The sequence below is a fragment of the Tasmannia lanceolata genome, unplaced genomic scaffold (genome assembly GCF_043159265.1).
Source record: "Tasmannia lanceolata isolate RefF3 unplaced genomic scaffold, GAP_Taslan_0.1 ptg000002l, whole genome shotgun sequence".
Classification (NCBI taxonomy): Eukaryota; Viridiplantae; Streptophyta; class Magnoliopsida; order Canellales; family Winteraceae; genus Tasmannia; species Tasmannia lanceolata.
In genome coordinates, this window is record NW_027518679.1 from 43328837 (window position 1) to 43400925 (window position 72089).

At 39.9% G+C, this 72089-nt stretch overlaps 2 protein-coding genes across 3 annotated transcripts; one reads left to right on the plus strand and one right to left on the minus strand.

The window, feature by feature from the left end:
• Positions 1-20686: 20686 nt before the first annotated feature.
• On the minus strand, positions 20687-26277 carry LOC143885207 (uncharacterized). Of its 2 annotated transcripts, XR_013253169.1 has the most exons (6): positions 25720-26277; positions 24744-24825; positions 24591-24665; positions 22030-22111; positions 21283-21420; positions 20687-21073 (listed from the first exon to the last, which is right to left on the minus strand). XR_013253169.1 is itself a non-coding variant. In XM_077389274.1 (5 exons), the coding sequence occupies exons 1-5, from the start codon at positions 25812-25814 to the stop codon at positions 21398-21400; spliced, it is 357 nt and encodes a 118-aa protein (XP_077245389.1). In that variant the 5' UTR covers positions 25815-26277; the 3' UTR covers positions 20687-21397. The 2 variants fall into 2 exon arrangements, 1 of the variants encoding a protein (XP_077245389.1); XM_077389274.1 differs by having other exon boundaries at positions 20687-21420.
• A 23174-nt stretch (positions 26278-49451) lies between these two features.
• On the plus strand, positions 49452-51156 carry LOC143885217 (uncharacterized). Its single transcript, XM_077389287.1, has 2 exons — positions 49452-51020; positions 51133-51156. The coding sequence occupies exons 1-2, from the start codon at positions 49464-49466 to the stop codon at positions 51139-51141; spliced, it is 1566 nt and encodes a 521-aa protein (XP_077245402.1). The 5' UTR covers positions 49452-49463; the 3' UTR covers positions 51142-51156.
• The last annotated feature ends 20933 nt before the right edge of the window (positions 51157-72089 follow it).

Consider the following 72089-nt stretch of genomic DNA (forward strand, 5'->3'; position numbering starts at 1 on the left):
AGGGTCTTCCCTCGAAGGTTAGTTTCATTTTCGTCTCTTTGAGATTGTTTTCTCGTATCGGATTTTTAGTTCCCTCATATATTTTCTTTTCCCTTAGGCTTTAGGGATCCCATTTCCCTCTAAATTACTCTACCGCGATATGGTGGGTAAGGAGGCTTTTCTATCGGATCCCCTTTAGCTGAAAGGGTGTTAACACACTTTTAATCGTCAAAAATATAAAAGCACTTCAAAAACATTTGAAAACATCAAAAACCTTTAAAAAAATCTAAGTGTTGAGTTTTATAGCGTATTAGGAAAGTTCGCTTCGAACTACATTGGCTTGATCCTCTCTCACGAGGTACGTAGTGCAGCTCGGGATTTTTATCCCAAGTCCAGCCAAACTTTTGTAAATAGCATTTTAAACCTTTTTTGGAATAAACAACTTTAAAACCTGGTTTTCAAAAAGATCTTCCTCTAGAGTTAGGACTTTGTCCTAGATAGAGAGTTTTAGAGTTAGGAGTTTGTCTTTTGTTGTGTGCTTGTTGTGTGTTTGTGTTAGAGTTAGGAGTTTGTCCTAGCTAGGAGCGCCTCTGTCCGGTCAGTTGGCGATTCACATCGTCGACTGATGACTAGGTCTTGGATACGTTAGCGATCCCATTGTTTTCCTTAGGACGCACAGCCTAGTTACACATAGGTTGTAGGAACCACCTGCATTAGCTTAGGGCTAACCTGCATTTAGTTAGGGTATATAGGGTGTCCTAAAATCTACAATTCACTGGAATTTAAATAATCGTTCAAGAAGCTTTAATAATTAGTCCGGTCTTTTAGATCGAGTCTAAGATAGAGGTCAGGTGTCTTAGGCATCTTAGCTTAGGATAGGCGCGAAGAACTACGTTGCCTTGATTCTCGTGGAGGCGGGGATACGTAGGCTTCTTTGGATGAATATCAGACCATCCGAGGACTCGGGCTAAATTGTTTAGAGTCTTAGGATTTATTGTGTTGTTATATTGTATATTTTGTTGTGTTTTCTTACTTTCTTGTGCAGACCTATACCTTTAGCTGTAGCATGCATGTGTTCGTCCACCAGAACTTAGACACCTGCTAGGCATGTCACTCATAACCTAGTTGTCATTAGGTGACACATCTTTTATCTTACTTTATGTGTGTTTATTATTGCATCCCCGAGTCATGCATGATTAGGTAGACGTTCACTCGGGGATATTTGTTCCCATTTCACATGATTTTTACCCAAACTTCTTCGAAGTTAATGAAAAATGGCATAGGAGACCAAGTGTTCGCACTCGGGCGAATTGGGGGCGCTCTTCGGACCTTCTCCATTCGTCATCAGGCACGAACCTTTTGTATCTCTGGTTATCCATTGCAAACAGAGCATTTGTTTTGGTTCCATGGCGCATCCATGGATGGCGACTCTGAGTTATTTTCAGATATATCTTGGTTTCGAGCCCTGGCTCCTGATCAGGATGTATCTCTTTCTTTTTATATCGCCACTCATGCTATGCCGTGAGGGTGGCATCAGTTTCGAGAGTTCCTTGGTAGAGCTCTCTCCTTCACTTTGTGGAGATCTAGAGGATGTCAGGGACCCGTTCCCTCGCCGTCTCTCTCGGATCGGGGTCCACAATGTTGTGTTCCATCACGTGGAAGGTTTGGATCAACCAATGATGTGCTCCGTACAGTTCTTTGTTAGCCTGTGCATCGCATGGGGTGTTTTTACTAATATACTTTATAGCAGAAGAGAAAAGGAGAGAATTATTTGAATTCCTCCCAAAATTCTATGAGAATTACACATCACTTTTTTGACTTTTTTTAACAAAGGCACCCATTCAACCCACATATTTTCAATCCTAGCCCCTCCTTTATGCTTTTTAACAAAGGCACCCATTAAAGCCACATAATTTCAATCCTACCCCCCTCCTTTATGCTCTTTCATTATGGAAACCTTTATAGATTGGAGGGCTAGGATCAGCCTATGGAAATGATTTTACGGGTACAACCTATTGATGTTGTGTTCCATCACATGGGCGGTTTGGATCAACCTATGATGTACGGAGGTTTGGATCAACCCATGATGTGGTCCGCACAGTTCTTTGTCGGCCCGTGTATCGCACCCTCTCTATGATAGGGCCATGCAAATGAATGCTTTGGATCACCACAAAAAATGTGGGACCCATGTGATTGGGCACTCGAGCGTACCATAAGCTTGGTACGCTCGAGCGTACAATCCTTTTCCTGATATATATATATATATATATATATATATATATATATATATATATATATATATATATATATAGGGTTAAGTGTTTGTACTCGGTCGAGTACCTAACCTTATCAACGCAGTCCCTCTAAGTTAACGCAGGAAGAAGAAGGACCGTCGATCGGTTGTAATCCAAGCCGTCTAAGGCGAATGGGTTAAGTGCCTCTCAGACCGTCGATCGGTTGTAATCCAAGCCGTCCAAGGCGAATGGGTTAAGTGCCTCTCAGTTGCGCATTTCTCCCTCTCCCTGTTATGATTCTCGCTGCCCTAGACGAGAAAAACCGAAGAAGAAGAAACAGAGGTTTGTACTCCCTCCTCACGCCGCCCCTCTCCAAGAACTCTCTCCCTCACGCCGCGCGTCTCTCTCTCTCTCCCAACACTTGTTTATTTTTAGGAAGTTGCGCATTTCTCCCTCTCCCTGTTTCTATTCTCGCTGGAGAGGAGAAACCCTAGATGAGAAAAGAAGAAGAAACAGAGGTTTGAATCCCTCACGCCGCCCCTCTCCAAAAACTCTCTCCCTCACGCCGCGTCTCTCTCTCTCTCTCTCTCCCAACACTCGTTTATTTTCAGGTAACTTATCTTTCTTCTTCTCTATTTTTCAAACCCTTTTTCTCTATTGTAATCTAGGGTCTATGGTTTCTCTATTTGGGAAAAATGATTTAACAAAAACCCCTCTCTGCTCTCATTTGAAGCTATGGTTTAAGCTCTATTTGATTTTATATATCATCATTACAGCCTTGAGTTGATATGGGTTACAGTTCTACGGTCCTATTTTATTTTCGGAAAATTGAACCCTAACAGTAGTTTTCTTTGTACTAAAAGTAAAACGAAAAGGGCTTTAAAACAACATATTGTAATTTTCCATTGAATTTCATATCTTGGAAAGCATATAAATAGCTAGTCAAAGCCATAATTGTGGTAATACGATTCTTTTTGTTCAATATTGTGCAGATAGTGAAGATTAATGGCCTCCTCTAACCGTAGCGATTCCAGTTCACTTGGAGAATTACCATGTAAATGTGGAATAAAAGCAGGTATTAAAATAACTCAGTCAGATGTGAATTGCAACCGAGCTACACTTGTGGATTTAGTGTGAGTAACCATTTAATAGTGTTTTTTTACTTTTGAGCAAAAGTTCAAATTACTAAAGATTATATACAACACACAGGAAGGAGGTGGAAAGAAGAAGTGCGAGTTTTTCGAATGGTGCAACAATGCTAAATACAATAGGGAATTTGGTTCGAGGAGGGACAGCATAAGTGGTACTCAATGTCCGCAGAGGTTGGAGGCTGAGGTTGCCGAATTGAAGTTGTTGGTGCAACATGCGCGTCAACACATTAAAGACATTGAAAGGTTGGAGCACGAGGTTGCTGAATTGAAGTTGTTGGGGCAACAGGCACGTCAAGACATTAAAGACACTGAAAGGCTGAGGCAAGAGGTTGCCGAATTGAAGTTGGTCGTGCAACAAGGGCGTGAAGCCGTTAAATTAGTGGAGAATGAAAACGGGTGGATTAAAGCGATTGGGGTTGTTGTTTTTTTCATAATTGTTTTCTTTTTCCAATGTATCACTAAGTAAGTAAGTTAGGAAGCAATTACTTGCTTTTTAATATTGTGCTGTTCTTTTTTGTTCTTGACAGTTCTGTAATCAGTACATGGCATCCATGTTTTATGTAACTTTTTGGTTTGTTTATGTTTATATGGAAACGGGATGCATGTGGATGCAAGTCATCTTTTTCTTTTCTTTTTTCTTCTTCTTGAGGTAATGGAAATAGGATGCATGTGGCTTAATTGTGCTGGTTACTGTTTGGCACAGAAAATGCAAATAATTTGCTGCTATGTGCAAATTGAGCTTTGTTATGGTTCAAATGTTCAAAGCCTTGAAATGACTACAACATTTGATCCAAAATCAGATAAAGTTATCATTCACAGTCCTACAGTAACTTATATCAAATGGTGGCCTGGGTAAAGCTTCAACACATGCTGTGATGTTCGGGATCACAGAGTGCATGGTTTCACTATGCTTTAAGAGATGACCACAAAGTGGAGGAAGTCTACCTGAGGGCCCACAATTGTTCTTAGGCCTAGACCTCCTAGCAGCTACTGAGATCATTGGACTGTGGTTGGAGAAGAAATGCAGACATGAAAACACTGGTATTCCAATAACCTTATGTCAAACACCCTTGACTAAGGCATGAATAAGTCTTGCAGGAAATGCGTCTCAGAATTAAGTCCCCTTCACCCCTTTGGTTGCGGTAAATCAATTTATAACCTGAGAATCCAGCATCTATAATTTGAAGTAGAGCTTATCATGGTCTTAAATTTTCTTAGGACGGTCCTATTTGAAAGCCCACTTCCTTTTCCATTGATAGAGGATGTGAACTTTAACTCTCCAATCACATGTCATACTTAGAGTTCTCACATATAATCAGCAAGGATTTCAGGACATTCATAGGAGGGTGTATCTCAGAGTTCAGGTCAACCATATAAACAAGGGTTGGAACAATCATTCCCAACCAAAACTTTACTGAGATTTCACAATGAATATACAATATGGTGCACATTCACAGTGAATATAAATGAAAATAAAATGTAAACTCACGAAGTCATCACTATTTTCTCCTTGATTTTGAGTTTTTAACTTATGCTGCACAGTTTATAATCTGGGAAAAAAAACAATTGAGGCAACTACATCCAAAAAAAAAAAAAAAAACAATCCAAATCCAAATAAGAGCATAGCAGTAACATGTTCAGTTCCAGAACCTCTTTCTGTCCCAAAATTGTAGATGTGAATACAATCCCATTCATAAACTGGTTGTATTAACTTGAAGAATGTTAATACAATCCCATCCCATATAGAAACCATCCCATACATAATGTTAATACAATCCCATCCCATACAGAAACCAAAAGAAAAAACACATGGTGGTCAACATGTAGCTCTACAATTCAACCCAATGCTCTCTTCACTCTGAACTCATCTTCCAATGTGAACGGGCTGCCATGAAATAGTGACTCACCTGCATGCAATCAGAGGAATATTAGAACATGAAGGTAAGCATCAAATGAAAGAAGAAATAATTAAGAATACAAGATGAAGAGCAAGAAGAATAAAAGATGATAAGAAACTACCAAGTACCTATCCAGAAATATTTACAAAGTTGTAACACTAAGAAGCTATCAAGTACCTATTCAAATACATTGATTTCTTCACTCTCTTCCTCTTCCTCTTCATCTTCATCCCTTAATGTCATCTATTGGCACATAGAATATGTTGCTTCACATGAATAATAATTACAACATAGAAAATGAGAAATTCTACAAATACAAAGTGAGAAAAACCCGAACCTCGAGTTCTTTTTTACACGTTCTTGTATTATGGCCTAATTCTTCACATCTTTTACACTTTCGTTTCTTTGTTTTCGCTTGAGAGGTCCAATCGGCGATTTAAAGCGTGTAGCAACCTTCGGGCGGCCCTTGGTTTTCATGACTTATGGGTCATGAATATATATCCCTGCAGATTCACGCACAAAATTAGATTGTACTTGGCTACAAGTAGTGTTTGCAAGAATAAGTTGTGTCTCTCTCTTCACTTGTTCACATTCTGCCAACCATATATCAAGTGTTTCATACACCTTCTTAAAAAGACTCCTATTACCCTTAAATTCATGTACTAGCCTTTGACACCTTGCTATTACACACCATGTTTCATAAGGAGTAACTTCATTACTATCTTCTTCGCCTAAATACACCCCACCACCAAGTACAAATCTAGCCCTGGTTGTCCATCTGGTTAAAATATATCGCTCTAGAATTCTACTCAATTGCTTCTTGGTCATAATACGAAGTATATGCTTGCACAAAATCCCTTCAATCTCGAATTTTGCACACTCACATGTAGCCTTCACACCTTCTTCAGAATCATCATACAAGACCTTGCACCATTTCCACTTCTCGTCTACACTCAGTCCCACAACGTATTCAGTTGTGTTGCCATTCTTATCCGTTTTCTCATGCCAACAGTCAAGGCTATCCTTAAACTCTACTTGGAATCTATCAAACATTGTCCTGGTATAACATTTGCTTGCTTCTTGTTCTAATTTGAACCTTGAAATCAACACGGCCTTCGTAGTTTTAGATCTGAAATCTTCTTGGGACTCTGCTTTACGACGAAACTCAAGTGCCCTATCATATTGATCTACGAATTCTTTTAAAGTGGTGTTCATATTAACATACCCATCAAAGAAAGCATTGATGCTCTCACTGCGGCCACTAAAAGTCATTCCATCTGTGAATGTATCCCTAAAATAGGCTGGTACCCAGTGACTACGTAGCTCCCACATTTTTGCTAGCCATCCATTTTCATTAATCTTATATTTCTCTACTAATACATGAGCTTTCACACGTTGAGAAAAATATAGTAAAGCAATTTTGGAACCCTAAAAATGAGAGTAGAGAGGGGTTTTGAGTGGGTTCAGATACTGTACATTTTGGAACCCTAAAAATGAGAGCAGAGAGGGGTTTTGTTAAATCATTTTCGAACCGTAGAAGAAGAAGAAACCATAGCTTCAAATGAGAGCAGCGAGGGGTTTTTGTTAAATCATTTTCCCCAAATAGAGAAACCATAGACCCTAGATTAAAATAGAGAAAAAAGGGTTTGAAAAATAGAGAAGAAGAAAGATAAGTTACCTAAAAATAAACGAGTGTTGGGAGAGAGAGAGAGAGAGAGAGAGAGAGAGAGAGAGAGAGAGAGAGACGCGGCGTGAGGGAGAGAGTTTTTGGAGAGGGGCGGCGTGAGGGATTCAAACCTCTGTTTCTTCTTCTTTTCTCATCTAGGGTTTCTCCTCTCCAGCGAGAATCGAAACAGGGAGAGGGAGAAATGCGCAACTTCCTAAAAATAATTAAGTGGTGGGAGAGAGAGAGAGGGAGACGCGCGGCGTGAGGGAGAGAGTTCTTGGAGAGGGGCGGCGTGAGGAGGGAGTACAAACCTCTGTTTCTTCTTCTTCGGTTTTTCTCGTCTAGGGCAGCGAGAATCGTAAAAGGGAGAGGGAGAAATGCGCAACTGAGAGGCACTTAACCCATTCGCCTTGGACGGCTTGGATTACAACCGATCGACGGTCTGAGAGGCACTTAACCCATTCGCCTTGGACGGCTTGGATTACAACCGATCGACGGTCCTTCTTCTTCCTGCGTTAACTTAGAGGGACTGCGTTGATAAGGTTAGGTACTCGACCGAGTACACACACACACACACACACACACACACACACACACACACACATATATATATATATATATATATATATATATATATATAGAGAGAGAGAGAGAGAGAGAGAGAGAGAGAGAGAAGTGTAGCTACACATACGTGTAGCTAACTTAGCTACACCGACGGCTTAAAATACAGTGGGCCCCACATTGTTTGGGTGATGAAAACCATTCATTTGATGGGCCCTCACATAGATAGGATGTGCCCAAAAAATCAGCTCCATAGGATCATCCCAACCCTACGATTTGTGGAGGCAAAAATGGACGTGTAAAAACCTTCACAAATTTGTCCATTTTTGCCTCCACAGTTTGAAGGGTTGAAATCATCTAATGGAGCTGATTTTTTGGCCACACCCTATCAATGTGAGGTCCTATCAAATGAATGATTTGGTTCACCCAAATAATGTGGGCCCACTGTATTTTAAGCCGTCGGTGTAGCTAAGTTAGCTACACGTATGTGTAGCTTCACTTAACTCATATACATATGAGGAAACTGTTGGTGAGCTAGCTTGCTCAATCACATGGGTCCCACATTTTGGGGAGTGATCCAAACCATTCATTTGCAAGGCCTTATCATAGATAGGGGGTGTACCAAAAATCAGCTCCATAGGATCATCCTAACCCCTCCATTTGTGGAGGACAAAAATGGGGCAGATTTGTATGTCCATTTTTGTCCTCCACAAATGGAGGGGTTAGGATGATCCTATGGAGCTGATTTTTGGTACACCCCCCATCTATGTAAGGGACTTTCAAATGAATGCTTTGGATCATCCTAACAAAGTGGGCCCCCATGTGATTGGGCAAGCTAGCTCACCATAAGTTTGGTGAGCTTAAGTTTCCTCTCTCTCTCTCTCTCTCTCTCTCTCTCTATATATATATATATATATATATATATATATATATATATATATATATATATGAGGAAACTGTTGGTGAGCTAGCTTGCCCAATCACATGGGGGCCCACTTTGTTAGGATGATCCAGACCATTCATTTGAAAGTCCCTTACATAGATGGGGGGTGTATCAAAAATCAGCTCCATAGGATCATCCTAACCCCTCCATTTGTGGAGGACAAAAATGGACAGACTTGAGTGTGACTTAAATTGAATGAAAGTTTAGAGTGTAACGATCAATAAAGAAAACAAACGAAATGATATTTCCTGAATGAAAGTTTAAAGTGTAACGATCAATAATGAAAACAGACGAAATGATATTTCCAAGCCCTTTCTGAGCATTTTCCACACGGCCACACCTTCTTATTTTCGCCCGAAAACGACTTTATTTTCAGGATAAAGAGAGACAAAGAAAATGGTTATAAAAAAGCCACCATTTTTAGAAAAAATAAGATCTAAGGAGTTTGAAAAAGTTGGGGGAACGGGTGGAAATATCATTTCCTAAACAAGCACTCAAAATAATTCAACGTCTGACGTTTCAGTTCAAACTTCATGTATGTATGCATGCATGCATGTATTTACGTATGTATTTATGTACGAGTTATCTATGAAGTCAAGGTGGCAATTGGGCCATGCCGGCTCGCGGCCCGGCCAGCACGGCACAAATTGCTACAGTGCGTGGGCCGGCACGAAAACGTTGGCCATGCCGGGCTGTGGGTTTAGGCACGCGGCACGAAACGGCCCGGCACGAGAAGCCCGGCGCTGCAAAATCAGTTAAAATGTGACCCTATGTGGTTGTTATCCTGGGCCGGCACGATCCGGGCCGCGGGCTTCGGGCTGCCTTGCTTAACCTCAACCTTATTCGTGCCGGGCACAACTTGTGGCCAAATCGTGCCGTGCTTGGCCCGCAGGCCACGTTGGGGCGAGAAGTATCGTGCCAACGACCCATTTGCCACCATGAGTATGAAGTGTGAACACTCCAGTGTGAACGGTGATATGTGTGAAAGGTAGACCTGGCAGAAAGTGACCTCGACCTGTGGGTCAACCCAGCCCGCCTGTAATTTATGGGGTCCGGGTCACTATCTAGTGACCCGTTTGAAATTTGACCCGGCCCGTACAGGTCATGTGGAAACTCGGCCGGGCTGGGTGGACCCACGGGTGCCCGTAAAAACCCAAATGATTTAGATATGATATGGTATAAGCCCTTATAGTCCCGTATTTTTGAGAAAGCTGTGTAGACCACATCATAGGATGATCTAAACCGTCTTTGTGATGGAACACAACTTAAGTAGGTTGTGCCCCAAAAATCATTTCCATAGGATGATCCTAGCCCTCCCAATCTATAGAGGTTTTCATAAATTAAAATATGCAATTCCTCCATAGATCAGAAGGCTAAGATCATCCTATGGAAATGATTTTTTGGGCACAACCTATTTACGTTATTGCCCATCACATGGACGGTTTGTATCATCCTATTAGTGTGGGAATAAAAACAGCAAAAAAACAAAAAAAACCCGGGTGACCCGCGGGTCCACCCGGCCCGTACGGGTGGGGTCCGGGTTCACCAAACTGTGACCCGTAAAATTCCAGGTCATCTATGACCCAGCCCGTAAGACCCGTACCCGTACGGGTTGGGTGAAACCAACCCGGCCCACCCGTTTGCCCAACCCGTTATACGGTGTAAGCCCTTAAAGTCACTTATTTTTCAAAAACCCGGCCCTGCCCACCCGGTGTATGCATGTATTTACGAATGTACGCATGTATGGATTTATGTACCAGTTATGTATGAAGTGTGAAGGATCCGGTGTGAAAGGTTACAGCTAAGGGGTGTGGGGACCAATTCCGCGAAGGGTAGTTTCTGAAATTACTAAAACGTCCCTGCTAATAATCAAGATCCATACGTGATTGGGACCCACAAATGAATGACCCTGATTATATATTGGGTCACAGATCAAACTATCCTAACCGATCAAGCAGCCATGTTGCAAAATGGACAATCCAAAGGTCCCTCGGTTTGATAATGGCACTCATCTGTGTATTTTGCAAAAAATATGGAGTGTGGTTACTAAAACAAGGGAGTGCAGTTAAGAAGGGGATGACATCCATGATAGATGCCTCTGGCCTACTATTGTCATCTCTCTCTACCATGAAAATCACCCACATATGACAATAACTTTTGATATACCCTTTTCGTCTGTCAGTTCCAGGAAAAGACAAACACTACAAGAGGATGGGAGATACTGAAAAAAACAAGGGAAATGTTGAAAATATTATTTCCCTCTAAAGGGTTTATGTGTTTAAGATTAAATTATTCTGTATTAAGCTTTTGATTTGCTTTAAGGAGATTTTATACTGTGTAAGTCCTTATAGTCCCTTATTTTTCAAAAACTACTGTCCGGACCACACTATAGGATGATCCAAACCATCCATATGATACGCCACCATAACGTAAAAGTTCATCTATTTACATTATGGCGTATCATATGGACGGTTTGGATCATCCATAGTGTGGTCCGTGCAATGCTTTTTGAAAAAATAAGAGACTATAAGGGCTTACACCGTATAAAATCTCAGCTTTAAGAAGATGAGTCTGTTTTTTTTAATGGTAGGAAAAAAATATTATTTTCGTAATTTTCTTTTCCCTCTATCGAAACACTTACAGAAGGATCTTTTTAAGCTACAAACCGTGCTCCAGGTTCATTGTTAAGTTGACGGTGACCACAATCCTGGCTCATTGCTGGTCACCCACTTTGATCATATGACCCTTGCCACTTGGTCCATCAAACCTTGTTCAGGGTTCCACTAAGAAAGCCTAAGGTGTTGATGGAGAACGAGCGGCGTAGATCACATCTTTTAGTTTTCATTTTCTTCATTTTATTTGTTCCATATTTTGAGGCATCAAATCTTGTCTGTTTGGCTTGATTTTGGTATATTTGGAAATGTTTTCTAATTACCTATCTAACGAGCTCAAGATGACATGATTTGGATGTGACTTGAGCAAGTTATGAGCATTTTACCGATATGGTATAGATCAATTATGGGATTTCTATTTTAGGGTTATTTAGTAACGTTTCTAACTTTTATTTTTGTTGCTTAAAATTAACTGTTTATATCTTTTAGTTAGTTATTAGGCTTCCTATTTTTGAGTTTTTGGCTATCTATATAATGTAATGACATGAAAAGGAAAAGATAGATTTGAATAAAATTAATTTGTGGAATATCCTTTGTGAAGAGAGCCTTGGCTCTTTCACATGGTTGAAGGAGCTTGGCCCTTTCACATGGTTGAAGGAGCTTGGCCCTTTCCCGTGTTATATTGGAGTTTTTCTTCAAGATTGTGGTATGGATTTTTCAAATCTCCACCAGTTATTTTATTTGCTACTTTGTTTATCTCCACCTTTTGTTGCCCTTACCCTTGCATCAGGTGTTGAGTTTTGTAATCCTTCACCTTAATTAGGCTAAGATGTCTCTTTTGGGGCCCGGATAGAACTCACCCTTAAAAGCTATACTGCTTTAAGAAGACAAGTCAATAAACATAAGTAGCCATATTCAGTGCATGACAAAAAATCCTTTTCAAAGCACATTCCTATTTAGACCCCACTGAGAAAGCAAAAAGTTCCAAAGAGTGGTATCATCTTGACCACACATTTTGTGTATACTCTAGCCTGACCTAACATTCTGTTTTTATTGAGTTCTGGACTTGTTAGGATAGTGGGTAGTGTATAGACAGAAAATTCGATGTATATAGTATACACTGGATCTGGATCATGGGTTGTTAAATTAAAGCAAGGAGAATTATACCAGGATCTCTAACAGTGGCATTGCCAAAGTTGCCATGCTCCAACAATCTCATGACAAGCCAAGAACCAATGTAACCAGGCCCCATATAACACAAACCACACCTCTCTCTCTCTCTCTCTCTCTCTCTCTCTCTCTCTCTCTCTCTCTCTCTCCATTTTGTAGTTTTTTACGGTCTTCTCCTGAATCCATGAAAGAGCTAATCTTATCCAACAACCATCCAGCAACAAAAGTGTTTTTTGTATAAATGATTTAACGCCAACTCTAACAGTTTAAGGCCCGATTGTTTAAGATTATGAAAACGTATTGTGATTGTCAAACTGATTATTGGACTCAAAATTAAGTTTAAATTTAAGTCCAATAATCAGTTTGGCACTCACCATCGGTTGTCATAATCTTAAACGAATAGGAAGTTTTTGGAGTAATTGGTTACAAATCTCTCAATCTTCTACATTTAAGAAAGGGAAAACAAACAATTTTTTTTTGCTTCTCCTCTATTTAACTAATTAAACAACCAATTTCATTTAATCCCAAACACCAGCTAAAACCCAACAAAGCTCTCAAATTTCAACATAAAAGCCCCAAAACAAACTTTATTTGTTCAATCTGTGTAATCCATGAAATACCCAATTTGCTTTGATCTTTCAATATATCAATTACCAGCAGAAAGGCATCAACATCTTGAAAACACAGCACACCCCTTTGGTTTGATACATGAAAACCCAAGATACAAGCTTGTGTTTAGTACATGAAACCCAGTCTGGTTTAATGTTACACGCACCAATCACCCAGAAAAGAATTTTTCAGACTTTAAAACAAAAATTCACAACAATTCAGCACCAAATTACCCTCTGAACTTGAAACAATGCCAACACTTTTCTTAAATTGCAGAAATAACAGTGACAAGCAATTTCAGCATGGCAGTTTCCCCCAAATGAGGAAAGAAGAAGATAATTATCATTCAGAAACCAACCATAATCTTACCTATATTTTTCTAATCTTCAAAATTAACAAAAAAAAAAGAGAGTATGATAGTCACATCTTGAAGTGCTCTAAAACTTGCAGACATAACAGTAACAAAGATTAACACGGCAAGAAATTAAAAACCCATCTGAGAACATAATCTAACACCTCTGCCTATTTTTGTTATTCTTCTACTCTGTATCAGAATGTAAAGATCAGTAGCAGAGGCATTTTTAAAGCACTTCACAAACTAAATCCCAATTCAGTAAATTCAAGCAAGAACAAACTGATCTGTCACTGAAATTGGGTGTCGGAATTCGCTCCCGAAAGGGGTCCACTTGAAGACGCCGAGGTGGAGCCTTCGCGGCTACCTTGTTCTGTTCTTTCTTTTCCTCCATCCTTTGAGGTTTTGGGGAAGAATGATTTGACAAAGTCCCCAGCTTCCGCCGCTATATTAGCTATTATCTGACCTCTTTTTGGTAAAGGGTTTCCTGTTCCTTTCTTTGGAGGGTAAGAAGCTTGACATGCCATTGCTTTGGTGAAGAAGAAATTGCAGAATTTCAGATGAAAGAAAAGAGGAGAATTCCTAGAGGAGGAGGAAGTCTGGGAAGGAAAGAAAGTGAAGTGAGTGGGGAAAGAGAAGGAAAGAGAATTTCAAAGTCTTTCAAGAATAAGAAAGGGTGTTGAACCACCAGTGTATATATACACTGATTGGGTATCAATTGTGTTCCTTGTTCTTCAAGCTTCAAAATTACCCTTAGTCAGTGAAAACAGTATTTTACAGACTTGCAGTGAGAATCTTCGAATATCAAACCAGAGGAAAATGAAATGCTATCTGCTTTTGCAGATTACTAAAATACCCATTAAATTTAGCATTCTCTTACCCGTCATTTGAAAAATATGAGGAATAAGATTGTGCGGTTGCAGTCGAGGGCCCAAACACATGGGTCCCACATTTTTTGTGCTGATCAAAACCATTCATTTACAAGGCCCCATCATAGATAGGGTGTGTACAAAAAATCAGGTCCATTGGATCATCTTAACCCCTCCAAAAGTGGAGGGCAAAAATTGGCATATTTGTGGCAAACGGTGTGTGTCCATTTTGCCCTCCACTTTTGGATCAGTTAGGATGATCCTATGGAGCTGATTTTTTGTACATACCCCATCTATGTAAGGGCCTTTCAAATGAATGTTTTGGATCATCCTAACAAAGTGGGCCCACATGAGTTTGGGGCCTTTGACCGCACCTAAGCTTGGTGCTATCTGGTTATGCAGATTCCTAAAATACCCATTAAATTTAGCATTCTCTTACCCATTTGAAAAATATATGATATAAGCTCATAGTATTAGAAACTGCAAGTCTGGTCTAATATGTATTAATTACAGTACCAGATACTATGGTAGGAAGACACACACATACATGCTTAGATGGTTTGGCACTTCAGGTCTTTATATTCAAAATTAAAATTCTTATTTTAATTTTTCATTAGGCGGTTAATGGAGAGATTTAGAGAAAATAAAAAGGACCTTCATATGGTTTTCATTGATTTGGAGAAAGCGTATGATAGGGTTCACAAGAGTGTTATGTGGTGGGTCATTGAAAGGAAAAAAGTGCCTACTAAATATGTTGATGTGATTAAGGATATGTACGATGGAGCAGTAACTAGTGTCAGAACCACGGATGGCACGTCTAGTGAGTTTCCAATTACAATAGGATTGCACCAAGGATTAGCTCTAAGCTCTTATCTTTTTACGCTAGTTATGGATGAGCTTACGGAGGGAGGGTATCCAGGATGAGGTGCCATGGTGTATGTTATTTGCATATGACATAGTATTAATCAACGAAACCAAAGCAGGAGTAAATGCTAAATTAGAGTTATAGAGCACTACTTTGGAATCCAAAGGTTTTAGACTGAGTAAGACTAAAACAGAATATTTGGAATGCAACTTTAATAATGTAAGGAGGCGGGACGAGGATGTAGTAAATATGACTGGACAGGAGGTACCTAAGAGGGATGTCTTTCGCTATCTTGGTTCAATTCTACATAAGGAAGGAGAGATTGAAGATGATGTTAACCATAGAATAAGAGCATGTTGATTGAAGTGGAAGCTTGCCTCAGGAGTTCTGTGTGACCGTAAAATCCCTACCAAGTTGAAGAAAAAGTTTTATAAAACAGCTGTGAGGCCAGCCGTGCTGTACAGCTCATAATGCTGGGCCACCAAGAAACAACATGTGCATAAGATGAGTGTAGCTGGTGGGATGCCAATGCTTAGATGGATGTGCGGCCACACAAGGTTAGATAGAATTAAAAATGAAGACATTTGTAAAAGGTGGGGGTGGAACCAATTGAGTTAGAAGATGAGAGAGTACCGCTAAAGATGATTTGGACGTATCCAATGTAGGTCTTTGGATGCTCCGGTGAGAAGAGGTGACTCATGCCAAATTGATGGAGTAAAAAGAGGTAGGGGCAGACCAAAAACAACTTGGGTAGAAATAATGAGGAAAGACTTGATAGCTAGGAACATAACAGAGAACATGACCCTGAATAGGATATAATGGAAGAAAATGATCCACGTAGAAGAACCCAACTATAACCAGGATTAGAGGCGGGTAGATTCCTTTTACCTTCTTCATGAATTTTTTTCTTAAAGGATTCATTTAGCCGACCCCAACTAGTTTGGGACAAAGGCTTTGTTGAGTTGAGAATTTTTCATTCCATTATCACTAGATTTAGATTAGATATCCGACTAAAATGCTGGAACAATGGAAATTCATTGGAATGTAGAAGTCCTCATAGCCGTTCTTGGCTTGGGAGACCTATATTTATAAACAATCCAAATAACATATTAAGAAAATGGGATTTGCTAGGGACCATCGTAGAAGCTATTTCTTGGAATGGCTATTGCATCTAGGAACCATCGTTGATGACTTTGAAAAGTCAGGGTTCTCGTTGAAAATGTCAGAAAGTTGAAGGGATGTATCTATATTTTTCCCAAAAAATGAACTATGAAACTGTCTTCCCAGAAACCTGCATATGGCTATATGACAATGGAGCCATATTTACAATGTGATGTGAAGAAAATTTCTAAGGAAAAATAGTCATGTACACAATTAGCATGGTATCATAGTGAAAATTTTTCACAAATTTTGATGAACAAATGGCAGGTAGTATGCACTATTCAATGGGAGCAGAGGGACTCCTGAAATGTCTTTGTAGTTTTCCCCACCAATTTCACAATGGAACTTGCACACTAGTGAAGTGGTTCACATTTTGAAATACAGAGAAAGTAGCAAGCTGAGACTTGATGCTCACACATTGAAGACACTGCACCCCTATATACCATTCAAAATAAATATGTACATGACATTTATTGCTGGGCCCAGTCCCTCCTTAGTGGAGGGCCCATATGTTTGGCCCAAATGAGATAACCTCTCTTTATTTCTTCATAGTTATCTACACACACACAAAATAAAAAAAAATAAAAAACGGTGGTGGTGGGCAGTTACGGAGTGAGAGAGAGAGAGAGAGAGAGAGAGAGAGAGAGAGAGAGAGAGAGCGAGATATAGAGACAAGAGAGCAGCAAGCCTTGCCGGAAGATCCAACAGTGAAATCAACTCCAAATTGGATGAAATTTCAGTATGTTGTTCCCGACATTGAGAGCTCCAATCTGAATGGTTCTGATCGTTGATAACCTTCTCCTATCCTGGTATTTCTAATACCCACTTGTTCATTGTTGAAATCCACCTTAGGGTGATGATATTTGTGATCCTCTAGTGATCTAGAGAGAACTTCTGTAACCACATTATTATTCATAGTGGAGATTTGTTCGGACTACGGTCCCGTGGTTTTTTAACCCTATAATGGGATTTTCCACGTAAAAATACCGTGACTTTATTATGTGTTGGTTAGGTTGTGTTCCTATGCTTGATTACTATTAATATTTAATATCCCGTTTGATCTACATAAATAGGGAAAAATTAAATCTTGTGATACAGTGCTGTTCATTATATTTTTCCGCTGCGTTTGTGAATCTGTGTGTTCAGGGCCAACACCAAGTTAGTGGTATTTTTTCCCAACAACTGGTATCAAAGTTGTCAGGTTTCAATGGTTCCGTATTCTTGTGTATGTCCAAAATGGAAGATCAAGCTCAACCGGGAGTACTTTGTTGACACTGAAGCATTCAAATTATTCCATATGGAAAACAGTTATGGAAGATCTACTTTGTAGCAAGGACCTACTTGACTAGGGGTGGCAATGGTTCGGTTTCGGCTCGGTTTGACCCCCAAACCGAACCGAACCGAACCGAACCATCCTACACTCCAAACCGAAACCGAACCGAACCGAAATTCTGAATGGCCAAACCGAACCAAACCGAACTGATTTGAAAATTTCGGTTTCGGTTCGGTTTTCGGTTTCTTTCGGGGTGTAAAATAATTGGCCCCTTTCCATTAAAAACATGAGGTGAAAATGGAGGTGAAAATGCTTAGAAGACTACAGCCCTCAACCACTAAGGAGCATTTCTAGTTGTTTTTTGAATGTTGGTGTATGATTTTGTTTACGAGTTTAACCAATTTGAGCATTCACACAACATGGTCAAGAAAATTCTAAATGATCTGTCACATAAACTATATATAAATTGGAATTTGAGAAGAATATGTCAAATTCCAATTTATGGGCATCACAAACAAAGTGCCTTAAAACCCCACAGAAACAACTCACAAATATTCAAATCCATTTCCCGTCACAATCTCCTGTCTCGTTTCATTGAGAAAATTCAAGATGAGACATCATATCCTCACAGATAGCAAGGAGGAACTGGATTGTTTCTATTTTGGATACCTTTGATCATGAGAAAAAATGGCTCAAAAAAATGGGGCGACTATACAAAGTCCTCTTCTGTACAAATGCATGGCCCAATTTGGGGAAAAAATGAAGGGCGAGATAGATTGGATGCTGACTAGCACACACAAAGGAGTGCAATCAAATGTTGAAGAGCTTGCTTCGTGCACTAAAAAAAACTTGATTTTAGAATTCATCAGGCTTATTAAATGCTCCCTGAAACATTTTTCAACAATATCGACATGAGACCAAAGAGGTATCCTTTTCAGATATATGAACAAAATTTTACATAAACTTGTACATGTCTTGGTGATGTGTGTGAAAGTTTACTTTTTGACCTTCAAGACATGAGGAACTGACATTTACAAAGGTCAAATTCATATCGTGAACTAATGCTGACAGTTTTTTATAAAGAGCAATGCAATTATGCAAACAGTGAATTGACAATATTAGCAACATATCAAATTATTTCCTACTGGCAACAAAGAGAAAATGGAAACTACATAATGAGCTCATACCATGAGCTAGCATTGCACAACCAGAATAAATCATTTCCTTTGTTAACTCACAAATTGCCAGTATAAGTAAAAATCGCAAATTAAGCTTGCACAAAACACTGATACTAACACACTGATCTAATTACCTGTTAACTCATCCCAACTTTTAGTATTGAAAGAATGATCACATTCTTTGAAGGGACTCAAACGATAAAAGAGATGAATTTACCCATAGGTTAATATGAACATACAAGTTTGAGCAAGTTAATATCATTTTTTCAACCTGATAAGGACATTATCTAACTGAACAAAATAAATCTGCATTTGTTAGCATTTCTCAAGTAATTACATTAACTATCTTAACTATCTGTTACTAGTCATAGCATTTTCCATTTTACACTGAATAAAATACAGGGCAAATATTTCAAGACGACATCAAATACTTTCAGCCCATACCCTGTAATGACCACGTACCCAACTCAATTGAGTATCAACAAGCATTTGAGAAAACCACAGGATTCTATATCGTATGTATGAGAACACTGAATTATAGTAAAACTCATTTCAATTAATCGCAAGGCTAGTAAAGCTAAAAGAGGTTATTAGTGTTAAGACATGATTATGATAACAAAATCTGAGAGAAAGCCAACCTCTAATGAAACCTCTTTACTCCTTCAGCTAACAATTATCAAGATAAGGAATTCCAGCCCATTATGACAAAACAGTTAACAACTCAGATTCTGATGTAAAATGATGATTGATAAGCCCCACTCATGTTATGAATCAAGCATAAAAAAATATTCCCATTTGTTGAGCTACCTCCAACAAAACACAACGATAGAATATACTACCTGAAAAATATTGCCATGATATCAAGGAAAGATTCCACCAATCTTCACAAGGTTACAGACATCCCCACAATTAAAAGAACCATTGTACACATCCAGAAATCCGAAAAGATGCAACCCACCCACATTTATGTATCATGGCACACATACACTCTATTATCACAGCACTACTATATGATGACTAGTCATTACATACAAAAGAGAAAAGTCTCAAAAACAGATGTAGGAATTTCTTTTCCCAAGTCAAGTCATAGACCGCAATTGTTTTTCGAGAAATTAAAATCTAACATTACATATGACTAAAATCATACGTCTTCCCCAGCCATTTCCTCATCCTTCCCCGTGAGAATGGTGGCATGTATAGCATCTAGAACAACAGCACAACAGAAACAACACCAATAAGATGACTTAAGAAAAGAAGACGAACAAACATAAGTATGAACATAAACACTAACAAGTAGTTACTACTAATAAACACTCTTCCATCCCACCCATAACACATTCCATGTTGAAAAGATGCAACATTACTAATGCTTAAAATTACCTACCATCATCCAATCGTTGATTCATCATCCAATGATTCAATTAAATGACTATCATATTCACTATCAATTGTAGAAGCCGAGGTAATAGTTGAATATGCATCAATCGACCCGAGATGTGCGATCCCTATGAAAAATAAAGTATAAATATATCAAAAGAATTTACATAGTTAAAAAAAGATAAATCATAAAAAAACTTATTAAGTAAAGAAAAAACACACTACAAGAAAAAGGACATTTAGCGACGTTCATGAGCATCGGTAAAACGTCGTAAAAACATCGGTAAACGTAACACCGACGGTTTGTCATAGCGTCGGTAATGCTACCATGACTAAACCCTTTTACCGACGGTTCTAATAAACCATCGCTGTATGATGTTATACCGACGGTTTTAAACGTCGGTAAAAAAGGGGTGAAAGAGCCGGAAAAAAGGACATTCACCGATGGTTTTCAACAGCGTCGGTAAAGGTTTTTTTACACCGACGGCCATGAGCGTCGGTAAATGAGAGTAAAAATTAGGACTTTCTCTTTAAACTATACCGACGTTCATTGGAACCGTTGGTGTAGATGATATACACCGGCGTTCTCGACCGTCGGTAAAAGATGTAGAGGCGTTTTCTTTTTATTATTCATCGACGGTTTTATGACCGCCGGTGATTAGCATTTTTTTTTTGGAAATAAAGCAGCACAGTGAATATGAACCTGTATAAAACATGTACCACCATAAGAAAGTAACATATATATACACATATTGGCATCCAAACGATAGAAAAAAAAGCATCCAAAGTCATCAAACCACCATTTCCATTTAAATTAAACCCAAGAAGGTCCTCCAAACAAAAATCATCAAACCAACTATCTCCATCTCCATCTAAAATCAACCCATATACCAACAACTTCTTCCTCAGTGTGACATCCAACAGTACTAAAAAAAGACTATTTAAAGGACATTAAATGACATTATAATGGCATCCATCGTTTCAAATACAATGACAAGAAACAAAATTATATAACATCTCCAGAGATCTTTTACACGGTTCTATAACATTTTTTAAACAAGCATCAATGTTATGAAACGTACTATAATATTTTGCTCTACAGCATCATAAATCCCGTCTTTCTTGCGGTGAAGATGAATGAACATGTCACCTCGACTTATGCCCATGTTGAGGTCCTACACCATAAAAATGCAATGCACCTGATGAAATCAATGTAGCTAAAGAGGACTTGAATGTATCAACCTCGGTCTTTTCCTCAGGACTTAAGCTCAGTTGACAAAAGGAATGTAACAAAAACAAGAAATAAAAAACCAAAACAATATTATACTGAAATGAACCATAATATAACGCCTTTGATTAACTGAATTCTAGAAACTTTGATAACCTTGATGAAAGCTCTATTGACATTTTGGACCCAGTCAGCATTAGCGTTGGGCCCCCAACGGAACTAGCTGCAGAGAGATCATTGTTGTCTATGGCTTGGCCAATTTGCTGAGCTTCTAAACAAGCTCTTGAAGATATCCTGTGATAGCATCAGAAAGACGAGTTCATCAATGAATGAAATGGACATAGCAGATCAGTTATAGAAGTAATGATATAGACCATTCGACACTAATAAAAAACTGAGAAGTTATCCAGGTCACAGGAGTGTGTTTGCACACAGAGATGTTTGAACTTTCTCCAGAGAATGCTTCTTTTAACACTTAAAATTACATCATATTGAAAACTGATAGGGTAACGAGAATAGTGAAAGCATAAATTCCACATAGCACTCTCTCATGGTCGCATTAAATGATAGCAAGGAAAACTTTGAAGCGAAGAAGAGAGGTAGTTCTTTAATGGATAATATAGAAATGAAAAGAATCTGAGATTCATGATATACTAGCTTTATATAAATCTTTTTAGAAACATTAAGTAAATAGGCAAACCAAAAAGGAATTATTTTCAACATTTTCAACTTGTTTCTCAAATATATAATGTGCGTGCATGTGTGTGTGCGCGCGCGCATGAGAATTGTGGTAATGACCCCTATAATGTGAAGTAGCAAATGCTAAGAGGTGCCAATTGAACTACCCTAAAGCAATTGTAACCTTCAACCAACAATGAGAAAGATAAGGGAGAGAAGAGTCACCTTGCAAAGCCCTCAAAGCACTTGTTGCACACCCTGGATTTGTGAAGTCAACAAAGCAAAGAACAAGCGCATCTCCACCATGCTGCAGAATAGTTAAAAACCATAAATGCAAAAGTAACGGGATACACTTGAAAGAAACAAATAACCTTAGCTTTTGAAAGAAACAAATGACCTTAGCTACCATTCAAAAAAAAAAAAAACAGAGCAAAAGACCTTAGCTGGGCAATAATGGCCAAAAGCTTAAGCTGTTGGAGAAAGGCGTTATTTAACTTTTATAATTTCATGAAGAGTCAGATCAAGCGAGCAAGGATGCTCTTTGACGAAGCTGAGAAGGGTGTGTTGGAGCTCAATTAAGCTAGCAAATGGCCGGCATGGACTAAGACTTAAGTGTCTACTTACTGAATAGATAACATATCTGTCATTCACATAATAAGTAATGGTAAAGCTAATCAGATTGCAAAAGCAAGTAAATATTGGTGTCTTGCTATGTTTGTGCTCGAATATGAAATGGGCATGTTTCACTGTTTCAAAACTCTCTGCTTTAATCATTCAATCGCCAAAGTCTACTCCATTTTACCTTGGTCAGGTGCTTGTCTGAATCCCATTTTGCCATACCAAGTCAATCAAAACTTCTTTGACTCACCCATTCTATGACTACACCAATTACTGACTCCTATTAGTCGATCAAGAACTTAGCTGTATCAAGCCGGGTGGACTAGGATTAGCCTTGGACACATTTTGGAGCAAAGCCTATACTCTGCTTCTATAGGGGGCAAAGCCATCACAGACTGCAACTTTGATAGTTAACTCACTATGCCATGGAACAAAGACAAAACACAACTTGTGGTTGATCTCCAACCACCAGATCCTTGATATCAAATTTCCTAGCCAACTAAGCATTCAACTTTACTATCATCTTTGTAAGCAACTTCAAAGTCTTGCTTTCATCGACATTCACTGACTAGCATTCACAAAATCAGTTCCCTTCTAATAAAAGCTAAGTTCATGCTCTTCTTTGACATGTGAATGAGCTGTCACATAATCTTGTAGCCAAATTGGAGATCAATTGCTCTCTTTTATGTCGGTCATGATCAGTGTAAGCATTGTTTCAAAACGCGGAGGCAGGTCAAAACGTGGCCAAAGTAAATCCTAGTCGACTCGACACTAGGCGGTTGAGTTATAAATACTACAACTACAAAAAATAGATAACACGAGTTTCAACTATTACTTATTTTGCTTATTATATATATATATATATATATATATATATATATTTTAGAATTATAAATATTTATTTGGATTATTTACTAATGTTAATAAATATTAAACATCATTTCCTGATCACACTGCTTCACTGTGTTGGAGTTATGGGATACAAATAAGGCACAAAACAATACGAACCATAAATACAATAAACTGATGTCATACACATTTGTATGTAAGGTGTAGATACAATAGCTAAACAAACTCGCATAACTAGAGCTGCATTTTGACATCATTGTTGGACAAAACTTCCTCATCATGGCAGAGATTTTGGCACAAAGCTCATAATATATTAATCAACTCAGGGCATGTAAACAATAACAAATGCACAAGTAGGCTCTAGAGAATGTCTAGTAACCTTTTCTTAAGAGTTAAGAGAATGTCTAGTAAAATACTATAATTGTGTTATGAACCAGAATTACAATGAATTGATGCACTGTAAAAAGAAATTAATAGACTGATTAACTATAGCTTTGAAGAGGGAAACGATCCAATACCGAAAGATGTCAGATTTCTTCTGAATCGAAGGAACTAGACTGATCTTCTGAACCCTTACCGGACTTGTAAACTTTCACCGGCGTTCCCAATTTGCACCCAATTCTAATGAGCCCAACGGAATGAGATAAATAAAAGATATTCAATGGTTCATTAAATTGAACTAACCCTATTCAATTTTTACTCATAGGGACCTTCAATTTATGATAATATCCCTCTTAATTAACCATAACCATATCATTTTCCTATAAATTGTGGAAATAAATTTTTTTTCCAAACAGGGCCTTATTTTCAAAGGAAAGACAAACAAATCCAAACCAGACAAGAACAGGGAGCATTTCCTCAGCACAAGAAAATTTCGTCAATTGAGATTATAATTCAGTACGAGAACACAAACCCCAAAACTTTCCTTAGTTCATATTCTGTGGCTAAAAAAGCATGGCTACATCTTTTGAAGAACTGAGGTAGGACCATTTCTTAGTGCACTTGGCTAAAATTCCTATTCTAGGATTACATAATTGTGTAACTACTGGTCATGATTATGTACATTGATAGCAATATGCAAAAATTTGTAATCATAATAGGATTTCAAGTGCCATTCAAAAAAGTAAATAATGGGAGCTCAAGTAGAAACTGCTTATGAAGTGCTTCGCAAATAACTCACAGCCGCCAAATAAGATGTGAAGGTAATTTCTTTGCAATAAGGGTTTGCAATTATTTTTTTAAAAAAATTTAAATATATATGAACTCCACAAGTCACCATTCAAAAAAAAATGAACTCCACAAGTTAGAATAATCAATACCAGGAACTCCAATTTAAGATCCATCAGGACCTGCACCCCTGGAGTCATTGCCAGATTCATCTCGCTTTCTATGTCCTGTTTCACTATTCCAGTCACCCCAACACATAACAAGAATAAACAAATAAGCAAGTATCTGTATTCATCAATGCAGACCTGGGTAGGAAGTTGTTGGTTTCGAGCTTGGACTTGCTGAAGAGTCCCTGACATTCCCCCAGCTGTCCCATGTAACACTTGACTGAAATTGAAAAAATGCACTCAATGGCTAGGCAATTATGCATCTAAAATAGTTGAAGACCATTGTAACATCAATCCAACGATAAAAGAAAAAGAACAGTCAAAACGCCTTGCTTTTAAATGTGTCAATACATTGACATGAATAATTTGTACAATTACGGTTTGATCCTAAGCTACACATACGAACTATGGAGGGGATGGAAACGTTTGGTTTCGGTTTCGGAGGGGATGGAAATGGAAACATTTTGGTCGTTTTGTGTCGGTTTCGGTGGAAATTTAAAGACCAATTTTGTTGAGAATTGACTTTACATCTATTTGACCTGTTGAGTCCAACAGTTGCATATAAGGCTCCTGATAAATTAGCAAAATGATGTGCATCTAATCGACTCAGAACGAAGCAGTCGAGTACTTGGATGACTCGGCTTAGTACTCGGTTGACGTGATCATAATTAACTCAAAAGAGTCAATGGAGTTTTGATTGTATTTATAGGCCAAAATACTCACCTGGACAAGACCAGGGTAAAAGGCAGCCAACTCCAGGAGGTCCATGATGATGCAGGGGAGTTTCGAAACAATGAATGAAGCATATGCAGACATCTTTGTTCATATACATACATACAAAATGTATGTATTGGTGTGCCGATTTAGGGCTCTAATTGTGGAAATGCAGGGGATTTAGGATGATTTGAAGTGTGGAATTAGGTTTATAAAAAAGCTTCAAGTTAAAAAATTCAGAAATGCAATTAAAAATCAGAGACAAATAAAAGATTGTTTCAACTAATTCTGGCTGAACTAATTCAAATGCTTATCAAGATAAAAAATTCAGGAACACACATCTCAAAATTCAAGCGAAAACTTAAATTAAATAAAAGAAAGAATAGTGTAAGAGAATAACCTTCCATCCATGTATCGATTGAGTTGTTCTTGCAGATTACAGGGAAAAGCCTCCAGAGCCAACGAAAGGGGCCTGGATCTAATGGCCATTTGCATACAATGATTTTAGAATCCGGATTTTAGGATTCTAATTAGAATTCTATTTACAGGGAAAAGCCTCCAGCTCCAAATCCTTATCTTCACATACAAGAACCTGTTCAGCTTCCCCCAAATTCACAACCCTAGAATTCAACACTTTCTCCCAAAATCCTACTCCGATCCTTCCCCACAGCTTGAGGCTCTCCGATCAAGGAGTGGAGGTGGTGATGTTTCCGGAGTAGAGAAGATCTCGCCGGATTTGACGGGGTTGCCAGAGAGTGGCTGGATCTAACGGAGAAGATGAATAACAATGATGATGGTGATAGGAAAATGGGTTTGCAAGGATGGCAGTTTGGAGGATAAGGTGGAATTAGGGTTTTGATGGGTGACCGGACGGTCGAGATGGTGGAGGTGATGGCCCTGGGTTGAGGCCGGAGAGGGTTTTTGTGCACACGGGAGAGAAAAAAATATCGATGGAATGTGTTTTGTGCCCTAATAGAGAGTAATAGAGTTAAAATATCGAGGGTTTTGTATTAAAGAACCACCGACGTTTGATATAAAATGCCGGTGAATATTATATCCAGGGACGTTCTCCCCAACGTCGCTGAATTCCAAGATGCAAAAAATTAATTAACGACGTTTCAATACAAAACGTCAGTAATATATCTACTTTAGTGACGCTCAGTGAACGTCGGTGTATATCTATTTGGGCGGTACAACTTAGTGGCGTGAGAATATCATTTCACCGTCGTTTTATTTAGTAAACGTTGGTGTATATACAATATTAGCGACATTTTTTAAGAACGCCGGTAAGTGAACGTCGGTAATAACCCTTTTTCTTGTAGTGACATTACCATTTCCTTTAGCCTTCAACCAATCTTGAGTACAAATTAAAGCTTCTACAGTACTTGGTTTCAAGCTACTCCTATACTCATCAAGAACTCGACCTCCTGTGCTAAATGCACTTTCAGAAGCAACAGTAGAGATCGGAATGGCTAGAACATCACGAGCAATTTGAGCAACCATTGGATACTTTCGACCATTTAATTTCCACCAAGACAATATATCAAAAGTACCATATTCAATCCCTGCCCCAGGATGCACTTTTTCGTCCAAGTAGAGTTCTAATTCAGATTTTTGTGGTGTCTCCTCGGTAGTTTCCATAACAAAAACAGCAAGTTTTGCCAAGTTGGAATTTGATGTCGAGGAAGTTGCAATCGATGTGGAAACATGCCCATATGGAATTATATCATGTCTATCATATTTTTCCACGTATGCATCATAAAGACGAAATAATGCATTCTTCACATTCTCAACATTCATCTTTCTTTCCTCTTCATATGAATAAATTTCTCGAAAGAAGTATTGAATCGATTTCATTTTATATCGAGGATCTAAAATGGAAGCAATCCCCAATATAATGCTAGTAATTCCCCAATACTTCTCAAATTTTTCAAGCATTGACACGGCCATGTTGCTAATGCAATTAACTTCACTAGTATTCCATTTCTTCAAAGCAAGATATATATCACAAATATCATTGAAATAGAGATTTGATGTGGGATATCGACAACCAGAAATCCTTTCGGTAACATCATAAAATAATTTCAAACAACCAACAATCATCTCTGCAAGATTCCATTCATATTCTGATGGTGCACAAGTGTACTTCGTATCACATTCAGCCATACGATTAAAAGCTTCCTTGAATTTAAGAGTGTTAACAAGCATCAAGTATGTGGAATTCCATCTAGTAGGCACATCATAAAAAAGAGAGCTTTTAGGAGACCGAACTTGATTTGCAATTTTTTTGAACCTCTCCAATCTAGCTACTGAAGATTTAACAAACTTGATGCTTTCACGAATATTGTGGATGCTTTCACGAAGATATCCTAAACCATCTTGAACAATGAGGTTTAAGATATGTGCACAACACCTAACATGAAGAAACTCTCCATTCGAGATAAGAGATTTCTTTGGGTGGAATACTTTTAACATCTCCCGAATGACAACATCATTAGTAGTACAATTATTCAAGGTGATACTAAAGACTTTATTATCAATGTTCCAATCATAAAGTCTAGCAATAATTGACTTAGAGATCTCTTCACCCATGTGAGGAGTTTCAACATTTATGAAGTTTAAAATTTTCTTTTGAAGCTTCCAATCATTATCAATGAAATGACACGTTAAGCATAAGTAACCTTCCATGGTTCTTGAAGTCCACATATCCGATGTTAGACTTACTTTACAAGGAAGGCTCTCAAGTTCCTCATAAATGTTCTTCTTTTCAATTTCATACATTTTCAGACAATCTGCTTTCACAGTATTCCGAGTAATCAACTTAAACATCGGCTGAAGATTTCTGAGAAAAACTCTAAAAAAAACATGATTGGCAATAGAAAAGGAATATTCATGATAAATAACCATCTGAGTAAAATCATCACGGCTTATTTGTTGATTGAACTCAAAAAAACTAATATCAACACTCCCATCAATCTTTTTCTCCCCCATTTTAAGAATCTGTTGGCCCACATCAAGCTTTTGTCTCTTGCTCTTTTTATAAGCAAAGCACGTCTTTAAATGGTTACTCAAACTACTAGTTCCAACTCTACTACTTCCTGCGTATTTTTTATTGCAATAAGCCCATTCAGACCCATCTTCCTTTTTTTCTTTCCTAAAATCGATCCACACTTTTGATCTCAAATTGAAGGCATTATCATAGGCACCTTTATCAGACATTGGAATATCATCTTCATCAACATTAATAGGCACATTCATTTCCACAGAATCAGAATGACTGTAACAAAAGAAAATAAATAGATTCTTCAAATGTATCTAAAAACTCTTATGTCATTCTACTTCTAAAACAACATAATAAGGTTCTAAAAAGTGAGATTATATACCTAGCCACTGGTTGGCTTGAAGATCCTTGATAAGATAGATTCTTTTTTTTCGGGCGGGGGATGCGAGCACGACGTGGGCTACGACCAACTTCCTGAGTAGTCTCAATTGGAGGACTTTGCGAACTCATCTTCTTGCAAAGTTAGGAAAGGTTGAGCAAAAATTATTAGACTTACAAGTTACAATACTCTAAGAAGCTTCATTTACAGTTCTATACTTGTGAATTAGTCAAAACCCTCAAAAACCAAAATCTGTAAAAAAATATTGAAAATTAAAAAAAAAACATATCAAATTTGGGTCGGGGGTGAGCTTCATTCTACTTCTCAAGATTTGGTAGATGAGATTTTTGTGTTTGTAAGGATAAATTTGTTGAAAAGAAGTCTAGGCTTTGTTTCGGTAACCATTTTCTAAAGTGATTCTGATTTTAGAGTTCTAGCTAATGATTCTTGAGCGATTCATCAAATTTTTTCCCTACTGCAAATAAAAACAAGAGATTCCCTACATATAGCCAGCAAGGTCCATAACAAGGAACTCATGATCTAAACAATGGAAACAGTTCCATTCTTCAGTAACTATTTGGTAGGGAAAGCTCCAGCGAAAATAGCTTTGTAAAGGGCATGTGAGGTAGTTCAGCTCTGAGAATGGCTGTGTGGATTAGTTTCCCAGACAGAGTAGAAAGTGAACCAAAAATTTGAATCTCTTCGCCATACCAGGGAACTACAGATCTTGGATTAGATCTTTCAAGTCTCCATTGATCCATAACCCGGAGATCTGAGGACTAGCCCAGCATTGTAACCAAGAGCAACCCACACACTAAAAGGAATCTCTGCAATGTGTGATGATGAATAAGCAAAACTACAACAGTAATATGTTCATCAAAATTATATTGAATTTCCTGTACCTGCTGATCCCAGATTTCATAACAAAGATCCATCAAAATTTTAACTTGATACACGACACACTGGCGGTGTAGGAATAACAGGAAAGTTAAGCCAACTCAGAAGAACAGTAATTAACAACATTCCAGCCCTGGAGATAATGTCGAGCAGAGACATCGTGCTTCTCGACATGGAGATGAAAACCCCCATTAGAAGCCTAAAGCAGCAGTTAATATGTAAAGGGAAATGATATTTCCACCCCTCAACGGTCTAATGTGTTCAACTGATTGGAATTGTAACAGCAAATGAATAAGCAATCTAAATAGGGGATATCAAGGTAACAAAACAATGGGAAATGTCAGATAAACATCTCCATTTTTCATACACATATATGGGGGTGTCAATGAGAGGGCTGATACCTTAGCAAAAGAGGGAATATTTCCTGCATTTGTGATTGTTTTATAGAACATCAAACCACAAAAGGAGGCAAAAAAAGATTAAAAACAAATCAAAAAACAAAAATTCTGTAAAAAGAAAAAACCAAGAGAGAGAGAGAGAGAGAGAGAGAGAGAGAGAGAGAGTTTGAATCATACTTCTATAGTTCTATGTGTTAAAAAATCAAAAAACAAAAGTCAAAAAATCCCTAGAAACCCTAGCAACCAAAACCCCCAATTTATTAACCCGAAATAGGGTTTCTCAAAATCATGAAATAGGGTTTCACACGAAATTTTCAGGTTGGAGAAGATGAGCACAAGACCTATTTCAGGTTTAGAAAGCCTATTTTAGGTTTAGAGAAGATGAGCACACAAGGGTTTCTCAAAAATAAAATGCAAAAATGAGAAAGAGATAGATAAGGAAGACAAGAAACATAGAAATTGTAGATAGAGAGAGAGAGAGAGAGAGTACCAACTGTTTGGACGATGAGGTTGAAGACGATGGCCAAGCGGGCTGCGGGAGGTTGAAGATGGAGTTTTCCCCTCGGTTTTTCTCCTAACTAGCAAACAAAAGCTTAAAATAAATAAAGTACTAATCTAATAGTAGTAACAAAGGCGATCCATTTACAAAACTTGAACAAACTTGAACAAAACTATGTGTGATTACCTTTTGTTCTTTTGATTGGCTGCGGGAGGTTGAAGATGGAGTTTTCCCCTTGGTTTTTCTCCTCACAGCAGCGTGCTTGAGTCGAGAAAAATAAGAGGGAAACTAGGGTTTCCAATATAAGGGAAAGTTATATTAATGCAATTTTACATGAAAACTTTGTCACTCATTTTCCATGAAAAAACTTTTACTGCAATTTTTTCAACGGTGGTTTCGAACACTGGGTTAGTGTTTCAGTTCGGTTTCGGTTCGGCAAGGGTTCAAACCGAAACCGAAACCGAACCGAACCGAACATCAATTTGGTTCTACCGAACCGAAACCGAACCGAAATTTGAATCGGTTTGATTTACCCAAACCGAAACCGAATTATCGGTTCGGTTTCGGCTCGGTTTCGGCCCGGTTCGGCCAATTTTCCCAGGCCTATACTTGACCCTATTGAATTACAGGGGGTCAAACCAACAACGACAAATGATGCCGATTGGAAGAAACTCAATCGGAAAGTTATTGCTATGATTAGGCAGTGTGTTGATCATATCATTATCTATCATGTCGCTCAGGAGACTGATGCTTACGAGCTTTGGAAGAAATTGGAGGATATGTATGAGAGCAAGAACTCGCAGCATAAGGCCTTCATGATTAGGAAGCTTATCCGACAGAATGCCACTGAATACCTCAGCAAGTTCCAGGAAGTGTTAAATCAGTTAATTGCCATGAAGATAGACTTCGGTGATGAAGTACAAGCATTGATCTTGTTGGGTACCTGTGGACCCCGATCTGAGAACGAGTGCGGAGGACACGCGATCCTCTGCACTCCTCAAAGATCTCCACATGTGAAGGAGAGCTCTACCAAGGAACTCTCGAAATAGGTGCCTCTCATAGCATAGCATGAGTGACGATACTGGATGAATGAGATACCTCTTGATCTAAGGATAAATCCCAAAACCAAAACGTACCTAAAAATAACTCAGAGTCGCCATCCATGGATAGGCCATGGAACCCCAAAAACAAATGCTCTGTTTGCAACAGATAACCAGAGATACAGACGGTCCATGCCTGATGACGACTGGAGAAGGTTCGAAGAGCACCCCCAATTCGCCCGAGTGCGAACACTTGGTCTCTTATGCCATTTATCTAATAACTTCGAAGAGTTTTAGGCGAAAATCATGTGAAATGGGAACACGCATCTCCGAAAAAATGTCTATCTAATCATGTATGTCTCGGAGATGAAAATAAGCACACACAAAAGGACCGAAATAAATGTGACCTAAGAATAACTAGGTTATGAGTGACATGACTAATATGTGTCTAAGTTCTGGTGGACGAACGCATGCATGCTACAGCTACAGGTATAAGTCTGTACAGGAAACGAAATCTAAAATTAGCAGTTAATCATGAATAGTAAATGAAATAAGGAACAAAAAAAATGCCAGGCAAATAATAGAATAATGAAATAAAACCTATGGCGTGCACATAGCGCCTATCTACATTGGGGCGAATACATAGTGCCTAATATAAAAACCTAACACATCTCATCTAGAAAGCAGTAAATGACAGATAGAAAATGCAGTAATAAAACCTATGGCGTACACATAGCGCCTATCTACATTGGGGCGAATACATAGTGCCTAATATAAAATCCTAACACATCACATCTAGAGAGCAGTAAATGACAGATAGAAAAAGCAGTAAAGCAGTAAAGCGATACAACTAAGAAGATAAACCTGCGCAATGAGCAAACATCAGTAGATGATAGTAAAGGATAATAATCAGTAACCTAATGAAGATAGAGAATTACAGCTAAGCACGTGAGCACTACAGCTAAGCAGGTAAGAACTACAGCTAAGCAGGTAAGAACTACAACTAAGCAACTAGGTAAAACACATAAGCAGGTAAATGTTACAGCTAAGTACGTAAGTAAGCAAGGAAATGCACACACGCTGCCATGATCCTATGCAAAAATCATCAACAAAATGCAAACACAAGCCCTAAAGTACCATCAACAAAACCTAAGACTCTAATGCTTCAGCCCGAGTCGTTAGATGATCTGATATTCATCCAAAGAAGCCTACGTATCCCCGCCTCCACGAGAATCAAGGCAACGTAGTTCTTCGCACCTATTCTAAACTATGATGCCTAAGATACCTAGACCTCTATCTTAGACTCGATCTAAAATACCGGACTAGTTCTTAAAGCTTCTTGTGCGATTATTTAAATTCCAATGGATTGTAGATTTTAAGACACCCTATATGCCCTAACTAAATGCAGGTTAGCCCTAAGCTAATGCAGGTGGTTTCTACAACCTATGTGTAACTAGGCTGTGTTTTTTAAGAAAAACAAAGGGGGGACTAACGCATCCTATTCTAGTCATCAGTCGGCGATGTGGATCACCAGCTGACCGGACGGAGGCGCTCCTATAACTCTAGGACAAACCCCTAACTCTAAAACAAGCACACAACAAACAGACAACAAATCAAAGACAAAACCCTAACTCTAAAACTCTCTATCTAAGACAAAGTCCTAACTCTAGAGGAAGATTTTTTCAAAAATAATGTTTTGGAAGATTTTTGGTATTTTTAAAAGGGTTAAATGATTTATTTACAAAGTTTGGCTGGACTTGGGATATGTATCCCAAGCTGCACTATGTACATCGTGGAAGATGATCAAGCCAACGTAGTTTGAAACAGCTTCTCCTAACTACTCTCATAATTACTCAAACCTTTTTTTGAAGTGCTGAAACATTTTTATATTTTTGGCGCTTAAAAGCGCGCTAACACCTTTTCAGCTTAAGGGGATCTGATAGAAGAGCCTCTATACCCACCATATCACGGTAGGGTATTAAAGAGGGAAGCAGGATCCCTAAAGCTTAAGGGGAAAGAAAACAAACGAGGGAACTAAAATTCCGATACGAGTAAACAATCTCAAAGAGATGAAAACAAAACTAACGAGCCATAATCAATCTTCAAAGGAGACGATATCTAACCTGCGAGGAAAAACCCTAAACAAACGAGAGATGAAAAGCTTCTAACCCTAAGGGCAAACTTCTAAACAAAAGGAACGGACAAAAACCCTATAAGAAGAACTATTAAACAATCAGTCACTAAGGAAGGGTCCTAACTAGCTAAACACTCTAAGAGGAGTGAATCCCTTTAACCTGCGAAAATTCTAAGGCAGGAAGGGAAAAGATTGGCTCAAGAAACGTTCCATCGTCGCGACCTAAACTCGAGAGAAGTGTTCCCAAAATCGATGGAATCCCGAAAAGGATCCAGAGGAACGTGCAAAGAATAGTCCCGGAAAGAAAGGAAACCCCTCAAACCCTGTGAAGACCCTAAGATGGGGAAAAAGATAGGAATGGCAAGGGGTTGGCTCAAGAAACATTCTGTCATCGCCTAAAACCAAATGAAAACTCTTGGAAATTGATGTCCCATTCCCGAAGAACGGATAGAAGCCTCAAAACTGATAAGAAACCTCAACTGAAAGTAAAGAATATCCTGCAAGCTTGGTGTAGAAAATACTAATTGAGAATGCGAACAAAAGGACAAACTAACAACATAAAGCTGTTGATACCTACACTAGGATATTATGGTAAAGACATACACCCATTCTATCTCCTCCTTTTGGTTGGCAAATGAAAACCTTTTAAGGTGATGGCTACTTCTGGTAGCAAATTATGTGGCAAAAATTGCACTCCATCAACAGAGTCTCCCGAGGTAATAGTTCATTTCCTATGGGCGCCTGTCAAAATTCTACATAGAATTTGCTCCAACTGAGATGGGTTCAAATAATTCTTGTAAAAGAGATGGGCCAAATAAAAGAGGAAAAGATAAGCCGGCATAATGTAGTCGAATGGGACATGACCATTGAATGTCGCTTCTCAAAGAACAGACAGAGGGATTTTCTTTATTATCTGCGGGATTAAGGAACTTGAATCCAGAGCATAACCAGTCCCCTGAATTCCCAGACTTAATTGACCTTCCGCTGTGCTGAGAAGTTGAAGCAATAAATGGCAAAATAATAATTAATAAAAAAAAAAAAAACACAGGCTAGCAAGTTGGGTATAACTTTCATTCATTTTTAGCAAGATCCTTGCTATTGAAAAGCATTTCCTCGATCAAAACATCAGTGACAAAATCCAAAATGTAGAATTTGAAGTTCAAAAACCAAAATTAGCGTAAAATGAAACAACAGCATTGGTTTTGGAAAATCAAACAACTCGATTAAAAGAAAGGGAATTAACAGGGTGATGAGAAAACTACCTTAGAAATGATATGGTCCTTGGTATTTAACAAACTGTGAAGATATTACCATAACTCTCAAAAATCAGCCGAAGGAATTGACAAGCATGGATTAAGTAAGCATCAGAATGTGATTAGGCTAGGTGAGGAAGCGGTGCTAACATTACCAACATGGTAAACTAAGGGAACAAAATTAAGACGAGCTTAGAAATCAGTCCCAATATACCCCTTTAATCATCACACACTTAGAACTCATTGCATTTTCACAAAATTTGATCAATTAAAGTGGATAAGACCAATTGAGCACAAGCTACTATGAAGCAAATGAAAATAAAATTTGATGGTATCATCATGAAAACTGAATGAAGAGGTATATAAAAAAATAAAAGAAAAATCAAGATGACTAAAGGGTAAATTACCTGAAATTCCTGAGGTGGGATCCTTGGCTTCAAGATTAGCTTCAAGGGACTCTCCTTCTTTGCAATTTATCTTCAATAGTTGCTGATAGGCAAGACAGAAATGGGTTTGGGTATAAATGGTGATGATGGCTGAGGTTTTTAAATGAAGAGGGATTTGGTGAAGACAAGATGAGAAGAAGATGGTGGGCGGCTGGAGGTTGAGGATGGTGGCTGAGATAGAGATGGGCTTGAAGAAGGGGATGAAGAAGAGGGTTTGAGTAGGGTTTAATAGGGGGAAATGGGTTTGGTTGGAGTTTAGAGGAAAGCATTGGCGGAGTTAATGGAGCTCGTCGGAGTTAGGGTAAACGGAGGTGGTAGGTGGCAGATCTAATGGTGGCTGGCCTGAGAAGATGGCGTGGAGGTAACAATGGTGTAGAGGGTGGAGGTGGACGAAGTCCGTGGTGCTGTTGGTGGCAATTGGAGGCGAGGGTGAAGATTGGCCGACGGATCCGGTCGGATTCAATGGAATTTTGGCCGGATTCCGGCGAGATGCCCCGAAAAATGGAGATGGGAAATGGGAGATGGAGGTCAAGTGATGGAGGTGGAAGAGGGTTTGGAGTGGGCTGTGGTGATGGAAGATGGAGGTGAAGTAGGGAAGATGGTCGGCGGCTGCAAATCCCCTCCTTCCACTCTCTCTTGCCGCTGGAAAATGAGGTGCCCCTCTGTGAAAACCCTAACTCCCATTTTATCAACGAAAATCGGTTCTTCTCCTTGAAGCCCTAATTTGCTGCTTTAAAAGGAGAAACGATAAATTTGCACCCCCCATTCTCCCTGGAACAGCTCCCTCTTAGTATATTTATGCCTACTCCTTCACTCTACAATGGGTGGTCTTTGGTAAGAGCAGGGGTACAAACCTAAAAAAGAAATGATATATCACACCCCTTTTCTCTCGTGGGACAACCCCCTCATAGTGTATTTTGACTACTCCTTTACCCTATATGGGGGTCCATGGAAAACAGGGAGAACATGAATTGCTTTTCTTTTTGCTTCTTGCAGGAAAATGATATGGGCACCTCCGCGGATTGACATTGACACAGACTCAACTTGTCTTTTCTCTTTTCTTTTTGGTTTGCCTGTTGATAAGAAAAATGAGACCCACACACTTAACTTTGATGATGGCACAAGCTCGCCTCCTTTTTTCTACCATGCTTCGTTCGATTCACTTGAAACCTTGCTGAGACCTACTAGGATCTGGAACTACCCTATAACTGATTTTGGGACACAAATTCAATTGTTTTAAGGAGATTTATTCAAACAGGTTTATTTGGGGTTTGGTCAAAATAGGGTGTCTATAGTACCCTACGTGATAGTTGGGAGACCTTGGTTGTAACCGTCAGTAACTCAGCTCCAAATGGGAAGGTATCCTTGAATATGGTCAAGGAGAGTATACAGAACGAAGAAAATAGGAGGAAAGAACAGGGGATTTCTGCTTCACACTCCGAGGCACTTGTTACAGAAAATCAGGGGAGAAGCAAGACCAAAGTATCATGGGAATATAAAGGGAAAAACTCTCAGAACAAGAAAGACAGAAGTAAATCCAAAACAAGAAAGGGGATTACTTGTTCTTATTGCGAGTTGCCTGGACACATACAGAAAGAGTGCAGAAAATTCAAGAGGGACCAAGCTAAGGAAAAAGGCGAAGATAAGAAAAACAAAGAAGTAGCAGTTGCTTCAGATAATGAAGACACCTTTATTATCTGTGATGATAACAGTATTAATCTCACTTGCCAGGACACCACATGGGTTGTCGATTCTGCAACCTCATCTCACATTACTGCTCGTGGGGAGATATTTTCTTCCTATAATGAGCGTGACCATGTCTTTGTTAGAATGGGAAACAAAGCAAGGTGCAAGATTGAAGGCTTGGGAGATGTGTGGTTGGAGACCAATATTGGGTGTAGGCTACATTTAAGGAATGTTAGACACGTCCCAGAGATCCGCCTTAGTTTGATATCCACTGGTCAACTGGATGATGAAGGATATCAGAGTTCTTTTGGTCATGGGGCTTGGAAGCTCACGAAGGGTTCCTTAATCTTGGAGAGAGGAAAGAAGAATGGTACGTTGTATTATACACAGATGAACCTCCTAAGCGAAGGAGGTGTGAATACCATAGAAAGTGAATCCTCCACAGAGTTGTGGCATAACCGGCTTGGGCATAGGGTTGTCAATTTCACCCGAAAAAGAGGGGATCCGCCCCGTCTCGTTTGGGGATTCCCCGATTTGATAGGGGAAGGGGAAGGGGAATTTAAAAATTCCCCGGTGCGGGGAGGGGAAGGGGAAGGGGATGTAGTTGTCCCCTCCCCGCCCCTCCCCGCCCCGCTCGCCCCGTTAATCAATGACATTTTTTTGTATATTTTTACGTGTTTTTTTTAGGAAAACTATTAGAAACTCTATGGATCGGCTACAAGATTTCCCCAAACATAAACTTAGCTTGTCTTTTCCTTTTAATTAGCTTCTGAGAGCATTTTGGGAAATATAATAACCTTTTGACAGATGTTGAAATAATAAAGACAAGCTGAGTGTATGCTATTATCAAAAAATCGTAGTGCCAACATCGGTGGCGAAAATATAATAATAAAATAATAAATTGCATTTTTATTTTGGTTAGGGACTTAGGGTTTCCTTAATTCCTTCCCACGAAAGAAACATTGCTCAGGTTAGGGACACAGTTCACTTTTTGCATTTTGGTGATTCCCAAGCCTCTGAACATTGCTCAGGCATCTATTTGGGTTTATAACGCTTGTTGGTGCGACTGCTGCGAGGGCACTCAAGAGTCAAGTCAGTACTTCAAGGGATTTTGCTATCTTCTGAAGAGTAAGAAATATATCTCCTTCGTCTACAAGTATGTTAGTTTATAATATTTTTATATATTGAAATTGCATCAAGTTGATTAGGGACACCCATCATCAGTGTATCAATGACTAAAGAGGGGGTGATGTTGGAGTGGGGCGGGGCGGGGATTTTGTCCCCGAAGGATGCGGGGAGGGGAAGGGGATTCCCCACCATCCCCGCAGAGGAGAGGGGAAGGGGAGGGGGGAAATTCCCCGCAAAGGGGAAGGGGTAGGGGACCCCAACATCCGGCCCCGCCCCGCCCCGCCCCGTTGCCAGCCCTACTTGGGCACTTGAGTGAGAAGGGACTTCAGGGTCTTGTGAAGAAGAAGCTTCTTCCTATCAGTATGTCAGGTACATCTCTGAAGTCATGCACACACTGCATTATTGGTAAGAATCATAGAGTAGCTTTTCATAGTTTGCCTCCTTCTAGAAAAGCTAATATTCTTGATCTTGTTCATACTGATGTTTGTTCTATGGGTGATAGAGGTTTGAGTGGTGCATCTTATTTTGTTACTTTTATTGATGACCATTCAAGAAAGATTTGGGCATATGTTTTGAAAAGCAAGGACCGGGTATTAGAAGCTTTCAAGAAATTCCATGTTGAGGTGGAAAGACAAACTGGAAGGAAGCTACTACGAGTTCGGTCAGACATTGGAGGTGAGAACCGCTGGCCATTTGAAAAATATTGCATGCTTTATGGTATCAAGCTTGAGAAGACAGTTCCCAAGACTCAGCAGCACATTGGAGTAGCTGAGAGAATGAACAGAACCATTTGTGAAAGGATTGTCTGCAAGCTCTCTTATGCGAAGCTGCCGAAGATATTTTGGGGTGAGGCATTGATGACAGCGGTTGATGTAATCAACCTTACTCCCTCAACTCCTTTCGAGGGTGGTATTCCGGAGAGAGTGTGGACAGGGAAGGATGTTTCATATTGTAGACACCCCATTTTGACCAGACCCAGGTTCGCAATTAGCTGGTGCGAAACCTCGCCAAACCAGTGAGTTAGGGCCTCAAATTGCGCCCTAAGCTAGGTTAGGGTCCCCCATAGGTCCCTGTAAAATTTCGTCGAAATCCGAGTTGGTTTGCCCTGCGAACGGACCGAGTCAGTGTCATTGTATAAATGCAGAAGGGGGGCAAATTATCCGCACAGGGGGGTGTCTTCTTGAAAAATAGCCGAATATTGTCTTTTGGGCTAATAAGACAAAGCGGGAAGGGTACGATTATTAATTCGCGCGCCTCATCAAAGGGGGGTGCGAATATCAACACAGATATTTTAATATATATAAAAAAAATTTCAGAAACGAGAGATACTGTTCATTTTCGTGAAAATCCGAGAGAGAGAGATCGCGGTGAGAAAAAGAGATTTGGGTTTTTCGTTTTTTCCGGCAAGAATCCGGTTGGATTCCGGCCAATTCCTCCTCCGGCAATCTCTGCAAATCCCACCGGCAACCTCCTCCTCCGGCCAAGCGTCTTCTCCGATCGGATCCCCATCTCCTTCTTCTTCTTCTTCTTCTTCTTCTTCTTTTTCTTCTTCTTGATCTCTGCAACTCCGGCCGAATCCCACCTCTGTAACTCCGGCCGAATCCCACCTCCATCACTTCCGGCCTCCATTTCTTCTTCTTCTATTTCTTCCACCGCCGCCTCTCCCACCTCCAAGCTCTGCAAGATTTCAGGATCTGAGATCTGAAATCTCAGATCTGAAATTTGAAATCTCAGATCTGAGATCTCAGATCTGAGAAGAGAAATCAGAGAAAGAGAGAGAGAGAGAGAGAGATTGTGCTATTTTTTTTTTTCCTCCGATTGTTTCCTCCGGTCGGATTTGATCAGATTCCGATCAATTTTCGGGGGAATTCCGATCGTCTAGTTCTTCTTCTCCGGCAGGTTCCGACGATACTTCGGCCGGTCATTGTTATCTCAGATCTGAGATCTGAGATCTGAAGGGAAAAGCAGAGAAGGAGAGAGAGCGAAAGCGGAGAGAGGGATTTTACTCGTTATTTTCCCTCTGATCTTCTTCTCCGGTCGGATTTGGCCGAGCTCCGGTCATATTCCGGTAGGTCTCCTATTATCTTCCGGTGGAATTCTTCTTCCCAGGTTAAACATCTCTTATTTTTCTAAACAATTTAGTTTCAATTTCATTATTGTTCAAAGCTTTAATTAAGGGATCTGAAAGAGATCAAGAGAAAGAAAAAGAATAAATCTGGATCTAAAAAAAAAAAAATTAAATTCCCAAACCCTAGATCTATATAGTTCCACTCTAGATCTGAGGCTTATAAGTTTGGGTTTTCTTTATTTCATTGAATTGAAAATTTAAATCTGTTGATTTGAGTTTGATCGGAAGCTATCTTGAACTAAGTTTCATTCTATTTTATTTTTATTTTTATTTTTTTTCTTTCTTTCCTTGGCTCCCTGCAGCACCCTATTTTGAGCTTAAGAGAACTTTTGATCTGTTGATTAGCTTTGAAATCCTAATTTGAAAATTCTTTAGATCCAATTATTTTAGGATCTAGATCTAGCTGTATTTTCTGCATAAATAGTCGCTAGACCTGGTGATTTTATTGGAATTTAGTCAAGTTGTTAGAATTTGAGACTTGTTTGATCTTGAGCTTTTAAAAAAAAAAAGCTAATAAAAAAAAGCGAAGAGATCTTATCACTTCACAATGGATCTTGTTATTCTCAATCCTCATTTCTGCATTTCCAAGCTCAATAGTTTTTATGGTATTTTCTTGAATTGAATGGGTCTGTTTGATTTTTTGTACTGATTTCTTCTTTCGAAAATTCATTCCGAAGCGTATGGTTGTGTTTTTTGTATAGTGCATAGTTATATTTTCAAGATTTGAACATATTACTCATGTAATCAGTTTTGCTATCCTCCAAGTCATAATAACTGTAGTTTCCTGCATGTTGTAGTCACAAGACAGTTAAAAATTTGATTTTCTTTGAAATATGTCATGATTACAAGTTGATTTGAGGTCACTTCAATGATTTCTGGATAATGATAAGCTTGAGATTGAGAAATGCTCTCACTGTTCATGTGCCTGTACTGTTTTATATCTGTTTTCTTGTGTAGAATCCAAGTGTTTAATATCATTTTTTTTTGTCGTTGTTTTTACTTCCTTAGGCTACCCAGCGGCTGGTCTGGGCTAATTAATTTTATTTCAATAAATTGTTTAATTGAAGGAGGAAATCAGATGACTACTCTATTCGATATTATCGACATGAGTACTGTCTGATTTCAAGGCGGTTTGTAGGAATATTATCCTGTGTATTTGTGATATCAGATGATTACTTTAGCATCATCTGATTTCACCCCCATATCGGGGCAGTGGCACTTGTGGTTGGGCATAGAAGTGTTTAATGTTGTTTCTTGCTTTATTAGGCTATCCAGCGGCTGGTCTGGACTAATTAACGTTGTTTATCATTGTATGATTGTTATTATTACAGATTGTGCACTCTTTAGTTGTAGACCTTACTTTGCGGATGTTTGATTTGTTTTTATAATAATTGAATGAAATTTGAGTTTACTTAGTAACCTTTTTCTTCTCTTTAGATAGACTAGCGTAGTCTTCTAGACTTCTTTAGATAATAGAGCCTGTGCTAGGAGACATACTTTGTCTCGTTAGGCAGTCCTCCTTTGGAGGCAATCCTCATTTGTAGAATCCTCTCTGAGGTTGTACTTCAGTTTGTTCCTTTGTTAATTAGAGACCAATTTGGTCAATTAGTTGTCTTAGCCTTGCTTCTCCCTTTTGCAAGGGCATTGATAAGGTTGCTTAGAGCCCATCTTTGTGTGTTTGGGAGACCCGTCCGGTCTCATTCTCTCGTTAATCCTCTTTGTGCGCCGTTTGGTTTTGGAAGAACACCCTACTCGGCTTGGCTTCATACCCCTACCCTTATGGGTATTGGGTTGCACATTTGTTGCACCCTGAGGGCTAGGTAGCTGTCCGGCCCGGCTGGATGTTTTTACCTCTGCCAAATATGCATGAAGTCTCTTATTTCCTTTTAGACCCGCCCAGTCTCATTTCTCTTGCTAAACCTCCTCTTTGTGCGCCGTTTGGTTTTGGAAGAACACCCTACTCGGCTTGGCTTCATACCCCTACCCTTATGGGTATTGGGTTGCACATTTGTTGCACCCTGAGGGCTAGGTAGCTGTCTGGCCCGGTTGGATGTTTTACCTTCGCCAAATATGCACAAGGTCTCTTATTCCTTTTGCTTGTGAGCTTCTCCTTAGTCGATAGTCCATTCGTATAGGAGTCAGCCTCGATTAGAGAATCTTTGATTCATTCATCCTTTAGATGATGTTATTAGAGAGTCTTTGACTCATTTATCTCTTTCGCAGTTTTTCTAGAGAGTCTTCGACTCATTTGTTCTTTCAGTTGGATTTATTAGAGAGTCTTTGACTCGCCTTTCCTTTTGCAGTATCTTTAGAGAGTTTTTGACTCTTTTATCCTCTAGTTGCTTTTATTAGAGAGTCTTCGACTCGGTTGCTTCCTTTGTGTTGTTATTAGTGGAGTCTTTGACTCGTGTTTCATTCTCTTTCAGGCTGGTCTTTGACTCATTCGTCTTTGACGCTTTCTTCTCTTAGTTGGTGTTATTAGAGGAGTCTTTGACTCATTGGTTCTTGTTAGGGAGTCTTTAACTCATTTGTCTTCTTCGGAGAGCTGTGCTCGCTTGTGATCTTAGATCATTCCTTCGCCTTTGGCGTTAGTTTACTTGGTTTAGGGGTTTCCCCTGTTAGCTCTAGGGTTTGGCCCTAGGGTTTTTTTTTGTATTTTCCCTTAGGTCTTTGACCAAAAGGGTGAAAAAACACTTTAAAACTTCAAAAGTATTAAAAAAAAAAAGTTTTAAAATCCAAAAACATTAAATATTTTAAAACTCAAAAACATTAGAAATTAAATTAAAAACACTTGAAAAACCTTAAAAAGCCTAAAGTGTTGAGTGTTTTAGAAGTATTAGTTAGGAGAGTTCGTTTCGAACTACGTTGGCTTGATCCTCTTCCACGAGGTACGTAGCGCAGCTTGGGATTCATGTCCCAAGTCCAGCCAAACTTTTTTGTAAATAATAGTTTAAACTTTCTTCCAAAACCTTTAAAATCTTGTTTTCAAAAGATCTTCCTCTAGAGTTAGGAGTTTCTCCTAGATAGAGAGTTTTAGAGTTAGGGTTTTTCTGTTGATAGGTTGTTTGATTGTTTGTTTGCTGTGTGCTTGTTTTAGAGTTAGGGGTCTGTCCTAGAGTTATAGGAGCGCCTCCGTCCGGTCAGTTGGCAATTCACATCGCCGACTGATGACTAGGTCTTGGATACGTTAGCGATCCCTTGGTTTTCCTTAGGACACACAGCCTAGTTACACATAGGTTGTAGGAACCACCTGCATTAGCTTAGGGCTAACCTGCATTTAGTTAGGGCATATAGGGTGTCCTAAAATTCACAATTCACTGAAATTTAAATAATCGTACAATAAACTTTAATAACTAGTCTGGTCTTTTAGATCATGTCTAGGATAGAGGTCTAGGTGTCTTAGGCATCCTAGCTTAGAATAGGTGCGAAGAACTACGTTGCCTTGATTCTCGTGGAGGCGGGGATACGTAGGCTTCTTTGGATGAATACCAGACCATCCGAAGACTCGGGCTAATAATTTAGAGTCTTAGGATTTATTATGTTGTTATTATATGTTTTGATGTGTTTTCTTACTTTCTCGTACTGATCCTATACCTTTTGCTGTGGCTTGCATGTGTTTGCACATCAGAACTTAGACACCCTTTAGGTTTGTCACTCATAACCTAGCTGTGCTTAGGTGGCACATTTTTCATTTTATTTTATTTTATGTGTTTGTTATCTTTATCCTCAGGAAATGCATGCTTAGGTAGACGATTCTTGAGGATTGTTCCCATTTCAGATGATTTTTATCTAAACTTCTTTGGTGTTAATAATAAATGGCATAAGAGACTAAGTGCTTGCACTCGGACGAATCGGGGGTGCTCTCAGACCTTCCCCATTCGTAACCAGGCACGAACCCATATATATTTCTGGTTATCCATTGCACAGAGGATTTGATTTTAGGGTTCCATGGCATATCCATGGATGGCGACTCTGAGTTTATTTTAGGTATGTCTCGGTTTCGAACCTCGGTTCCGGATTGAGACATATCTCTTTCTTTTATATCGCCACTCGTGCTATGCTATGAGGGTGGCATCCGTTTCGAGAGTTCCTTGGCAGAGCTCTCCATTCACGTGGATGATCCAGAGGATGGTGTCGGGACTAGTTTCCCTCACCTCGCCTACCTCTTCGGATCGGGGTCCACAGGCTGGCGACTCTGCTGGGGAGTTCTTGAAACATTGCCTAACTCTATAAAAATGCCATTTTTATTAACTTTGGAGAAATTTGGATTAAAATCATTTTAAATGGGAACTTTTTCGCTTAGAATCCAGGGGCACCAGACAGGTGCGTAATTAAAATGAGGGATTCACACACTACACATCATGCATTATCATATTTGTTATTTCTTTCATTGTTTTTCCTTCTTGGCTCCACGGGATAGATTCAATGCGTACCCGACTGGGATGTCTTCACCCTGACGGTACTGTTGAATCTATTTCCAAGCTATGCGCTAGAGCTGCAGTCGTAGACATTGGGCGTACTTTTGTCTACAGCAGCCGATGAGCAATGAAGCATACTATGTATAACACGGGGCGTACTTGTGTTATACATGTTAAGTATGTTTCATACGCATAGTACCTTTTAGATTGAGTCCGGAGCCCTACTTTGTTTTTATATATTATGTATATACTTACTGGCCTAGTGAAATCCAACTAGGAAGTACCTGTGTTTATATACATCTGTATTACATTCATATAGGGTCGAACGTGTGTTGGTTACACATGTGGAGCCTAGAGTTAGGAGCTTTGCCCCATTTGTAGACTAGGGTAGCTCATTTTTACATGGCTACAATGCGGTCCTAGTACACTCATTAGTCAATCTTGAGTCGAGATTTTCTTGACTCCGCTAGATTAGAATTAGGGCTGGTGCCCCTGGTTAGGATTTGTGTGTATGTGTATATACCTATATATATTGATTATATATATTAGGGTTCTCCTCTTAGTCAGAGATTCCTTATTCCTTTTAGTTGGTTATATCTTTTCCTTATTCAGATCTAGATCTAGTTAGTGGCCTTTTGCTTGCCATTACCTTGGCCAGGTTTAGTCCTTGATCTGTAGATTATAGGGTTTGACCCGTTGTTGTATATTCTCACTTTTGGTTAGTCCATTAGTTGATCACCTTTCTCTGGTAATCCTTATTCATATACCTTTGATTGAGTTATAGGGATCCCTTGTCTAGCGTCGTTATGCTGCCGAATTTTTCGCAGAATATTTTGAGCATAACCGCTATTTCTTAGAGTTAAGAAAACCGTGAGTTTGCCTTTTCTTGACTTCCTTGTCTAGCGTCGTTATGCTGCCGAATTTTTCGCAGAATATTTTGAGCATAACCGCTATTTCTTAGAGTTAGGAAAACCGTGAGTTTGCCTTTTCTTGACTTCCTTGTCTAGCGTCGTTATGCTGCCGAATTTTTCACAGAATATTTTGAGCATAATCGCTATTTCTTAGAGTTAGGAAAACCGTGAGTTTGCCTTCTCTTGACTTTCTTGTTTAGCTGTTATGCTGTCGATTTTTTCGCAGAACATTTCGAGCATGACTGCTACTCTTTAGAGTCAGTTTACTTAGTTTGGACCTTGACCTCCTCGTATAGCTGTTATGCTGCTGGATTTTATCCAAAAACATGTTAAGCATGATTGCTATCCTTTGGAGTCAGTCTACCTTATCTGGATTCTCATGTATACATCAGTCAGTAGGATTAAATCCTTATTTGTCAACCTGTTATGTCTTAGATCTGGTTGATGGCTTGTCCGTTATCCCTATGACCATGATCTATCATTCTGATCCTTTTGATCGCATAGTTGATGATATTCATCGCCAGATTTAGATCCGGTTTGCGACCTACTTTTGTCATTTTATGGCCGTGGTCTATTGTCTGATCTCTTGATGATCTCTCATCTTTGATGAAAAATTCCATGTCCCAGATTGTATCCTTCCCGTATATTTGATTGTCAAATTCATTCTTATTGTTTACTTAAAGGTTATCTCTTCTCTCCCTTATAATCTTGTTCTATCTGAGTATCAGGTCTGATCATGGCGAATAATCTGTTAGACAAGTGGATAGCCGAGACCATTAAATCTTTTCCGCTGAGGTGTGAAGAATGGAGTGTGGCTGAGCGTTTCATCGGTTCATTTGCTCATTTGAATAGTCGCGGTATAAATTGGAAGTTTCTTCAAGCAGCTGCTAGATGTTGGGATCCTGTTTTCCATGTCTTCCGATTCGGGTCCTTTCAACTCTGTCCTATATTTGAGGACTGGTGTGCCTTGTTAGAGCTTCCTCCCGAGGGACTCTGGATCCGACCTTCAAGCACAGACTCCCCTCATGATCTTTTTTGCAAACTTTTTGAAAATAAGATCGTGAAAACTTTGCCATGCTTAACTGAGAAAAATGTGCAATTTCAAGCCCTCATCGAACTGTTTTCTAAAAACATCGATCCTACTGACTCCCGTTTTCAGCAGTGTCGACGTAGCGCCTTAGTATTTGCTGTCTTTGCACGTCATGTCCTTCGCAGAGACTCTAGTGTCGCTCCTTTCACTTTGTTGACAATAATAGATCAGATAAATGAGGGGAGAAATCCTGTCCCTACTATGCTGGCTGAAACCTTTTATGGGTTAGATTTTATCGCTAGTAGAAAGGTGCAGGATAACTTTTTTGGATGTGCCAAACTGTTATACGTGTGGTTATGTGAAAAACTCACTATCCTTCAACCATCAAACCGCATTGAATACACCCTTAAGAGTTTCCATTCCTGGAAGGTAAAGATTAAGCAACCTCAGCTTAATGAATGGCACCATTGGTTGCAGACCATAGGAGAAAATCAAATTCGTTGGGTGAGTCAATCATGTCCACGAATTATTACCAGTACTTGCCCGTACTCATTTGTCCATCTTATGGGTTTAGAAAAATCATCTTTCTATGCACCTTTGTGTTTTCCTTCCCAGATTATTGGAATTTTGTGTCCTCCTAAGGTCATTACACCACCTTATTGTGAAGACCTTACTCCTGACCTCATTGCATCCATAGTAGCTGCTTGGAGAAACAAAGTCACGGAGAGGAGATCCGCTTTCATGTTTAAGCTCCGAAAGGGAGGAGTATTTGGAGAGCCTGCATTCCGAAGAGCTCGAATTGGTGAACCATAAGGATCTTTGGATCGAGATTGTCATTTCTTTTATTGTTTTCATTTGTTTTACTTGAATATAATCAGAGTCAAAAATTGTAAATCTGATTTCATTATAGATGAAAATTTAAAGAAAGAAATTTTACTTGATACATGTTATAGACAGTCGGTAATTCAGGGTTTCGTCATTTTTTCATGTAACCAATTGCTGGCGTTGTAACCTGTCAATATAATCAATACAAAGGATGTTTGTTTTTCTTTTCTCTCTATTGGTGCAAACTATCTTATTTCATTTGTCAATCATTTAATCTAGTTTGTTAACTTCCAATCAGGATTCTGAAAGATAGCAACCATCGCTCCCAAAAAGGACTCCCAAGCTAAACCTGCCTGGTCTAGACCTACTTCAGTGTCTAGACTTGTTCGTCACTTTGATTCTCCTGTGTCATCCGCAGTACATTTACCTCCTTCACCAGAGTCTTCCGGTTCCTTTGAAGTGAACCAAATGGCTGACTCAACTGACCTTCTGCTTAGTATGCAAGAGATGATGAAGAATCTCACCCGAGACATGGCCGGAATGAAAGAGGAGATGGCAAATATGAAGACCCAGATAAGTGATAAGACTTCCACCTCTAGACCGGTACTTCAGAATACTCGCGCTGCATCTCCGGAAGCGCGTAGGCCTGATATCTCGCCCTTTGAGGTTGATATAGATGACGCCCAATATGCTGCAGAGTATTGTGCTCCGGGGACTGATAAAGAAAAAGAGAAATTTGAAAAATTTGAGAAAGAAATGTCCGAAAAATTTAGCAGGATGGCTCATGAGATGGAGCAGATGAAGGTACAGGGGCCAAAGAAATTTGATGTCTCTGAATTAATACTATCTTCAACAGTTTCTTTGCCTCCGAACTTCAAAGCTCCTGATTATGACAAATATGACGGAACCGGGTGTCCGCGTAACCACATGAGGTGGTTTATCATTTTGTCCCAACAGTACGGTTTGAGCCGTGAACAGATGGCGCAGTTGTTTCCGATCTCTTTAACTGGGATTGCGAAGAAATGGTTCCTAAGGCTGAAACCGGAAGAGGTGAGAACCCTGGAAGACATTTCTGAGAAGCTGATAGAGCAATTTTCGATGGAGGAAGGTATTGAGGTCACGAAGAGAGACCTAAAACAGTTGAAGCAAGGTCCTCAAGAGACCTTTACTTTCTTTATCAGGCGTTGGAGACGCAAATCCGCCCAGCTAAGCCAGAGAATGACTGAATCAGAGCAGATAAAGCTGGTTCTGAAGAGTTTGTCTCCCCAATACTTTCATTTTCTCGCTCCTCAGCATTACCCGAGTTTTGATCACTTAATCAAGACGGGTACTCAGACGGAAGATGCTATAGCAAAGGGTCTGAGAGCAAAGGTTTCTACAGAGATCCGAGATGGGAAAAGACCTATGGTCCAGCCCAAAGAAGTTCATGCTGTCAGTTACACCAGGCCTGTGGCCAGAGTTGCTGCAGAAGCTGCCAGAGCGCCAAGGAGAGGTACCTTTGACAGAAAATTTGATCCTCTTCCATATCCTATAATAATGATATTCAAAAGGCTTATGAAAGACAGGAAGATCCGGCTCCCGGATATCAAACCTCCACCCAATCCCTTACCCACATTCTGGAAGATGGACCAATATTGTGAATATCATAGAGGTCCAGGGCATTTGACTGAGAATTGTTTGGCCTTGAAGCATGCCATTCAAAATATGATTGACAAAAATGAATTGGCAGTGGAGAGACCAAACGTCACTCAGAACCCACTTCCCAACCATCATGCCATGCCTCCTTCTACTACCAATGCCATCTTTACTGATGAGCCTTCGCTTGATCCTTCAACTCTCATTTGTACCATTACCCCAGAAAAAGCCTATGTCATGACGTTTGATGATGGGGAGCTGGAAACATTAGAAAGGATGAAGCCTTATGTAATTTCATTTGACGATGATGAATTGGCTGAATCGTCTTCATCTCAGATGGGTACATTTCAGATTGACGGTGTTAGAAATGCAAGGGCAGCTCCTTATGTCTTAAGGGCTGAAGATTTTGAAGAAGATGAGTTATTGTTGTTGGATAACCATTGTGACGAGATGCGTCACATGACCCGCGGCGGGCGTGTATTCAAGCCCCAAGAATTATGTGTAGAAAATCCTGCAGAAGTTGCGCGAAATGCGGAGAATCCGAGGCAGAACAAGGTCAGTGTAGATGAGGAAGAAGAGAGCTTGTTGAAGCAGCTGAAGAAGACTCAAGCTAATATCTCAGTATGGGGTTTACTCATTGCCTCATCTAAGCACAGAAAGTTAGTCCTTCAAGAGCTTAACTCGGCACAAGTCTCTGTAGACACTACTCCTGATGATCTGGTAAGCTTGGTTGCCATGACCAGAGTGTCTAAGACTTTGTCTTTCACTGATGATGATTTGCCTTCTGAGGGCCGAGACCACACCAAATCTTTAAAAATCACAGTGGTTTGCAACAAGAAAAGAGTACCAGAGGTGTTGGTTGACAACGGCTCTGCTTTGAATGTCTGCCCACTGAGTACAGCAACAACTCTTGGATTTGGTCCCGCAGACTTCATCCCATCTGAACAGGGTATTCTGGCGTACGATGGTACTCGCCGAGATGTGATCGGAACCCTGGTAACTGAGATACAAATCGGAGGAGAAGACTTCAAAATAGAATTCCAGGTCTTGGACATCAAAGCCTCATTTTTGCTGTTACTTGGGCGCCCTTGGTTGCACAAGTTCGGGGTTGTTCCATCCTCTCTTCACCAAAAACTGAAATTTCTTCGTAAAAACGGAGTAGTAACAGTAAAGGGAGACCCGGACCTTGAAGTAGGGCTGATTACTCAGGACCTATCTATGGAGAAAGCTGAGGATATTAGTTTGACTGGGTTCTCACTAGAGGTGAGTGTCATCACCTTCAAGGAAGCTATGAATGAGGAAATTTGTTTCCTAACCAGCACAAACTCGAATGTTGTTCGGATGGTTCGCCGACAGGGATACATGCCAGGTGCAGGGCTGGGGAAATACCATCAGGGTTTGACTGAATTCCCTGAGTTCGAATCCTTCAATGGTCTGTTTGGGCTAGGGTACAAGCCCTCCAAGAAGGAAGTTAAAGAAATGAAATTGCTGATGAGGAAATGGGCTGAATGTCGCCGAAGAGGGTTAGAATTACCAATGGCGCCAATTAATTTGACAATGAACGGCCGGTTTAGAAAAGAGGGTGCTGATGTCCCTTTCTGTGGCTTTGCCGAGACTTGGCTGGATGAGAGTTCAGGACAACGGTTGCCAGGCTTTGAAATTTTCTTCGATTTGCAGTTAGAAGACAAGCAGACTAGTCTACAGATTTCAGAAGTTGAGTCAGAAGCTGATTGGGCAGAATATGTAGAGCCGAGCCTTCTGAGTTCACTGTTTCTCGAAGATTCACAAACTATTGCCGTAATTGATCGAAGAGCTGTAATTCTGAATCCTACTCATTTAATCACCCCGGCAGAGGAACCGTTGACTAACTGGACCTTTCAGGTCATACCTCAGGTTACTTACTTAAACAGTCGTGTCCCTTCAAAAAAGTCGGTTGTCCGTAAGTCCATGTCAGTCTTTAAGTCTGATTCAGAGTCTGTTTATTCTAACGATTCTTTTGATGCAGGTACTATAAAGGTCGAGTCTTCCGAGGTTGATGTTGATTCTCCTTCTTCTAATGAGATTGAATCAGATGCTGAGTCAGATATTCTTTTAATGCATAGTTCAGAGTTAATTGACACAAATGTCAATCTATACGTTGAGTCTGTAAATTTGTTTCAAGAGTCCATTGTAAAGCCCGATGTGGGTAATTCTTCATTCGATGTACTTGATTCAACATTTAATGAAATACAGCATTCTTCTTCTGTGTACATTCCTGCCTCTACTTTTACTTCTAATGTTTCTGCTTCAGAATCTGATAAACTTAATAATAATAATCAAGACTCCCCCTCTGATGAGGATGCCGACGACACTCCCCTTGAAATCAAATACATGATTCAACAGGATGAGAGTCGCCGAGCAAAACCACTCGAAGAGGAAATTGAAACTGTGAATATAGGTGGTGAAACCTTGATTCGGGAGATTCGAATTGGCAAAATTTTATCTCCTGAAGAACGTGAAGAATTAATCACCTTGCTCAAAGAGTTCAAGGAAGTTTTTGCTTGGTCATATGATGACATGCCAGGATTAAGTGAAGAAATTGTTCAGCATCGCTTACCCTTAATCCCTGGTATTAAGCCAAAGAAGCAAAAACTCCGAAAACTCAAAACTGAATGGGAGTTGAAGGTTTATGAAGAAGTAAAGAAACTGTTAGAAGTAAAATTCATTCAAGTGGTTGAATACCCAGAATGGCTTGCGAACATCGTACCGGTGCCTAAAAAGGACGGAAAAGTTCGAATGTGTGTCGATTTTCGAGACTTGAACAAGGCAAGTCCTAAAGATGACTTTCCTCTTCCAAACATTGATCTCCTGGTTGATAATACAGCTGGTCATGCTCTTCTATCTTTTATGGATGGATTCTCAGGCTACAATCAAATTAAGATGGCGCCAGAGGACATGATGAAGACAGCATTCATTACTCAGTGGGGTACTTACTGCTACAGGGTAATGCCGTTTGGTTTGAAGAATGCTGGTGCTACATATCAGAGGGCTGCTACAACTCTTTTACATGATATGATCCATAAAGAGGTCGAGGTATATGTCGATGACATGATTGTAAAAGGCAAGACTCGACCTGAGCACACTGTTGCCCTGAGAAAGTTCTTTGAGCGAATCAGGAAATATCAGCTTCGCCTAAATCCGACTAAGTGCGTCTTTGGTGTTACATCAGGAAAGCTCTTAGGGTTTATGGTCAGTGAAAGAGGGATCGAAGTAGACCCGCAAAAGATTAAAGCGATTCAAGAAATGCAGCCGCCGAAGACAGAGAGGCAGATCCGAGGTTTCCTTGGCAAAGTTCAATATTTGAGACGGTTCATATCACATCTGACGATGACGTGTGAACCCATTTTCAAGCTTCTGAAGAAGAATTCCTCAAAGAAATGGAATGAAGAGTGTCAGGAGGCTTTTGAAAAGGTTAAGCAGTGTCTATCCTTGCCCCCTGTTCTATCACCTGTCATTCCGGGTCAGCCGTTATTGTTGTACTTGTCTATCACAGATACAGCCATGGGTTGCATGCTTGCTCAGCAAGATTCTGAGTCTAAAAGGGAGAAGCCCATTTACTATATCAGTAAGAAGATGCTGGAGTACGAGTTAAAGTACACGGTGTTGGAAAAGACATGTCTAGCATTAGTTTGGGCTACCCAGAGACTTAGACATTATTTGCTTTCGAGCAAGATCTTTTTGCTTTCGCGGATGGATCCATTGAAATATTTGTTTGAGAAGCCTGCCCTTACAGGAAGAACCGCTAGGTGGTTGTTGTTATTGTCTGAGTTTGACATCACCTATGTCACTCAGAAATCAATTAAAGGACGTGTCGTTGCTGAACAGTTGGCTGATGCACCCGTTGAAGAGAATGCTTTTCTGAAGGCAGAATTTCCTGACGAAGAGATAATGGATATTGAAGAAGAGGCTTCGAGTACTAAGTGGCTTATGTACTTTGATGGAGCTGTCAACAGTCGAGGACAAGGAGTAGGAGCTGTGCTTATATCCCCTCGGAAAGAGTATATTCCTGTTTCTATCAAGCTACAGTTTGAATGTACGAACAATATGGCCGAGTATGAAGCTTGCATCGCCGGGTTAGAGGCAGCCTTAGCTTTGGAAATTCAAGATATTGATGTGTTTGGGGATTCTATCTTGATCATTTGCCAGATTAATGGGCAATGGAAAACTCGAGAAGATAAATTGATCCCTTATAACACTTATTTGGAATCTTTGGTCAGAAAGTTCAAGAACATTACGTTCACTCACTTGTCAAGGACCAGAAATCATTTTGCTGACGCTTTGGCTACTTTGGCCTCGATGTTAGACATTTCTATATCAATGGAGGTCCAACCGCTAGTTGTCAGACTTCAGTGGGCCCCGTCGCATGTGAATGCAATAGAGATTTTAGCCAGGTGTCCAGATGGGAAGCCATGGTATATAGATATCAAGAATTTTATTGCTGGTAAAGGGCATCCTCCAGAAGCTTCAAACAAAGAGAGGAAGACTCTTCAGAAGTTGGCTGCCAACTTCGTTATTTGTGGTGAAGAGCTGTACAGAAGGTCATTTGATGGCATACAGCTTCTCTGTGTTGATGAAGACAAAGCCGCAGAGCTTATTGAGCAGACCCATGAGGGAGTTTGTGGACCTCATATGAATGGCAAGATGTTGTCTAGAAAGATTTTGAGGCTTGGATTCTATTGGCCCACAATGGAAGCAGATTGCTTCGCATTTGTGAAGAAATGCCATAAGTGTCAAGTCTATGCAAATCTTATTCATGTTCCTCCTTCGGAGTTGCACTCTATGACTTCTCCATGGCCGTTTTCAGTCTGGGGAATTGATATAATTGGGAAGGTTTATCCGAAATCTTCGAGCGGGCATGAGTACATTCTGGTCGCCATTGATTATTTTACGAAATGGATTGAAGCCGCTTCGTATGCTTCCATAACGTCGAATACAGTTGCGAAGTTCATCCGTGCCAACATTATTTGCAGATATGGAGTGCCTCACGAGCTGATTTCAGATAATGGGTCGCATTTCAAGAAAGAGGTGTTACACCTGTGTGAAAAATTTAAAATAAGACATCACAAGTCATCTCCTTACAGACCTCAAACAAACGGAGCTGTAGAGGCGGCAAATAAGAATGTTAAAGTTATTATTAGCAAGATGACTGAGACTTATAAGGACTGGTCGAATAAGCTTCCATATGCCTTGTGGGCTTATCGGACATCGATCAGATCTTCAACAGGTGTAACTCCATATTCTTTGGTGTACGGAATGGAAGCAGTCCTCCCCGTTGAGGTAAGGATTCCCTCTTTGAGAGTGATGATGGAAGCTGACTTGCCAGAGTCTGATTGGGCCAGAGCCAGACATGATGAGCTGCATATGATAGACGAGAAGAGGTTGAGAGCCTTGTACCATATTCAGGGATATCAGAGGCGAATCGAGAGAGCTTTTAATAAGAAAGTTCGTGTTCGAGATTTGAAGCCCGGAGATCTAGTTTTGAAGTCCTACAGGGCACCGGTATTTGATCCTCGAGGTAAATTCAGGCCAAACTGGTCTGGTCCTTACATCGTTGATGAAGTCTTGCCTGGAAAAGCCGTAAGACTCCTCAATGAAAATGGAGAAAAATTAAATGAACCTACAAACCTGGATCAGTTAAAAAAGTATTATGCTTAAATACACCAGGAGGCCGTCTTTGATCGACCTGAGCTTTGAGTCAACAGCCTAAATGTTTTAAACCGTTTTGCAAACCCTTTGGGCCTATAAAACAATTTGTTTCTTTGATGAACCCAAACTAGGGGCATTTTTTTTTATATATATAAAAAAAGAAAAGAAAAGAAAAGAAAGTAGTTTGAACTACGTTATGACCTGATCCCTTTTTAAGGGTACGTAGGTAGCCTGATTAATTCGGGTTCGGTCACGTCTTTTGCAAAGCCAAATAGGGCGAACTACGCGGATCTGATTCCCATTTCTTCAGGGATACGTAGGAAGTCTGGAGGGTCCAGATTCGGTCCAGTAACATGCAAATACATTAGGTTTTAGCCTTTTTGAACCTAAGCCTACCTGAAAGTCCTTCTGGTGTATTTAGGCCCAGGTTTGTAGAGAAACAGAAAAAGAAAAAAAATGATAGAGTCTTAGACCCGCTAAGCTGAAAACCCGAAAGGGCAGTTTAGGCAAAAATCAGGGCATTGGGCCTGCTGGATAGAAAATCTGCAAGGGCAGACAGTCCAGGCAAAAATTAAGGCACGTGGTCCGCTAAATCGAAAACCCAAAAGGGCGATTTGGTCATGACAAGACTTCACGAAGGACAAAGCTTTCTGAAAGCAGGTTGAATTTTCATTTTCTCTTTGGCTCCGCCTTAATGTCTGAGTAAGTGCCATCAAAGCTTCTTTTGTTACTCTTTGAGTCAGGAGATTAAAACTAAACAATCTGAAGGGATAATAACCATGACGGAGATCTTGAAAAGAGGTTAAAGCATCTTTAAACATGGTATTTAAAAGATTCTAAGAGTGGTAGACCTTTAACCATTTTAAAGTGTTTATCAGTTTAAGAAGCAGATTCAGTCTCTTTTGGAGTCTTGTTTAAAACTCGTCAAAGTCTTTGGTCGTTGTTTATCAAAGTTAGTCTGTTGTCGAGTCAAAGTCAATTTCCAGAGTCCTGTTTAGTCAGTATTCTTCCCAAAGCCGGGGTGATAAAGACTCAGAGGCTCAGAAAGGCAGAGAATTTGTGGTTCCTGTGGATAATGTAAAGCAGAGCAGTGTTCAGATGTCGGCAAGCTTTCAGCTCAGTTCCGGTATCAGCAGATGGCAGAGATGAGGAAAATTTGAATAGAACAAGTTTCTTGTACCGGTGAAAGGCCTTGTAAACCCAAGTGTTTATCAGAAAATTTGTTGTAATCTCAAATATTCAGTAATAAAAGCCTTTGGCCCATTCCCTTTTTGTTGCTCTCTAATGAATTTTGTCATGGAAGTAATCATACTAGGGGCATCTTTTATGACTTATGTCATAAAAGATGTCAAGTAATCATTGATACTTGAGATAAATATCTTTATAAAATAGAGACTAGAGAAGTTCGAACACTCTTTGTATTGAGCTTTTTAGTCAGGTTATTCTCCTTTGGAGTTAAAATTCCTGGAAAAATCTTTGTCTCAGAGGAGTTTATAATTTACTCCAGCGATTTTTAAACTTCAATAGAATGCTTTGCGTCTTTGAAAAAGGTTTGACCTCCAAAAATTGTGTCAAGTTACTTGAGTCCGGTCTTTGATAAAAATCATGCATCTTAGTTATTCTTTGCGAAGAGATGACTGGTTTATCAATGAAATCATTAAGAGTTGATCTTTTCTTTCAGTCATTGTGAGTTTCTCAACTTCCTGCTGTCTTGAAGTTTTTCTTAATAAAGATAGAAATTACCAGAATATGTGTTACACGATCTGGTCTTTTCTTCAAGTGTTTTGAAGAGTATTTTAATAGAATAAGAAATTATCGGATTTAGTGTTGCACTATCTGATTGTTCCTTCAATCTGTTTTTGAAAAAAATTTTACAAAGAAAAAAATTACCGAACTTGTGTTACACGGTTTGGTCATTTTTGAGAGGTTTTAGATAATGGAGGTTACTGAACCTGTGTTACACGGTTTGGTCGTTTTGAAAGAATTTAATAGAATTGGAGATTACCGAACCTGTGTTACACGATTTGGTCTTTTTGAAAATTTTTAATAAGGAAATATTTCCGATCCTGTGTTGCACGGATTGGTCTTTTCTTCTTTCTCCCGGGTATTTAGTACCCCGATGATTAGTATTGCAATGTCACGTAGTGACTTGCATGATCATCGTTCTGCAATGTGCAGCTTCCTAACGTGTTAGGAGTCATGTGTATCTGCGAAGAGGTTTGTATGGGACTGTTTAGCAGGACATACGAATTTGGATTTATGTGGAACTGTTTAACAGAACCGCGTGATCCGGAGTGATTCGCTACCTTGAAAGAAAGGAGTCAGAGTTACTCGGGTAGTTAAACAGATTTATTTTCAGCAATGATCTGTATATCTACCGCCGGGCTTGAGACTTAGTTTCGCCTCGGTATTAGATGTTTGAGTTTAGCTCAAATATTCGAATACCCTAATAATTGGTCAAGTCTTAGACTGATCCGCATGATAAAAAAAAAAAACTCTTTGAGTGTTTAGTTTTGAATTTGTTTTGGACGAATTTCAATACAGTGGTTTTTAGCTTATTTTGCATATTTCTAAAAAGGAAAAAACTCTTTGAGTGATTGGATTTATGCTTGTCTTAGACGAGTTGCATTGTGGTTTCTAAAAAAATGAAAACTCTTTGAGTGATTGAAATGATTTGTTTGTTTGTTTGGTTGGTGCTCTTTGAGCAACTGTTATGTTTACTTTGGCTTAGCCTGATAAAAAAAAAAGTGTTTGTGTTTTGCAATCGTTCGTTGATTTTTTGTTAACTAGTTTAGATAGTTGAGTCATGAGTATTAAGGAGAGACTATCTCTTTGAGATGTTTTAGTTGCCGAGTTAAGAGTCGGTGAGAGGCTATCTCCCTTTTGTTGGTAGAGTTTTACCTTTGTGAATATCGTTTTAAAACTGAAAACCCAAAAATTTGCTTTGCTTTCGGGTCAGTCAAAATGTGTCGTCTGTTCAGCTTTGCCATTCGCGTGTTACACACGCTCTGCCAAAGAGGGGCATCTGTAGACACCCCATTTTGACCAGACCCAGGTTCGCAATTAGCTGGTGCGAAACCTCGCCAAACCAGTGAGTTAGGGCCTCAAATTGCGCCCTAAGCTAGGTTAGGGTCCCCCATAGGTCCCTGTAAAATTTCGTCGAAATCCGAGTTGGTTTGCCCTGCGAACGGACCGAGTCAGTGTCATTGTATAAATGCAGAAGGGGGGCAAATTATCCGCACAGGGGGGTGTCTTCTTGAAAAATAGCCGAATATTGTCTTTTGGGCTAATAAGACAAAGCGGGAAGGGTACGATTATTAATTCGCGCGCCTCATCAAAGGGGGGTGCGAATATCAACACAGATATTTTAATATATATAAAAAAAAATTTCAGAAACGAGAGATACTGTTCATTTTCGTGAAAATCCGAGAGAGAGAGATCGCGGTGAGAAAAAGAGATTTGGGTTTTTCGTTTTTTCCGGCAAGAATCCGGTTGGATTCCGGCCAATTCCTCCTCCGGCAATCTCTGCAAATCCCACCGGCAACCTCCTCCTCCGGCCAAGCGTCTTCTCCGATCGGATTTTCCGATCGGATCCCCATCTCCTTCTTCTTCTTCTTCTTCTTCTTCTTCTTTTTCTTCTTCTTGATCTCTGCAACTCCGGCCGAATCCCACCTCTGCAACTCCGGCCGAATCCCACCTCCATCACTTCCGGCCTCCATTTCTTCTTCTTCTATTTCTTCCACCGCCGCCTCTCCCACCTCCAAGCTCTGCAAGATTCCAGGATCTGAGATCTGAAATCTCAGATCTGAAATTTGAAATCTCAGATCTGAGATCTCAGATCTGAGATCTCAGATCTGAGAAGAGAAATCAGAGAAAGAGAGAGAGAGAGAGAGATTGTGCTATTTTTTTTTTTCCTCCGATTGTTTCCTCCGGTCGGATTTGATCAGATTCCGATCAATTTTCGGGGGAATTCCGATCGTCTGGTTCTTCTTCTCCGGCAGGCTCCGACGATACTTCGGCCGGTCATTGTTATCTCAGATCTGAGATCTGAGATCTGAAGGGAAAAGCAGAGAAGGAGAGAGAGCGAAAGCGGAGAGAGGGATTTTACTCGTTATTTTCCCTCTGATCTTCTTCTCCGGTCGGATTTGGCCGAGCTCCGGTCATATTCCGGTAGGTCTCCTATTATCTTCCGGTGGAATTCTTCTTCCCAGGTTAAACATCTCTTATTTTTCTAAACAATTTAGTTTCAATTTCATTATTGTTCAAAGCTTTAATTAAGGGATCTGAAAGAGATCAAGAGAAAGAAAAAGAATAAATCTGGATCTAAAAAAAAAAAAATTAAATTCCCAAACCCTAGATCTATATAGTTCCACTCTAGATCTGAGGCTTATAAGTTTGGGTTTTCTTTATTTCATTGAATTGAAAATTTAAATCTGTTGATTTGAGTTTGATCGGAAGCTATCTTGAACTAAGTTTCATTCTATTTTATTTTTATTTTTATTTTTTTTCTTTCTTTCCTTGGCTCCCTGCAGCACCCTATTTTGAGCTTAAGAGAACTTTTGATCTGTTGATTAGCTTTGAAATCCTAATTTGAAAATTCTTTAGATCCAATTATTTTAGGATCTAGATCTAGCTGTATTTTCTGCATAAATAGTCGCTAGACCTGGTGATTTTATTGGAATTTAGTCAAGTTGTTAGAATTTGAGACTTGTTTGATCTTGAGCTTTTAAAAAAAAAAGCTAATAAAAAAAAGCGAAGAGATCTTATCACTTCACAATAGATCTTGTTATTCTCAATCCTCATTTCTGCATTTCCAAGCTCAATAGTTTTTATGGTATTTTCTTGAATTGAATGGGTCTGTTTGATTTTTTGTACTGATTTCTTCTTTCGAAAATTCATTCCGAAGCGTATGGTTGTGTTTTTTGTATAGTGCATAGTTATATTTTCAAGATTTGAACATATTACTCATGTAATCAGTTTTGCTATCCTCCAAGTCATAATAACTGTAGTTTCCTGCATGTTGTAGTCACAAGACAGTTAAAAATTTGATTTTCTTTGAAATATGTCATGATTACAAGTTGATTTGAGGTCACTTCAATGATTTCTGGATAATGATAAGCTTGAGATTGAGAAATGCTCTCACTGTTCATGTGCCTATACTGTTTTATATCTGTTTTCTTGTGTAGAATCCAAGTGTTTAATATCATTTTTTTTTGTCGTTGTTTTTACTTCCTTAGGCTACCCAGCGGCTGGTCTGGGCTAATTAATTTTATTTCAATAAATTGTTTAATTGAAGGAGGAAATCAGATTACTACTCTATTCGATATTATCGACATGAGTACTGTCTGATTTCAAGGCGGTTTGTAGGAATATTATCCTGTGTATTTGTGATATCAGATGATTACTTTAGCATCATCTGATTTCACCCCCATATCGGGGCAGTGGCACTTGTGGTTGGGCATAGAAGTGTTTAATGTTGTTTCTTGCTTTATTAGGCTATCCAGCAGCTGGTCTGGACTAATTAACGTTGTTTATCATTGTATGATTGTTATTATTACAGATTGTGCACTCTTTAGTTGTAGACCTTACTTTGCGGATGTTTGATTTGTTTTTATAATAATTGAATGAAATTTGAGTTTACTTAGTAACCTTTTTCTTCTCTTTAGATAGACTAGCGTAGTCTTCTAGACTTCTTTAGATAATAGAGCCTGTGCTAGGAGACATACTTTGTCTCGTTAGGCAGTCCTCCTTTGGAGGCAATCCTCATTTGTAGAATCCTCTCTGAGGTTGTACTTCAGTTTGTTCCTTTGTTAATTAGAGACCAATTTGGTCAATTAGTTGTCTTAGCCTTGCTTCTCCCTTTTGCAAGGGCATTGATAAGGTTGCTTAGAGCCCATCTTTGTGTGTTTGGGAGACCCGTCCGGTCTCATTCTCTCGTTAATCCTCTTTGTGCGCCGTTTGGTTTTGGAAGAACACCCTACTCGGCTTGGCTTCATACCCCTACCCTTATGGGTATTGGGTTGCACATTTGTTGCACCCTGAGGGCTAGGTAGCTGTCCGGCCCGGCTGGATGTTTTTACCTCTGCCAAATATGCATGAAGTCTCTTATTTCCTTTTAGACCCGCCCAGTCTCATTTCTCTTGCTAAACCTCCTCTTTGTGCGCCGTTTGGTTTTGGAAGAACACCCTACTCGGCTTGGCTTCATACCCCTACCCTTATGGGTATTGGGTTGCACATTTGTTGCACCCTGAGGGCTAGGTAGCTGTCTGGCCCGGTTGGATGTTTTACCTTCGCCAAATATGCACAAGGTCTCTTATTCCTTTTGCTTGTGAGCTTCTCCTTAGTCGATAGTCCATTCGTATAGGAGTCAGCCTCGATTAGAGAATCTTTGATTCATTCATCCTTTAGATGATGTTATTAGAGAGTCTTTGACTCATTTATCTCTTTCGCAGTTTTTCTAGAGAGTCTTCGACTCATTTGTTCTTTCAGTTGGATTTATTAGAGAGTCTTTGACTCGCCTTTCCTTTTGCAGTATCTTTAGAGAGTTTTTGACTCTTTTATCCTCTAGTTGCTTTTATTAGAGAGTCTTCGACTCGGTTGCTTCCTTTGTGTTGTTATTAGTGGAGTCTTTGACTCGTGTTTCATTCTCTTTCAGGCTGGTCTTTGACTCATTCGTCTTTGACGCTTTCTTCTCTTAGTTGGTGTTATTAGAGGAGTCTTTGACTCATTGGTTCTTGTTAGGGAGTCTTTAACTCATTTGTCTTCTTCGGAGAGCTGTGCTCGCTTGTGATCTTAGATCATTCCTTCGCCTTTGGCGTTAGTTTACTTGGTTTAGGGGTTTCCCCTGTTAGCTCTAGGGTTTGGCCCTAGGGTTTTTCTTTGTATTTTCCCTTAGGTCTTTGACCAAAAGGGTGAAAAAACACTTTAAAACTTCAAAAGTATTAAAAAAAAAAAAAGTTTTAAAATCAAAAAACATTAAATATTTTAAAACTCAAAAACATTAGAAATTAAATTAAAAACACTTGAAAAACCTTAAAAAGCCTAAAGTGTTGAGTGTTTTAGAAGTATTAGTTAGGAGAGTTCGTTTCGAACTACGTTGGCTTGATCCTCTTCCACGAGGTACGTAGCGCAGCTTGGGATTCATGTCCCAAGTCCAGCCAAACTTTTTTGTAAATAATAGTTTAAACTTTCTTCCAAAACCTTTAAAATCTTGTTTTCAAAAGATCTTCCTCTAGAGTTAGGAGTTTCTCCTAGATAGAGAGTTTTAGAGTTAGGGTTTTTCTGTTGATAGGTTGTTTGATTGTTTGTTTGCTGTGTGCTTGTTTTAGAGTTAGGGGTCTGTCCTAGAGTTATAGGAGCGCCTCCGTCCGGTCAGTTGGCAATTCACATCGCCGACTGATGACTAGGTCTTGGATACGTTAGCGATCCCTTGGTTTTCCTTAGGACACACAGCCTAGTTACACATAGGTTGTAGGAACCACCTGCATTAGCTTAGGGCTAACCTGCATTTAGTTAGGGCATATAGGGTGTCCTAAAATTCACAATTCACTGAAATTTAAATAATCGTACAATAAACTTTAATAACTAGTCTGGTCTTTTAGATCATGTCTAGGATAGAGGTCTAGGTGTCTTAGGCATCCTAGCTTAGAATAGGTGCGAAGAACTATGTTGCCTTGATTCTCGTGGAGGCGGGGATACGTAGGCTTCTTTGGATGAATACCAGACCATCCGAAGACTCGGGCTAATAATTTAGAGTCTTAGGATTTATTATGTTGTTATTATATGTTTTGATGTGTTTTCTTACTTTCTCGTACTGATCCTATACCTTTTGCTGTGGCTTGCATGTGTTTGCACATCAGAACTTAGACACCCTTTAGGTTTGTCACTCATAACCTAGCTGTGCTTAGGTGGCACATTTTTCATTTTATTTTATTTTATGTGTTTGTTATCTTTATCCTCAGGAAATGCATGCTTAGGTAGACGATTCTTGAGGATTGTTCCCATTTCAGATGATTTTTATCTAAACTTCTTTGGAGTTAATAATAAATGGCATAAGAGACTAAGTGCTTGCACTCGGACGAATCGGGGGTGCTCTCAGACCTTCCCCATTCGTAACCAGGCACGAACCCATATATATTTCTGGTTATCCATTGCACAGAGGATTTGATTTTAGGGTTCCATGGCATATCCATGGATGGCGACTCTGAGTTTATTTTAGGTATGTCTCGGTTTCGAACCTCGGTTCCGGATTGAGACATATCTCTTTCTTTTATATCGCCACTCGTGCTATGCTATGAGGGTGGCATCCGTTTCGAGAGTTCCTTGGCAGAGCTCTCCATTCACGTGGATGATCCAGAGGATGGTGTCGGGACTAGTTTCCCTCACCTCGCCTACCTCTTCGGATCGGGGTCCACACATATGGGCACTTGAGAGTGTTCGGTTGCAGGGCCTTTATTCACATTCCTAAAGATGCATGAGCCAAGCTTGATGGGAAGGCCAAGGAGTGTATCTTCTTGGGATATGGCAGTGATGACTTTGGTTACAAGTTTTGGGATCCAAAGAGCAGAAAAGTTGTGAGAAGTAGAGATGTAACGTTCTTTGAGAATCAAACCATCACAGATATTGACAAGGCTGAAAAGCCAGAGTCCACCAGCGAGGTACCCCTCGATTTTATTCAGAACAGTTTTTCAGTTCCTCCCACTAGTCAGAGTCAAGGGGGAGAGTTACAACAGAACCAGAGTATAGAACAGAATGAGCCCACATCTAATGTTCCTACAGTTGATGAGATTGCAGTAGAGCCTCAGGTCAGAAAGTCTAATAGAGAACGACGCCCCTCCAGGAGATATCAACAAGAAGACTATGTGATGCTTACAGATGGAGGAGAACCATAATGTTATCAGGAAGCCATAGAACATGAGCAGAAGAGTCAGTGGCTGAAAAGTATGCAAGAGGAGATGAAATCCTTGCATGAGAACAACACTTTTGAGCTGGTAAAACTGCCCAAGGGCAAGAAAGCACTCAACAACAAATAAGTATTCAGATTAAAGACCGAAGAAGGAAATCCACAACCAAGGTACAAGACAAGACTGGTTGTGAAGGGTTTTGGCCAAAAGAAGGGTATAGACTTTGATGAAATTTTTGCACCAGTGGTGAAGATGTACTCTATTAGAGTTGTCCTCAGTTTAGCTGCTTCCCTAAACCTGGACGTTGAACAACTAGATGTCAAAACAACATTTCTCCACGGTGACTTGGAAGAAGAAATCTATATGAAGCAAGCAGAAGGGTTTGTAGTTAAGGGCAAAGAGAATCATGTGTACAAGTTGCAGAAGAGCTTGTATGGCCTCAAACAAGCTCCAAGACAGTGGTACAGGAAATTTGATTTGTTCATAAGGGAGCAAGGATACACAAAAACAAATTCTGACCATTGTGTTTTTGTTAAGAAATTTCTTGGTGGTGACTTTATTATTCTTTTGCTCTATGTAGATGATATGCTTATTGTTGGTCATGATACTAACAAGATTGACAGGTTGAAGAAGGCACTTAGCAAGTCTTTTGCAATGAAAGACTTGGGCCCAGCAAAAAAAATACTTGTCATGAGGATCTCCAGAGACAGAAAACATGGAAAATTGTGCTTGTCTCAGGAATGTTACATCAAGAAGGTGCTGGATAGATTTGATATGAGCAAGGCAAAATCAGTGAGCTCTCCACTTGCTGGTCATTTCAGACTTAGTTCTAAGCAAAGTCCTACAAGTGAGAAGGAAGAGAAGGAGATGAAGGGTGTCCCTTATGCCTCCACAGTTGGCAGCCTAATGTACGCTATGGTGTGCACTAGGCCTGATATCGCTCATGCAATTGGAGTTGTCAGCAGGTTTCTCTCGAATCCAGGCTGTGAACACTAGGCAGCAGTGAAATGGATTTTGAGGTATTTGAAAGGTACGGAATAACAAAGTGATTACAGTGCGAGGAGATCCAGAGCCCGAAATTGGACAGATAACCACTGAGTCAACTGTCAAAAGTGCTAAGGATGTCAGTTTGACAGGATTCTCACTAGAGGTCTCTACTATTACTATGGAGGAGGCCATGAATGAGGAGATCATGTTTTTGACCAGTACCAATGTCCATGTAGCAAGAATAATGCGACGACATGGGTATGTCCCGGGAGCTGGCCTAGGAAGAAATCTGCAAGGCTTGACTGAATGGCCAATAATAAAGGCGGCGAATGGGTTATTCGGGTTAGGGTACAAGCCAACTCGAAAAGAAATCCAGGAAATGAAAGCTTACATGCTGAAATGGGTTGAATGTCGCCACAGAGGCTTAGAGTTTCCGATGGGACCGTTTAGCATGGTCATGAATGGCAGATTCAGAAAGGAAGGGGCTGATTGTCCGTACTATGGTTTCTCAGAGCCTTGGTATGACGAGACCGGAAAGAAATTGCCGGGACTAGAGATTTTTTTTACTGATGAGCTGCCAGAGGACTTTTTCTTTGAGCAGATTGCAGAGACAGTCGAGCCAGAGATAGATTGGGCTGAGAGCTTTGAATCTGAACTCCTAGACTCCTTGTTCCAAGTTGAGGCACCAGTCATTGCGATGATTGGAGGAGACACATACTTCATGAACCCAAAGAGTTGCATCACCCTAGCCGAGAGACCTTTGGATAACTGGACCTCACAGGTTATACCCCAAGTAATCTTTCAGTATAGTCTAGTCCCTTCAAAAGAGTCAGTCGTTTCAAAATTTGTGTCAGTTTCTGAGTCCGTCCCAGAGTCTGTTATTTCTAACTTTTCTTTTGATGCAGGTACTGTAGAGGTCGGGTTTACTTCTGTAGTGGATGACGAGTCTGTCCCTGGTGGCGTCGAGTCCAAGTCTAAGGACGTTCTCATTGATGTTCCACCTGTACATATTTCTGATTGTGTCGATACTGATGTCGACTTGAAGTTTCATTCAGTTTCAGAGTCTGTAAAGCCTGATGTGGGCGAGTCATCTGATGTAATCATTGATTCCGATGAAATAAAAGACTCTTTTGCGTATTTTCCTGTACTTTTCTCTTCTACTGATTCTGCTTCTAAACTTGATCAAGTAACTAATAATGATAATCAAGACTCCCCCTCTAATGAGGAAGCCGACGACACTCCCCTTGAAATCAAACATATGATTCAACAAGAAGAGTGTCGCCGAGCAAAACCACTTAAAGAGGAAATTGAAACCGTAAATATAGGTGATGAAGCCTTAATTTGGGAGATACGGATTGACAAAATTTTATCTCCTAAGGAGCGCGAAGAATGAATCACCTTGCTAAAAGAGTTTAAGGAGGTTTTTGCTTGGTATTACGATGACATGCCAGGATTGAGTGAGGACATTGTCCAACACAAATTACCTCTAATCCCTGACGTTAAGCCGAAGAAGCAAAAACTCCGAAAACTTAAATAGAATGGGAGCTGAAAGTTCATGATGAGGTTAAGAAACTACTGGAAGTGAAATTCATCGAAGTAGTTGAATACCCCGAATGGCTTGCAAATATTGTATCAGTGCCCAAGAAGGACGGAAAAGTCAGCATGTGTGTCGATTTCAGAGATTTGAACAAGGCGAGTCAGAAAGACGACTTTCCGCTTCCGAACATTGATCTCCTGGTTGACAATACCGCTGGACATGCACTCTTATCTTTCATGGATGGATTCTCAGGGTACAATCAGATTAAGATGGCACCTGAGGATATGATGAAGACAACGTTCATTACTCAGTGGGGGACATATTGCTATAGGGTGATGCCTTTTGGACTCAAGAATGCTGGTGCTACCTATCAGAGAGCTGCGACTACTCTTCTTCATGACATGATTCATAAGGAGGTTGATGTCTATGTAGATGACATGATTGTCAAGGAAAAGACTCGAGCAGAGCACACAATTGCCTTAAGAAAGTTCTTTGAGCAAATCTGCAAGTATCAACTTCGCTTGAACCCCAGTAAATGTGTATTTGGGGTCACATCAGGGAAGTTGCTTGGATTCATGGTCAGCGAGAGAGGAATCGAGGTGGATCCTCAGAAGATCAAGGCAATCCAAGAAATGCAACCACCAAAGACGGAAAAGCAGATCCGTGGATTCCTTGGCAAAGTGCAATACTTGAGGAGATTCATATCTCATTTAACCATGACATGTTAACCCATCTTCAAGTTATTGAAGAAGAATTTTCCCAAGAAGTGGAATGAAGAATGTCAGGAAGCATTTGAAAAGTTCAAGTAGTGCTTGTCTTTGCCTCCTGTCTTGTCCCTGGTCATTCCAAGTCAACCGCTGTTGTTGTACTTATCTATCACAGATACGGCAATGGGTTGTATGCTTGCTCAGCAGGATGCAGGGTCTAAGAAAGAAAAGCCTATCTACTATATCAGTAAGAAAATGCTAGAGTATGAAATCAAGTACACTGTCTTGGAAAAGACGTGTCTAGCATTAGTTTGGGCGACTCAAAGACTTAGACATTACCTGCTGTTGAATAAGATACTTTTGCTCTCACGGATGGATCCGTTGAAGTATTTGTTCGAGAAACCCGCTCTTACACGAAGAACAACTAGATGGTTGCTATTGTTGTCTGAGTTTGACATCTATGTCACTCAGAAATCAATTAAGGGACGAGTCATCGTTGAGCAGTTGGCTAATGCTTCTGTTGAGGAGAATGCTTTTCTAAAGGCAAACTTTCCTGATGAAGAGATTATGGACATTGAAGAAGAGACTCTGGGTACCAAATGGTTAATGTATTTTGATGGAGCCGTCAATAATCATGGTAAAGGAATAGGGGCATTTTTGGTATCTCCAAAGGAGTATATCCCTATATCCACCAAGTTGCAATTTGAATGCACCAGCAATATGGCAGAATATGAAGCATGCATCGCAGGACTTGAGGCAGCTTTGGCTTTGCGAATTCAAGACATAGATGTATTCGGGGATTCAATCCTGAACATTTGTCAAATAAATGGGGATTGGAAAACAAAAGAGGCGAGGTTGATGTCATATCACACATATTTAGAATCTCTGGTCAAGAAGTTCAGGAGTGTCACCTTCACTCATCTGTCGAGGACAAGGAATCACTTTGTCGATGCTTTGGCTACTCTGGCGTCAATGTTAGACATTTCTGCGACGATGGAGGTTCAACCTTTAGCTGTGAGGTTACAATGGGCTCTCACACATGTGAATGCCATAGAGATATCAACAAGATGTCCAGACGGAAAGCCGTGGTACACAGACATTAGAAATCTCATTTCAGGCAAGGGGCATCCACCTGAGGCTTCCAGCAAAGAGAGGAAAACTCTTCAGAGGCTCGCTGCCAACTTCATCATTTGTGGGGAAGAATTGTACAGAAGGTCATTTGACGGGATACAGCTTTTGTGTGTTGATGAAGATCAAACTGCAGAGCTCATAGAGCAAACACATGAAGGTGTTTGTGGTCCTCACATGAATGGTAAGATGTTGTCAAGAAAAATCCTTAGACTTGGATTCTATTGGCCCACAATGGAAGCAGACTGCTTCACATTCGTGAAGAAATGTCATAAATGCCAAGTCTATGCGAATTTTATTCATGTGCCTCCGTCAGAGTTACACTCGTTGACCTCACCATGACCATTCATAGTATGGGGGATTGATATCATTGGCAAAGTTTATCCAAAGTCGTCAAGTGGACATGAGTACATTCTAGTAGCCATTGACTACTTCACGAAATTGATAGAAGCTGCTTCGTATGCTTTCATAACTTCGAATACAGTTGCGAAGTTCATCCGTGCAAATATCATTTGCAGATACGGAGTACCTCATGAACTGATTTCTGATAATGGATCTCACTTCAAGAAGGAGGTAGTACACCTGTGCGAAGAGTTTAAAATCAAGCATCACAAGTCATCTCCCTAAAGACCGCAGACAAATGGTGCTGTAGAGGCAGCAAACAAGAATATTAAGGTCATAATCAGTAAAATGACCGAAACTTATAAGGACTGGTCGAACAAACTTGCTTTTGCTTTATGGGCTTACAGGACATCGATCAGATCCTCTAAAGGTGTAACTCCGTACTCGCTGGTGTATGGAATGGAAGCAGTCCTGCCCGTTGAGCTGAGAATCTCATCTTTAAGAGTTATGATGGAAGCAAATCTGCCAGAGTCTGAGTGGGCAAGAGCCAGACATCAGGAATTACATATGATAGATGAAAAGAGGCTGAGAGCCTTATATCACATCCAAGGATATCAGAGAAGAATCGAAAGGGCATTCAACAAGAAAGTCAAGGTCCGAGACTTAAAACCAGGAGATCTTGTTCTGAAATCTTATCGGGCACCGATATTTGATCCCAGAGGGAAGTTCAGGCCAAGCTGGTCTGGACCTTACATTGTTGATGAAGTCTTGCCTGGAAAATCCGTAAGACTCCTCAATGAAAATGGAGAAAAATTAACAGAACCTACAAACCTGAACCAACTAAAGAAGTACTATGCTTAGATACACCAAGAGGCCGTCCTTGGTCGATCAGAGCTTAAAAGCCAACAACCTCAAAGTCAAAAACCGTTTGTCAACCCTTTGGGCCTAAAAAAAAAAAACCTTTTTTCTTTGATAAACTCAAACCAAGGGCATCTTTCATGACTTGCGTCATAAAAGATAAACTTGAACTACGTCATGACCTGATCCCTTTCTACAGGGTACGTAGGCAACCTGATCAATTCGGGTTCGGTCGAATCCTTCGAATCTTTCAAATCCTTAAAACAAAACTGTAGATACCCCATTTTGACCTGACCCAAGTTTCCCAAATCGAATAAATTCCCGAGATCGAATAAAATTCTGATTCCCAAATATCCCGAAACTCGAGTCTTAAAGTCAACCTCAGAATCTCCCGGAAGCCAAGTTTCAAATTCCGAAATCCGCAAAGAATCAAACCCAAATGCGAATGAACCCCAAAATTTTATTGACCCACAGTGTTCACTAATTGATACAAATTTTCCCAGGGTGGTTAACCTCTCCAAGAGTGTCCCCACAAATTTTACAAGAAATGGAAGAAAGGACAAACAGGTTAGTACAATTATCAAAACATAATTGTGCTAATATCATTTCAAAAGATAAGAAGGGTAGTATATTTTTCCCCATTTCTTACTTAGACCACCCACTTCACGAAAAAGCAATGCTAAATGCATTGAAATAGTTTGTCCGGGGAAGAAAAGAGGGCCTAAATATAATATTCCAAGTAGAGATGGGGGTGATTTAAACAACATGAGAGTGCCAATATTAATTCCCTATATAAACAAGAGATGATATATTTGCCCATTCTCTTACCCAGCCACCCCTTCATGGTAAAAGAGTAAGGATAAAATACACTAGCAGGGGGGTGGCAAGGTAGGAAAACGGGGTGGCAAATATATCATTTGCTTACAAAAGCCCAACGAACTAGGGTATTGAAAGGGGAGTTTTCTTCGTGAGCAAGAAAAGGACGAGAGGAGGAGAGGCTCTGGATTTTTTTGGGGGAAGAACTTGCAGAGAGAATAAGAAAGAGAGAGGAGGCTCGGCCTCAACCGATCTTCTTCTCCCACCTTCTTCCTCTTCCTACCACCGACCACCAACCCAACTGCCACCATCTTCTCCGGCCATCCTAGCCGGAATCCGGCAAGAATCCGGTCCTAGCTACCCTCCTCCACCATCACCTTCGCCCTTGCCAAATCTCCAAAACCATCCCCATCCGAACCACCGCCAAACCCACTTCAAGCCCTTACTCAAAACCCAATCTCCGACAAACCCCACCGGAATCCGGCCACTCCCACCTTCTCCGACCAACTCCTCCCCACCCAGATTTATCCCCCTCTAATCCAAACCCTCTCCATACCGCCAGCCACCATCTCCACCACCACCCTCAACTTTCCCTGTTTCAACCCTTTTCCCTTTTCTAACCTCCATCCCTAGTTACCCTCTCTAAATCGCCTTCCCCAACTGCTCCAATCCAAACCCATTTCAAAACCGATTTCCCCCTCTTTCATTCCTTCTATCAACACTGGCAAAACCCATCTATTGCCTTATCTGCCACTCTCTCCTTCATCTCAGACCACCCAAACCCACATTCATTTTTTTTTTATTTTAGCAAAAACAGAGAGAGGGAGGAAGGGAAATTGCAGAAGGGGGTTTCAAGTTCCACTTTCCGGCAATCCCAAATCCTCTGCAACTTTCGGCAATTCTTGTCGGAATCCGATCGCGCCCACCATCATCCGACATTCATTAGTTGAGGGTTTCAATTGCGGTGATTCGTCGGAAAACAACGTTGGTGGCTGATCGGCGGAGATCGACAAACGCTCGGCAGTTGCAACTGACGGCCCTCAACCTAGGTAATCATCTTTCTCTCTCTTTAACCATGATCAATGAATAGATTGTGTGGGATAGGATCATGTGAGTCTGTCATTTTGTTTGAAATTAACATAGATCGAGATAATCATCTAATTCATTGCATCCCTCACTATTCTATTATAGAGATTCAGGGGTTTGGATACTACTTAAATCCTAGATATAGATTAGTGAAGGGACTCCTCTGGCTTCTAATGTATCTTTTGGGTTTGATCTCAAAACCATCATGTTTGGTGAATGCCCGAGTTATTGGAATTTCCTGGAGTATTCCTGATGTATGTATTTGAGGAATAAAGCAATGTGATTCAGCTACTGGCCTCAGTTTTGCTTTGATGATGTATGGCCCATTAGCAAAATTCGATTCTTGATATTGTTTAGCTTATATTCTTCTTAATGGTAGATTTACATTTCTTGATCTAGATTACATTACCTACCCTTTGGTCTATATTGGAATGCATGTTGAAGGTAGTGTCTTCATTTGTTTTGTGTAAGGAACTGTAATAGCTTTTCTGTTCCAATCAAAGTGAGGCATGGAAGATGTCTTTGTCAAAGCAGATCAATACTTGATTTGATCTCTTTGGAGAGTGGGAGGGTCATTCTTATACTGGCAGCTGCATATCATATATCTGTTTTGGTTGATCCTCCCGACCTTCATTTTATTAGTATCTTTCGTGCCCAACCTATTCCCTGTAATTGGTTTGTTTTGTTGTTCTATTCCTTAAGCTCAGTGTCTCAATGCCTGATTGTGGCTGATCCTCACATGTGATTCATACGATTCAGCCAGAATATAGTGCTCCCTAATCTTATTTGAGTAAAAGATTGTAGCATTCACTACCCCTCACGCTCTGTACCTTGTTTCGCTTAGTTTGCATGCCACTTCATGTGCTTATGTGGCCTCCAACCCCTTGCCCTTCCTATCATTTTCCTCATCTCA

Coding starts and splice junctions, on each gene's coding strand:
- LOC143885217 (XM_077389287.1), top strand. CDS start 49,464: ATGGGTACATTTCAGATTGACGGTGTTAGAAATGCAAGGGCAGCTCCT.
- LOC143885207 (XM_077389274.1), bottom strand. CDS start 25,814: ATGCAAATGGCCATTAGATCCAGGCCCCTTTCGTTGGCTCTGGAGGCT. Junction 22,112..24,590: donor ATCTTAAATTGGAGTTCCTG/GTATTGATTATT, acceptor ACTATTCTGCAG/CATGGTGGAGATGCGCTTGT. Junction 21,421..22,029: donor TGCTTTGAGGGCTTTGCAAG/GTGACTCTTCTC, acceptor ATGCTATCACAG/GATATCTTCAAGAGCTTGTT.